The following is a 72089-nucleotide window of genomic DNA, read 5'->3' as shown; positions in this document are numbered from 1 at the left end:
ATGCGTCGACCAAAACAATTAGGATTGTATTAAAGAAGGAACAATTAAAGGCTCACATTTTACCTCCACAAATAGAACAAGTAAGTGCACGTCTCAAACAATAATTTTCAGATATTTAAGAGGAACTCTAGAACGGGATATCTAGGTGATAAAAGAATATGCAATATTAAGTTTGGACCAAAGTGTGAAAGACCTATTCAGCTTGCCTACTGATTTTAGACCTGTTGAATATAAGCAGTCACAGATAACAGAACATACTTTTACAGTTGCAGGATTTTTAATCGCCTTATAGGCTTGCCTAGGCGTATAATAGTGATATCCTATGAGCATGGTATCTAATCATTAATCAGGAATGCAGTAAATCAGTAAACAATTTAAATGGGTAATTTGGATCTTATAGGCAGGCTTTCTAGTAATATTATTTAACGCAGTGTAAAGAAACGAGTAGGTTAGTTAATCTGATTCAAAACTTATAGGCGTGAGTCAAAGTTAAACTGATATTAAATCTAACTAAAACTGATTTTTTTAGATCCTATAGGCATGATTTCTGTAAACTGATTTTAGATCCTATAGGCATAATTTCTACTATTAAGTTGATTTCAGGCCCTATATGCATGGCTTCTAATTATGTAAAAAAAGTAAAGCAATCAGAACTTATTTAAACCAAAGCAGATCCTAGGCATATTATCTAACGAACACATTTGAATCGAAATAGAACCGATAGGCATGTTATCTAACAAATACATTTGAATCGAAATAGACCCTATAGGCATGTTATCTACCCAACTTTATCCACAGTATACAACTACCCTCCATTTTTACTAGTCATACCAATATGTATTTACAATTAATTATTACAGACCAATGATTGAAAAAAGGTTACATAAATAGAACAAAATTTAAGCTATAGGGAGCCTGAAGTAGGCCCAAAGTGATTTCCAAGCCTCCATTAGTCTCAAATGCCCAAAGTTCCCGGGCAGTGCTCACACCTAGACCTTTCTCAAATAATAACTGATTTATGTGCAGTGTGGAAGTACCAGCTCTGATATGCCAGAGTTCAGAGAGATCTCAAGGGTATCTAAGCAGTACACATACCAGAGGGGCAGGACTTAATAATCTAGGAGTAAGTGAAAGTGCATAATGGTTTGAAAGAGTTTAATAGACAGTATAAAGAAAGGTCTTAGGAGTGAAAAGAATTCCTGAAAACCTGTACTGATTTAGTGATAAAATAATTTGAAGAAAGTATGAAAAACAATATGCAATCAGAACACAAGTCATAGAACAAACGAGCTTTAGGAAGTACTTTGGCAAAGCTTTCACACAAGGAAAGAGGGGTTGGGAATACAGGGAATACTCCTTAATGGAGCACATAAAAACAGGATGCATAGAGTTCTTAAGGGGTTCTACAGAACTAGTAGGGTAGATAGAATGCAGGTCATGCAGCAAAGATCACAGCAGAAACATGTTGAGGACATCTAAACAACACAGCTAGAGCCACTATAGGGATATTAACTAACTTAGCAGGAGTGAGGCAGAACAGGAAAGGACTTAAATGGGCATGCTAGGCAAGTATTAACAAGTGAAGGCATGCTAATTGCACAAAAGCAGAGTTTAGGCATGCTAGATAAAAAGTAGACAGTCAAACAGGCTAGTTACATATGTAGACATGTTAAACAAGATAGTAAACAAGCAAATAAAGTGGAAACATGCTAATCACATATTTGAATAGGCAGTATTTGGCATGCTGGGTAAGGAGTAAACAGAAGCAAGAATGGACTCAAGCTATATGAACTAAGGCAGTAAATAAACACATAGGTTAGATTATTAAAATTAATCAGAAGCATACCTAGTTAAAGAAAGAAAACACAAGATGTGAGAAAGGTATTGTGTAATTTCCAGCCCTGGCTTGCAGCCGGCTAGAATAACAGAGATCACAAGTAGCAGAGAGAGCAGAGAGAGACTTTTTTTATAGTGTAAAAGTGGTAGTTTCTGAACTATTGTTCCGGTTTTGAAGTGAGAATATGTAAGGGCATATCTAGTAATCAAGAGTTAAACAAAATAAGGTAAAGAATCAATTATATAGCAATTAGGGAAATTTACAGAGTAGGTAATTAGGGGTGAATGAACATGAGTTCAATTAAGGAAACAATTAGTAAGAATCAGCAAGTAACATCGTTGATTCAAAAAAGGCAAGAGAAAACTAATTAAGGCAAGAAGTTCAATCAAACTGAGTGAAGAAGCAAGAATCAAAGGTTTTGTTAAGGAAAAGAGTTCTAATCAAACCAAAAATAAGAACTTCAAAATAGTTAAGGGTTTAAATAAGGAGAAAATCACGTAATGAGTCAGCAAGTATCGCAAACAAAATAAGGCAAGAAAGGAATAGTCAGGATTTGACACATAATTTTAACGAAACAAATTGGTAAATCAAGGAAACAACACTGATTTAAGGAGAAAAATATAAGTTTACCATGAATAGCCAAAATGAATATAGACATATAGAATCAGTAGAAAAGTCGAACCAAGAACCTTAGTAGAGGCATATCAGGATAAAAATCACAAGACATCTAATTAGGCTAAAGAAAAACCATAGGAACCAAAGCATAAGACAAAGTCAGTACACAAGTAACTCAGAAGCCAAACAAAATATTGAAAAAGAATTAGGGTTTTTAGCATAAACTAGTTAAGGTTAAAGCAAACCTGTACGAAATCGGTTAAACTACATAAGAAATAGAAGATTAAACATTCAAATCATCAAACGTTTTGGAGAAAGGAATTTTTGGGAAACCCTAGTTTTGAAAAAATGGAAAATCATTTGAAAATCAAACAGTTCTTATAAAACTCATGTGAAATAGGTCTAAACCATCTCAGATATGTATAGATATAAGAAGTTCAAAAGGAAGAAATTAGGGTTTCGAGAAGAACAACACAAAGATTAAGAAGTAGGCTTAGAAATCCCTAGATCTAAGGCGACATAGGAAGATCTTACTCGAAATCGAACTGAAATAGCCTGAAACGGGCGAGAAAGGGTCATAGATGCGAGTGGACTGACCCTGGTCCCTCGAGGACCTTAGGGATGGCAATACCAACATAAGGGAGGTCATTAGAGGCCTGATGGTGGTGGGGTAACACCATGAACGGCAGCAGATGAACGGTGATGAGGGTGAGCTAGGGTTAGGACTTGAGAGCTTTTGAGAGAAGAGGGGATCAGATATCGGTGTGAGAGAAGGGGAAATTAAAGGCTTGGGGGGTCATTAGGTTTAATTTAGGTTCAGATATCTGAACCGTTGATCAAAATGATCAACGGCCTGGATTTGGCCGGGTATTGGGTCGGGCAGATGGGTATTGGGTCGGACAGAGGGGTATTGGGCCTGGAGTTTTTGGGCTGGTTTATAAGGGGTTAAAATTGGGTTGGGCAATTAGGCTAAATTTGAAAATAGGGTCCATTTGTTAAATACCTTATTTAATTGATAGAACAATTTTAAAAATAACTAATTGGTTGTAAAAAATTATTTTTGTGCCTGGAAATATTTTACGTTAATTACTTAATATTTTAAAAATATAAAAGGCTATTTTCCGGTCAAATATATAATAATGCATGCATAGGCTATAGTTGTAAAGTAATTATAGTTGGATTCTAAAAATACAAATATGGATATTTGTGAAATAATTAAAACTTGGTACAAATTCAAATAATAGAATTAAGCCACATAAATTATTATAAACTATTTGTGATGCAATTTAGTGATTATTTTATAAAATAAATGCTGGGAGAAATTAGTTAATATATTTAAAAATGTAGAAATTATATGAAAAATACTAATTGATACCCAGGCATAGTTTTGAAATATTGTGGAAAAAATTAGGTATCAACAGCTGCCCCTCTTTAGCCGGGAAGGATGAAAAGATTTTTCGGGTAAAGAAATGATGGCCAATTTTGATCGGATAGGATGTTTTGAAAGACAAAGGCTAGACTCTAGTCTTTGAGCTGCCTACATATCCCTGGTTTTACATGAATCAGGTCACGTGTAGTTCTGTATTCATTGGCGGAATATACCGATGAAGTCATAACAAGAACGGACACGAGATTTTGGAATGGATGCAATAGTGGTTACGATGAATGGTCTAGGTTTGAGATAGTTGAAGGAACTGGAGCGAGGTCACTCCCACTAGGATAGCGTTTACTTGTTGGTCACCTGCAGATAAAGAGATGCTACGAACATGTATTTGTGCGAAAATTTAAACATGATGCACAATCCCTTCAGACCATGAAAGTTGTCTTCGGAAGGTTAAGGATGATGTCCTCAGACCATGATGTCCTGGGCCATGAATTATTTAGTGAGGGATTCGCAGGTCATGAAATGGTATTCTCGGGCCATGTGGGTGGTGCCTCCGAACCATGACGCCTTTGAATAATGATGCGCAAATTTGAGAGATCCTCAGGCCACGGCATGGTATATTCTGGCTACGAGGATGATGCCTTTTAGACTATGACGACTTTGGATAGATTGGCAATATTTCAGCCCATGAGATGCAATAATATGATGTTAACAAGATGAGGCTTAGTCTTGTGAAATGAAGGGCAGAGCTTAGCCTGATTGAAAAAGCAAATAGATAGTACTAGAATAGAGCAATATTTATGCAAGGAGGGATAATGCTTAGTCCCATGCAAATGTGGAGGCAAGGATTAGCCTCATGCAAATGTGGAGAAAGGGATTAGCCTCAGCAAATGTAGAGGTAGGGATTAGCCTCATGCAAGTGTGGAGGCAGGGATTATGGAGGCAAGGATTACCCTTATGCAAGTATGGAGGCAGGGATTAGCCTCATGCAAATATGGAGGCAAGGATTAGCCTCATGCAGGTACGGAGGCAAGGATTAGCCTCATGCAGGTACGGAGGCAAGGATTAGCCTTATGCAAATATGGAGGCAAGGATTAGCCGCATGCAAATAGGGAGGCAAGGATTAGCCTCATGTAGGTATGGAGGCAAGAATTAGCCTCATGCAGATAGGGAGGCAAGGATTAGCCTCATGCAGAGATGGAGGCAGGGATTAGCCTCATGTAGATATGGAGGCAGGGATTAGCCTCATGCAGACATGGAGGCAAGGATTAGCCTCATGCAGACAGAGAGGCAGGGATTAGTCTCATGCAGATATGGAGGCAGGGATTAGCCTCGTGTAGATATGGAGGTAGGGATTAGCCTGATGCAAGTATGGAGGTAAGGATTAGCCTCATGCAAGTATGGCGGCAAGGATTAGCCTCATGCAGATATAGAGGCAGGGATTAGCCTCATGCAGATATGGAGGCAGGGATTAGCCTCATGCAAGTATGGAGGCACGGATTAGTCTCATGCAAGTATGGAGGCAAGGATTAGCCTCATACAGATATGGAGACAGGGATTATCCTCATGCAAATATGGAGGCAAGGATTAGTCTCATGCAAGTATGGAGTCAAGGATTAGCCTCATACAGATATGGAGACAGGGATTAGCCTCATGCAAATATGGAGGCAAGAATTAGTCTCATGCAAGTATGGAGGCAAGGATTAGCCTCATGCAGACATGGAGGCAAGGATTAGCCTCATGCAAATATAAAGGTAAGGATTAGCCTCATGCAAGTATGCGAGACCGGGCTTAGTCCCATGCAAAGAGTGAGTAGCAAATAAGAGTAGTATATTTCTTAGCTGGAGATATATTCGGTGTCTGATGGTCGGATTGATAGTGAATTTGCTTTGTGTATATATGTTTGTGAATGTTATCGCTACGTCAAATGTGCCTGCGTTCAAAGAAAAATTGTAAGTTTGGTAAGGGGAGGTTGGTTCGTGATTCTGTTTGCTGGCCTTGCTTTGTTCTGTTCTGGAGGCCTTATTTGAGTTTACCTGGGTAACACTTGACTGTTATGAAAGTAGAGTTTTCAAAAATATGTAATTGTTGATAAAATAGAGTTGTTTTAGAAACGTATTGAAATATCGAGTAATTTTAGATGAACTAGTGAATGTAACGCATTTTAGAGACACTGCAGCTTCCTCTTGTTAGAATTTTGAGGGTCCTCCTCAAAATTCTAACCCATCTTGGTAGATGATCTTTCGGCCGTTTGCGAACTTTGTTGAACCTTCCTCAGAATTTTGAGAATCCTTCTCAAAATTCTGCCCTAGTTTCTAAATCGATTTCTGACCATCTAGTATATGTTGGCATTGGCTGGACTTGCTCCGGAATTTTGAGTGTCCTCCTCAAAATTCTGCCCCAGTTTCTAATCTTGGGGAAAATTGAAGTTTTATTATGGTATGACCGAACCCATAAGGCTGCCTATGTATCCCCTCTTAAATGGGAATCAGGTCAAGCGTAGTTCAATTATATCATATGAGTAAATGTAAATAGTCTAAGCATAGCATCTCTTGATTGCATCTGAATTGATATGTTTTGGCCAGATTTCTCCATCCATCTCTACAAGTATGAGTGCTCCTCCTGTTAGCACCCTATCAACCATGTAAGGACCCTGTCAGTTGGGAGAGAATTTCCCTTTGGCTTCATCTTGATGTGGGAAGATCTTTCTCAGTACCAGTTGTCCTGGTGCAAGTTGTCTTGGTTTGACCCTTTCGTTGAAAGCTCTAGACATTCTGTTCTGGTAAAGCTGACCGTGACATACTACGTTCATCCTTTTTCCGTCAATAAGGGCCAATTGCTCATAGCATCTCTTTATCCATTATGCATCGCTGAGTTCAGCTTCCTATATGATCCTTAAAGAAGGGATCTCTACCTCGACTGGGATGACAGCTTCGGTACCATAAACCAGCTAGAGAGTTGCCCCGGTTGATGTGCGAATCGTAGTGTGGTATCCTAACAAAGCGAAAGGTAGTTTCTCGTGCCATTGTTTGTGGTTTTCTACCATCTTCCTTAGTATCTTCTTGATATTTTTGTGGTCGGCTTCTACGGCTCCATTCATCTGAGGTCTATAGGTTGTAGAATACTTGTGCTTGATTTTGAAAGTCTCACACATGGCTCTCATCAGATCACTGTTGAAATTGGCGGCATTATCGGTAATAATGGACTTAGGTACTCCAAATAGGCAAACAATACGATCTTTGACAAAGTCTGCGACAACTTTCTTGGTTACGGCTTTGTATGACGCAGCCTCTACCCATTTTGTAAAGTAATTAATGCCTAATAGAATAAATGTGTGCCTATTTGAAGTTGTGGGCTCGATAGTACCGATAACATCCATTCCCTAGGCGGCAAATGGCCAAGTGAACGTGTGGCATTGAGCTCATTTGGCGGCACCTTTATCATATCGGCGTGCACTTGGCATTGGTAGCATTTGCGGACATACTGGACGCAATCTGTCTCTATGGTTATCCAAAAGTAACTGGCCCTAATTATCTTCTTTGCCAAGACAAAACCATTCATGTGCGGGCCACAGATCCCAGCATGTACGTCCTCAAGTAGTTTAGAAGCCTCTTTTACATCGACACATCTTAGCAATCCCAAATTGGGAGTTCTCCTATACAAGTTTCCTCCGTTATGGAAGAAGTGATTGGACAATCTCCGGAGCGTGCGTTTCTAAGTGTGGTTCGCATGCTCCGGATATTCCCCTTTCGCCAAATACTCCTTGATATCATGGAACCAAGGCTTTCCATCCGTCTCTTCCTCGACGTGAGTACAGTAAGCCGGTTACTTATGGATTCTCACTGGGATGGGATCAATGAAATTCTTATCTGGATGTTGTATCATGGATGACGAAGTGGACAAAGCATCGGCAAACTCATTATGAATTCTGGGCACATGTCAGAACTCTATCTTCGTGAACCTCTTTCTCAATTCCTACACATGGTGCAGATATGGCAATATCTTGGAATTTTTGGTGGCCCATTCTCCTTGTACCTGGTGCACGAGCAAATCTGAATCACCAATTACCAATAACTCTTGAATATTCATGTCGATTGCCATGTTGAGTACCAGTATGCAGGCTTCATATTCTGCCATGTTATTGGTGTAAGGAAATTTGATACCAAAACTATTCTAGTGCCCACTCCTTTGAAATTTGCAGCTCCGTCAAAGAACATCATCCAACCGTCGTATGCTTCGGTAATGTCCTCTCCTACGAATGATACCTCTTCATCAGGAAAATACGTTTTCAAAGGTTCATATTCTCCTCCCACCGGATTTTCAGCAAGATGATCTATCAATGCTTGCCCTTTGACTTCCTTTTGAGTTACGTAGGCGCTATCGAACTCACTCAACAGATTCTACAATTTGGCTAACTTTCCAGTTGGCATGGGTTTCTGAAATATGTACTTCAAAGGGTCCATCCTGGATATGAGGTATGTAGTATAGGCACAGAAGTAATGCCTCAACCTATGGGTCATCTAGGTCAAAGCACATCAAGTGCGTTCTAGCAGAGAGTACCGTGTTTTATAAGGTGTGAACTTCGTACTCAAGTAATATATGGCTTGCTCTTTTCTCCTTGTCTCATCATGTTGTCCCAGAACACATCCGAAGGTTCCATCTAATACAGATAGATAGAGTAGCAAAGGTCGTCCCGGTTTTGGCGGGACCAAGACTGGTGGTGTGGACAAATACTCCTTGATTTTGTCGAAATTTTTCTGACAATCTTCAGTCCAGCTTGTTTCGGCATCTTTCCTCAGCATCTTGAAGATGGGTTCATATATAACTATGGACTGTGCTATGAAGCGATTGATATAGTTAAGACGTCCTAGGAAGCTCATCACGTCCTTTTTGCCCCTAGGAGGCGGTAATTCCTAAATAGCCTTGACTTTAGATGGATCCAGCTCGATCCCTCGACGACTGACAATGAATCCCAGTAAATTTCCTGCAGGGAACCCGAATGCACACTTTGTGGGGTTCAGTTTCAAGTTGTACCTCCTTAACCTGTCAAAGAAATTTCTCAAGTTTGCTATGATCTGCGGCCCTCTTGGATTTGATAATGACATCATCCACATACACCTCCATTTCTTTGTGTATCATATCATGGAAGATGGTTTTCATGGCCCTCATGTAGGTAGCCCCAGCATTCTTTAGACCAAATGGCATCATCTTGTAGCAGTATACTCCCCATGGTGTAATAAAAGCGGTTTTCTACGTGTCTTCTTTATCCATCCAGATCTGGTGATAACCCGTGAAGCAATCTACAAAAAATTGTAGTTCATGCTTGGCGCAATTATCAATCAGGATATGTATGTTTGGCAGTGGGAAGTCATCCTTGGGACTTGCTTTGTTTAAATCCCGATAGTCAACACATACTCTGACTTTCCCATCTTTCTTCGGTACTGGCACAAGTTAGCTAACCAGGTTGGGTACTCAACAACCCTGAGAACTTTGGCTTTGATCTGCTTGGTAAATTCCTCCTTGATCTTCAGGCTCATATTTGGTTAAAATTTCTGGGTTTCTGCTTTACTGGCGGTCGCATGGGATTAGTAGGCAACTTATGAGCTACTATAGACGTGCTCAAACCGGTCATGTCATCATATGACCATGCGAAAATGTCCTCATATTCTTTTAGAAAATGGATGTATTCCTCTTTCTCTGTTGGAGATAAGTGAATGCTGATGCGATCTCCTTGACGGTCTCGGTGTCCCCCAAATTTACTGCTTCGGTTTCGTCCAGTTTGGACTTCGGCTTATTCTCAGAGTTTTCAACTTCCCTGACAACTTCCTCAGGTATCTCGTATTCTTCATCTGAATCACTATTCTTATGTTGTGTTGCCTCATTGTATGTCACGGTCACTGGTTCATGAGGAAAAGTAACAATAACGTTGTAGAAAGAAAAATATGAAAGATCATAATAAATAATAAAGAGCAATGCATTTGATTAATCCAAAAGAGTAGGCTCGATGAATTGAGCATTTATTTTGAAACAAGTGAATCTTAAAAACAAATTACTGAAAATCTTAAATGCCTAGAATGGCTATAGGAATAAAATCTGCAAAGCTACCCAGGGACTCAGCGGGCCCGGGATGGTGTGGCGGTCTAGTTCCTGAGAACATCTCCCTTCTCCACAATCTAAATAGTGAGGCCTTCTTTCTTCCTGCTCCTCAATTATTGCATTGTAGTCCATGTCTTCATCCTCCAAGAACAGATTCCTCAGCCCCGCTAATGCTTCTTCTTCTGCAGTTTCCCATATTGTGTCAGCTTGGTGAAAAGTCTGATCCAGATGTGGCACCAGTTGCTCGAGAGGATAATAAGATCTGCTTCATGGAGGCGACCAATCATCATACTTCTGCCATGTATACTGATATCCTAGCCTGAAGGTAGTACCGTGACGCTTCAGCTGTATCGGCTTAGTAATACCCTGGAGATTCTTTCCAAGCCCTTTGCCGGGTTCATACCTGGACCATGCTAGTATGTTTTTTATTTTGCTACTCCACCATTTGTCCATTTCAACGGCATTGACACATTCGATGTGATGATAGGTTTCTCCTCCTAACCTTCCTTTGTTTCCAATAACCAGGATGGTTTGACTGGTGTAAATAGGGTTACTCCCATCTTCGTGAATGATCACTTCCTGATGGTTCTATTCGAATTTCACAGCTTGATGTAGTGTGGAAACCATGGCCCTGGAATCATGTATCCATGGTCGGCCTACTTGAAGATTGTATGAGGCTGATATGTCGAGCACCTGAAATTCAATGTCGAACAAAGTTGGCCCCATCTGTAGACAAAGATTAATTTCCCCAATCGTGGCCCTTTGGGACCCATCAAAAGCTTTCATATTCATGCTCCCTACCCGTATTTCGTGGAATCCTTTGCCCAGTTTTTTCAGAGTATCCAACGGACAAATATTGAGGCTTGAACCTCCATCAATCAAGACCCTGGCAATGAACTTGTCTTCAATTTCACTGTGATATGTAATGCTCTGTTGTGATTCAACCCCTCAAGCAGCAACTCATATTCGTGGTTATCTTATGACTTTCCATTACCTACCCTACCATATTGGCCATCTCTCCGCAGGTGATATTGTTGGGCACGTAGGCTTCACTCAACACCTTCATCAAAGCATTCTTATGTGCCTCTGAATTTTGCAACAGTGACAATATGGATATCTGAGCTGGGGTTTTGTTCAAATGATCAATGACGGAATATTCCCTTGCTTGCACTTTCCTCCAAAGGTCATCTAGTCCTATTTCAATTACAGGCTGCTTGGTAGCAGCATCCTTACTTGGTCTTCCCAAGTGTTCAGGTGTATAGATTCTCCCGGTCCTGGTCATTCCTTGTGCAGCATCGGATTCCTCCATCTTTGTCTTCCCTTTTTGCCTAGCCTCGTCAACAAAATCCTAGGGTATTACTTTTAGTCGAAAGGAGGTGTGGTTGATATTGTCACCGTGAAAGGTGTGGCCACTTTCATTTCAAATGGAACAGGGGTGGCCGCAGGCGGAGCTACCTCTACCTCAAATGGAACTAATGCAGTTATCTCAACTTCGAGTGGCGACTGAGTCTGTACTACAATGGGAATAAGTGTGACTACAAGCTTAAAGTCATCGGCTTCTCGAATAAGCCCAATTGACCCCTCAGGATCCCATTCCTCATCCATTTTTATCACATGTATCCCGCCACCCTTATGATTGGGGAGGGGGTTGACATTAGATGCAGCTTCTTTGGCCTATATAACCTTGTTGTCAATCAGAGTCTAGATCTTATCCTTCAAGGTTCGACACTCATCAATGGTGTTCCCTTTCATACCAGAATGGTATGCACAGGTTTTGTTTGGGTTAACCCATTGGAACGGATTTTCTAATGCCACAATGGGAATACGGGTAATGTAACCAGCGGCTTTCAACTTTTCATACAGCTGGTTGATGGGTTTAGCAATAGCAGTGTACTGTCTAGGTGGCTTGCAGTCAAAGTTTGGTCATGGTCTTGGAAAGTTTTGGCGAGTTGGAGGTGATTGGAAATTAGATGGTTGGGAATTATAAGTATGATAGGCAGTAGTTGGTTGGGAATATCTGGAAGATGAGGGTTGATATGTGGGTGGTGGTGCTTGGTATATGGGTGGAGGTGTCTGATATGTAAGGTGGAGGTGTTTGATATGTAAGTGGAGATGCCTTGAGCCACCATTACCGCCCCAACGTCTCATTTCTTTGATATGCCGCATGATTGTAACGCCTTGTTTGTGACCTATAATGCCTCAAAGTTTGTCACCATCCCGCTCTTGATTCCTTCTTCGATTCTTTCTTCAATTTTGATGATATCAGAGAATTTATGATTTTCAATAACCATCAACCTTTCATGATATTGTGGATCATGTGCTCTGACGAAGAAGTTGTTCACATGTTCCTTGTCCAAAGATGGCCTGACTTTGGTCGCTTCCGACCTCCAACGAGTAGCATACTCGCGGAAAGTCTCGGTGGGCTTCTTATTAAGGTTCTGGATGTAGAAAATATCTGGTGCATTTTCTATATTAAACCTGAATCGATCCATGAAATCAGACGCCATACTCACCAAGTTGGGCCATTTCTTAGGATCATAGCTGATGTACCAGGACAAAGCATCTCCCATAAGACTTCTCATAAAGAGCTTCATCGGAATCCTTTCATCCTTTCTGACCCCAACAAGGTTGTCACAATAGGTCCTCAGATGAACCCTGGGATCACTCGTACTGTCAAACATTTCGAATTGAGGAGGTTTGTAATCCTCTGTATGTTCTACATCTTGCTGTATGCATAGGTCTTCATAATTCAAACCTTTTATTCCTTTGCCGCCTTCGACAACCTAAACTCGACTTGTCAACTTATTGAGTTCTTCAGCCATGTTTTTTTATGAGCAGGTCCTTCTGGAGGATTATGGTATATAGGAGATTGGTTGGATAGAGTGAGGGACAGTTTCGACGTATATGGGGTTGTTTTGGTGAGTGTCAGGTGCCTGGTGTAGTGGTGGTCATTGGTTGAGTTTTGAGGGTCAGGAATGGGTTTCGGTGTGTTTTGGGGAGTGTGATAAGTGTTGCTTGGTGGGTACTGAATTGGTTGATGGTGATGTTGTGGCAGAGTTGGTATTGGTAGGGGATTGAGATTTTAGGGTGGGGTTGCGTATTGATGCGGTGCATGGGGGTTTTGCGGATGTTGGTTTGGTGTGTTTTAGGGAGGTGCTGGGTTCTTTGCGTTTTGTTGGTTGATGTCGGGGACATTTAGGGTGAGTGATAAGTTTGCCAAGTTGCGGACCTGCTCAAGCTTTCCTTGTAGCTCCAATATCTTTTGTTCCAACCAAGACTAGATCATTTGGTGTCGGAGTACTCCGACCGTCTGAAGTTTCTGCGTTCTCAGCATTATCCTTTCGAATACCACTTAAGTCGTCCATTTTTATTTTTCCTTTGCCTTTTGTATTACTTGGAGGAGGAGGAGGTTGAGGGCCTCTAGATTTGGTGTGATATGCTGACAATGCCAGTATGAGCGAACCAACCTTAGAGGATGGGAATATGAAATAAAGAAAAACAAAAGGTAAACAAGTCAGTAAGGATTCTGAAATGTGAATTCGCGTCCTAATTTGGAAACCCCGTTGTGCCCAAGGTAGGCCTAGCAACAAATAAATTTGGAGAAATTTAGTGTCAATAATTGCCTCATTTCATTAATGTAAAAGTAAATGAACCAAAACGAAACTAAATAAGATAATGTCACTAATGGCTTTTGGCCTTATTAAATTTGAAAAGCAAGTAAATCTAATCTATTTGGTCTTAGAAGGACCCTCTCCAGACTGGATGCTCTTGTCGATCAACTCTCTCAACTCGTGCAGGTTCAACAGCAGGAATGCCCTTGTAAGATGCCCTCCTTCGTTTCCTTCAGCGTTTTCGCAGTCAGTGACCTTTTTTCTCGTCTTCCCTTCCAACTCCATTAAACTGTACTCCAGATATTCTAGCCTTTTGCTGGAGTTAACAGCTCTTTCTTTCCACTCGTTAATCATCTCCATATCAGCCTTATACAGTGCCATATGCTCGGCTTCAAACTCTCGGACTCTTTTTCGCAGCTTGTTGTACTTCACCCCAGCCTCAACAACCTCGTCTATGACTCTGTTTCTTGGCCCAACCCTTGGATCAACAACCTCAGTTATGTTGTCCTCCAACCACGAAGGGTAAGTGTATGAGTGGCCCGCATGATATCGGTCTGGCTCAATAGTATCCTTCTCTACAATAATCTTCAAGGTCCACATGTGTTGCGCTTCATTCTTATACGGGATGGCATCACCTTGGAAATTGGCTCTGAAGTGAAACATTTTAGCGACCCGTGGTATGATTTGTCTCCTGCCTGCTTGTCTCACAACCCTAAGAAGAGCGTAAGGGTATATGCCCCTCAACACAGTCAACACCAAGTGCAGAAAATCCCTGGATCTAATGATGAATTCATCGGTAGGGAACCACTCAAACATCCACTGGACTTGATCCTTGGTCAAATTTTCGAAAAGCTATACCTATCCCACAGCGTCCTCTGGCTGAGCAAACATGTATGGAATATAGTTCATTCTTTTGGGATGAAGGAAGTCTATGTGATCATTCCATGGCCTTCGCAGAAATTCATGACGATATTGTCCCTTTTGGAGATGTTCCAATAACCAGAACTGTAGCAGCAAGTTGCAACCCTCGAAGAACCTGAACCCCTTCTGACATCGCTCCAAAGCCCGGTACATGTCTGCAACGATCATAGGGATGATAGTGTATGTCTCACCCTCGATCCCGTCCATCAGAGTTTTGGTCACCATGGCTAGCCTAGTATAGATCATATCCCCTTGGATTGGGAATACCATCATGCCCAAGAACCACATAATAAACACGAAGACCCTACGATGAATCCAACCTAAAGAAGTGACTGAGAACTCATCATCAAAAATACGGTAGGAGCTGTTGTGACTGTATCTTTCATAAAGGAACTCAAAAGGTATGTAGGAGTCCTTTAGGGATTTCAAGTTGTCATTTTTCTTCAGCCCCATAATTTTCCATTGTTCCCAAAATGGAACACAGCCCTTTCCTTGTCCCAAAACATAGTTGCAACCTTGATCAGCATTTTGTTGGGCTGAAGGTCCAACAGAGAAGGCAAGTTTTCTAAGACTCGTTTCATATGATTTTGGTCACATAAAGGAAGATCCCTCTACCAATCTAGCAAAAGTGAGGGTATACTACTGACCATACCAAATATGGGGATTTCGTGCCTCATTTTCTACAAAATAAAGAGAGTTAAGCCCTTTCCCCCTCCAGGTTCGTATATTTATACAGTAATGATTAGCATATTGGCACTAATTTCTCCAAATTAATGCACATAATCGTGGTTACGTTCGTTGGGATTATGGAAAATCCGATGGATTTTTGGACAAGGCTTGTCTTAAAGGGTTATTATGTGGATAACAAATTAACCCGGCTAGGTTTGACCATGATGCATGTACAATTAACCAGAGTAAGGCTGCTATAGAGGACTAGACTAGAACCTCAAGTGGACAACTCGAAGGGGAAAGGCATGGAACCGTCGAACGTATCGCTGATCGACTAGTTTTACCGCAAATATGCCTTTCCGCAGTTAAAGGGTGATATATAGGAAGAGCGCAAATACTCATCAAGCGTTGCTATAGGATTAATTACGCACGAGTGCAGTATGATGTTGAGCATGATTTATGCAATAATAAATAGCATGTTGTCAAGTATTTGCACGTAAGAAATGATAAATACGGTATTTAAATAATTGAAAGATGGTTACAGAAAGGAAAACAAAGAGACAAGTCAATTTCAGGAATAAAAGAATCATAAATGCTTGAAAATAGACAGTTAAATTCAAATAAGGGGAAAGGGTACATGGGATAGAGCATGCTTGGACTAATTCACAAAAGATAAGTTCATTATGGTAAGAGCCTAAAAATATCCCCAGCAGAGTTGCCATGTTGTCGCGCCCGCTTTTTCCCTCGTGGGAGTCCGGGTTTCGACGTTCATGGGGTAATAACTCGTTTCCTTTTGGTAATTTGGGTATTTGGAGAGTCGCCACCTAACGGATTATGGTATGTTAGGGCACCTAGAGCGATTAACTCATGTAACTAGTTTGCATTACCAGAGATTAGGGTAAGGGCTCGAAATAACCTTGAGGGGAAGGTATTAGGCACTCTCCACGGTCCACAACGGTGGGTGCCGACCGAACTTAAACTACGTGAATTAGTCATTTTAACAAATAAACAGTTTTAACACATACTTGCAAATAAATGCATGTTTTGACATTCTAAGTACATGTATGATTCAAGTAATGAAAACAAGAGAAAAGGCTTGAACAATTTGCACATATGTAAAGAAAAGTAAATTCATTTAAACAACGGGAGTTCGGAAAGAGGGGTCCTAAGTTGGTTAGCCTACAGGACCATACCCATAGAATGCCCGGTAATCACTCTCAATGAGGGGCTACACGTGATATTAGCGCGTAGTCATCATATCCTTACTACCCAATTCCTTCCCCTTGGTCATTGCCAAAAGCGTTCTAGCAACCTTGAAAGATATCCTATGCGTGCATTACCTGTCCCTTCCTTATGGCCCTGGAGGTATTTAGGACCTCTAATTTAGGTAGTTCTAGACCATCCTAAGGTACTTAAAGGAGAAAATCTAGGCGTCAACCAAAACAATTAGGATTGCATAAAAGAAGGAACAATTAAAGGCTCACATTTTACCTCCACAAATAGAACAAGTAAGTGCACGTCTCATACAATAGTTTTCAGATATTTAAGAGGAACTATAGAATAGGATATCTAGGTGAGCAGAGAATATGCAATATTAAGTTTGGACCAAAGTGTCAAAGACCTATTCAGGTTGCCTACTAATTTTAGACTTGTTGAATATAAGCAGTCACAGATAACAGAACATAGCTTTACAGTTGCTGAATTTTTAATCGCCCTATAGGCTTTCCTAGGCGTATAATAGTGATATCCTATGAGCATAGTATCTAATCATTAATCAAGAATGCAGTAAATCAGTAAACAATTTTAAACGGGTATTTTGGATCCTATAGGCATGCTTTCTAGTAATATTATTTAACGTAGTGTAAAGAAATGAGTAGGTTAGTTAATCTGATTCAGAACATACAGGCTCGAGTCAAAGTTAAGCTGATTTTAGATCTAACTAAAACTGATTTTTTTTAGATCCTATAGGCATGATTTCTATAAACTGATTTTAGATCCTATAGGCATAATTTCTACGGTTAACCTGATTTCAGACCCTATAGGCATGGCTTCTAATTATGTAAAAAAAGTAAAGCAATCAGAACTTATTTAAACCAAAGCATATCCTATAGGAATATTATCTAACGAACACATTTGAATCGAAATGGACCCTATTGGCATGTTATCTAACAAATACATTTGAATCGAAATGGACCCTATAGGCATGTTATCTACCCAACTTTATCCACAGTATACAACTACCATCCCTTTTCACTAGTCACCCTAATATTTATTTATAATTAATTATTACAGACCGATAATTGAATAAAAATTACATAAATAGAACAGAAATTAAGCTATAGGGAGCCTCAAGTAGGCCCAACGTGATTTCCATGCCTCCAGTAGTCTCAAATGCCCAAAGTTCCATACTCAATTTCATGTCTAGGTTTGTCAGATTTCCCTAAGGACCTCAAGGATCCCGGGCAGTGCTCACACCTAGACCTTTCTCAAATAATAACTGATTTATGTGCAGTGTTGAAGTGCCAGCCCTGATATGCCGGAGTTCATAGAGATCTCAAGGGTCTCTAAGTAGTACACATACCAGAGGGGCAGGACTTAATAATTTAGGAGTAAGTGAAAGTGCATAATGGTTTGAAAGAGTTTAATAGACAGTATAAAGAAAGGTCTTAGGAGTGAAAAGGATTTCTGAAAACCAGTACTAATTTAGTGATAAAACAGTTTGAGGAAAGTATGAAAAATAATTTGCAATCAGAACACAAGTCATAGAACAAACAGGCTTTAGGAAATACTTTCGCAAACAGCTTTCACACAAGGAAAAAAGGGTTGGGAATACATAGAATACTCCTTAATGGAGCACATAAACAACATGATGCATAGAGTTCTTAAGGGGTTCTACAGAACTAGTAGGTTAGATAGAATGCAGGTCATGCAGCAAAGATCACAGCAGAAACATGTTGAGGACATCTAAACAACACAGTTAGATCACTCTAGGGAGATTAACTAACTTAGCAGGAGTGAGGCAGAACATGCAAGGACTTAAATGGGCATGCTAGGCAAGTATTAACAAGTGAAGGGTTGCTAATTACACAAAAGCAGAGTTTAGGCATGCTAGATAAACAGTAGTCAGTCAAACAGACTAGCTACATATGTACACATGTTAAACAAGATAGCAAACAAGCAAGTAAAGTGGAAATATGCTAATCACATATTTGAATAGACAGTATTTGGCATGTTGGGTAAGCAGTAAATAGAAGCAAGAATGGACTCAGGCCATATGAACTAAGATAGTAAATAAACACATAGGTTTAGATTCTTAAAATTAATCAGAAGCATACCTAGTTAAAGAAAGAAAACACAAGATGTGAGAAAGTTATTGTGCAATTTCCAGCCTTGGCTTGCAGCCGGCTAGAATAACAGAGATCATAAGTAGCATAGAGAGCAGAGAGAGCCTTTTTTAGAGTGTAAAAGTGGTAGTTTCTGAACTATTATTCCTGTTTTGAAGTGAGAATAGGTAAGGGAATATATAGTAATCAAGAGTTAAACAAAATAAGGTAAATAATCAATTATGTAGCAATTAGGAAAATTTACAGAATCAATTACACACATGAAATCAGTAAAGTCTTCCCCTTAATCAAGGGATAATCAATCATCGGTAAAAGTAAGACATATATTTAAGGAAAGAAATCAAGTAGGGTTTAGGTACAGAGTAGGTAATTAGGGGTGAATGAACAAGAGTTTAATTAAGGAAACAATTAGTAAGAATCAGCAAGTAACATCGTTGATTCAAATAAGGCAAGAGAAAACTAATTAAGGCAAGAAGTTCAATCAAACTGAGTGAAGAAGTAAGAATCAAAGGTTTTGTTAAGGAAAAGAGTTCAAATCAAACCAAAAATAAGAACTTCAAAATAGTCAAGGGTTTAATTAAGGAGAAAATCATGTAAAGAGTCAGCAAGTATCACAGACAAAATAAGGCAAGAAAGGATTAGTCAAGATTCGACACATAAGTTTTAACGAAACAAATTGGTAAATCAAGAAAACAACACTAATTTAAGGAGAAAAATATAGGTTTACCATGAATAGCCAAAATGAATATAGACATATAGAATCAGTAGAAAAGTCGAACCAAGAACCTTAGTAGAGGCATATTAGGATAAAAATCACAAGACATCTAATTAGGCTAAAGAAAAATCATAGGAACCAAAGCATAAGACAAAGTCGGTACACAAGTAACTCAGAAGCCAAACAAAATGTTAAAAAAAATAGGGTTTTTAGCATAAACTAATTAGGGTTAAAGCAAACCTATACGAAATCGGTTAAAATACATAAGAAATAGAAGATTAAACATTCAAATCATCAAACATTTTGGAGAAAGAAATTTTTGGGAAACCCTTGTTTAGAAAAAATGGAAAATCATTCGAAAATCAGACGGTTATTATAAAACTCATGTGAAATAGGTCCAAACCATATCAGATCTGTACAAATCTAAGAAGTTCAGAAGGAAGAAATTAGGGTTTCGAGAAAAACAACACAGAGATGAAGAAGTAGGCTTAGAAATCCCTATATCTAAGGCAACATAGGAAGATCTTACTCGAAATCGAACCGGAACAGCCTGAAACTGACGAGAAAGGGCCATAGATGCGAGTGGACTAACCCCGGTCCCCCGAGGACCTTAGGGATGGCAATACCAACATAACGGAGGCCATTAGAGGCTTGATGGTGGTGGGGAAACAACATTAACGGTAGCAGATGAACGGCGATGAGGGTGAGCTAGGCTTAGGACTTGAGAGCTTTTAAGAGAAGAGAAGAGAAGATGTCGACGTGAGAGGAGGGGAAATGAGAGGCTTGGGGGGTCATTAGGTTTAATTTAGGTAAGGGTGAATCTGGACTGTTGATCAAAATGATCAACGGCCAGGATTTGGCCAGGTATTGGGTCGGGCAGGTGGGTATTGGCCTGGGGTTTCTGGGTTGGTTTATAAGGGGTTAAAATTGGGTTGGGAAATTAGGCTAAATTTGAAAATAGGGGTCATTTGTTAAATACCTTATTTAATTGATAGAACAATTTTAAAAATAACTAATAAGCTGTAAAAAATGATTTTTGTGCCTGGAAATATTTTACAATAATTATTTAATATTTTAAAAATATAAAAGGCTATTTTCCGGTCAAATAATGTAATAATGCATGCATAGGCTATAGTTGCAAAGTAATTACAGTTGCATTCTAAAAATACAAATGTGGATATTTGTGCAATAATTGAAACTTGGTACAAATGCAAATAATATAATTAAGCCAAAAAAATTATTATAAAATTATTTGTGATGCAATTTAGTGATTATTTTATAAAAAATGCTGAGAGAAATTAGTTAAAATATTTAAAAATGCAGAAATTGTATGAAAAATACTAATTGATGTCCATGCATAGTTTTGAAATATTATGGAAAAAATTGGGTATCAACACCATCTGCATGCATTCGGATGACCCGACCCGAATAGTCTAAAAAAATTTCGGCCCATCAAAAGCGACCTAAGGAACAATATTCATCGCTTTGCCATGACCGTTCTTCTTTTTTGGCATTTAACGGCCATAAAAATTGAATTCTACCCGATTTCTAGATTTTCATATTATAGCCCACACCATCTGCATGCATCCAAGGGACCAAACTCGAATCGCCTAAAATTTTGCCGGCCCATCAAAAATGACCTAAGGAACAATAGTCATCACTTTGCCATGATTGTTCCTTGTTTTTTTGGCGTTTTAGAGACATAAAACTTGAATTCTGCTTGTTTTCGTGTGTTATAGCCCACGTCATCTGCATGCACCGAGTGATTGGACCCGAAGCACCTAAAATTTTGTCGGCCCATAAAAATGACCTAAGGAACAATAGTCACCGCTTCACCATGCCCATTCATCATTTTTGGCGTTTTAGGGCCATAAAAGTTAAATTCCACCCGATTCCCACTTCGAGTCCTATAGCCCACACCTTCTGCATGCATCCGAAAGACTGGATCCGAATTGCCTAAAATTTTGTTGACCAATCAAAAACGACCTAAGGAAGAATAATCATTGTTTCGTCATGATCGTTCCTTGTTATTAGGCTTTTTGGGCCACAAAACTAGAATTCTGCCTGATTCTCATATTTTCGTGTCATATAGGTCTTCTGCATGCATCCGGAAGACCTCATCTTAAGCGCCTAAAATTTTGCATGTTCATCAAAAATGACCTAAGGAATAATAGTCATCACTTCGGCATGATCGTTCTTGATTTTTTGGCATTTTAGGACCATAAAACTGAAATTATGCCAGATTCCCAAATTTTCGTATGCATAGCCCACGCCATTTGCATGCATCCGAGCGACAGGACCCAAATCACCTAAAATTTTACCGCCCCATCAAAAATGACCTAAGAAACAATAGTCATCGCTTCTCCATGTCGGTCCTGATTTTTTGGTGATTCGGGTTCATTAAAAAGGAATTTACAATGATTCCATGATTTTCGTGTGTTATAGTCCATGCCATCTGCATAAATTCAGGCGGCCGGCCCCAAATATTCTAAAAACTTTCAGGACCATAAAAAATAACTTAATGAACAATAGTCATCGCTTCGCAATGATCGTTCCTCGATTTTTGGCATTTTAGGTCTATGAAACACGAATTCAAGACGATTCCTAGATTTTCGTGTGCTATAGTTCACACAATCTGAATGAATTCGGGCGGTGGGCCCCAAATCTTCTATAATTTTGTGGGCCCATAAAAATTAATCTAATAAACAATAGTTAATGCTTCAACATGATCATTCCTCATTTTTTGGTGATTTAGGGCCATAAAATCAAAATTCAAAATGATTCTAAGATTTTCGTGTGCTATAGTCCATGCTATCTGCATGAATTCGGGTGGCCGGTCCCAGATCTCCTAAAATTTGGCAGGCCCATAAAAATGACCTAATGAACAATAGTCATCGCTTAGCCATGATCGTTCCTCATTTTTTGGCATTTTAAGGTCATAGAATAGGAATTCAAGACGATTCTCATATTTTCGTGTGCTATAATCCACGCCATCTACATGAATACAGGCGACCGACCCCGAATCTCCTACAATTTTGCGGTACCAATCAAAAATGACCAAATGAACAATAGTCATCGTTTCGCCATGACCGTTCCTCTTTTTTAGCATTTTAGGGACATAAGACATGAATTTAGGACAATTCCCAAATTTTCATGTACTATAGTCCACGCCGTCTTCATGAATTTACGCAAGTGGCCGCGAAACTCCTAAAATTTTGTCGTCCCATCAAAAACGAATTAATGAAAAATAATCATCACTTGGCCATGATCATTCCTCATTTTTGGTGTTTTAGGGCCATAAAACAGGAATTCATGATGATTCCCAGATTGTCATGTGCTATAGTCCACGCCATCTGTATGAATTCGGGCGACCAGCCCTAAATTTCCTAAAAAATTTCGGGCCCATCAAAAATGACCTAATTAATAGTAGTCATCACTTTTCTATGATCGTTCCTTATTTTTTGGCATTTTAGGGCCATAAAATAGGAATCCAAGATGATTCCCATATTTTCATGTGTTATTCCACATCATCTTCATGAATTCGGGAAGTCGGCCTCGAATCTCCTAAAATTTTACCATAAAATCAAAAATGACTTAATGAGAAATAGCCATTGCTATGCCATGAAGCTTTCTCATTTTTTAGCATATTAGGGTCATAAAACAGGAATTCAGGACGATTCCCAAATTTCATGTGCTATAGTCCACGCCATCTGCATGAATTCGGGCAACCGGCCCCGAATCTTCTAAAAATTTCAGGCCAATCAAAAATGACCTAATTAATAATAGTCATCGCTTCTCCATAACTATTTCTTATTTTTGGCGTTTAAGGACCATAAAACAGGAATACAAGATGATTCCCAGATTTTGGTGTGCTATTATCTACATCATCTACATGAATTCAGGCGGCCGGTCCCGAATCTCCTAAAATTTACGGGCCTTTAAAAAATTACCTAATGGATAATAATCATCACTTTGCTATGACCGCTCTTTGTTTTTTAGTGTTTTAGGGCCATAAAGCAGGAATTCAAGATGATTCCCAGATTTTCGTGTGCTATAATCTACGACATATGCATAAATTCGGGTGGCCGGTCTCGAATCTCCTAAGATTTTGCTGGCCCATAAAAAGGACCTAATGAACAATAGTCATTGCTTTTCCATGAATAATCCTCATTTTTAATGTTTTAGAGCCATAAAATAGGATTCAGGACGATTCCCTAATTTTCATGTGATATAGTCCACGCCATCTGCATGAATTCGGTAGACCGGCTCCGAATCTCCTAAAATTTTGTGGGCCTATATAAAATGACCTAATTAACAATAGTAATTGCTTCGCCATGGCTGATCCACAATTTTTTTTTGTTTTAGGGCCGTAAAATAGGAATTCAGGACGATTCCAAGATTTTCATGTGCTATAGTTCACGCCATCTACATGAATACGAGTGGCCGACCCCGAATCTTGTAAAAAATTCAAGCCCATAAAAAATTACCAAATGAACAATATTCATCACTTCACCATGATCATTCCTCATTTTTTGGCGTTTTAGGGTCATAAAATAGGGGTTTAGGACGATTCCCAGAATTTCATGCGCTATAGTCCACGCCATCTGCATGAATTCGGGCGGGCGGCCCCGAATCTCCTAAAATTTTGCAGGCCTATAAAAAATTACCTAATTAACAATAATCATCACTTTTCCATGATCATTCCTATTTTCTTGGAATTTTAGGGCCATAAAATAGGAATTCAAGACGATTCTCAGATTTTCATGTGCTATAATCCATGTCATCTTCATGAATTCGGGCGGGCGACCCTAAAACTTCTTAAATTTTACCGGCCCATCAAAAATTACTTAATAACAAAATAGTCATGGCTTCTCCATGATCGTTCCTCATTTTTTGGAATTTTAGGATGATAAAACAGGAACTCAGGACGACTCCCAAATTTTCATATGCTATAGTCCACGCCATCTGCATGAATTCAGGCAACCGGCCCTTCTTAAATTTTGCGGGCCCATCAAAAATGATCTAATTAACTATATGCATCGCTTCTCCATGATTGTTCCTCATGTTTTGGAATTTTAGGGCCATAACACAGGAATACAAGACTATTCTCATATTTTGGTGTGCTATAATCCACGCCATATGCATCAATATGGGCAGGCGGCCCTGAATCTCCTAAAACTTTGCATGCCCATAAAAAATTACCTAATGAACAATAATCATCGCTTCTCCATGACCGCTCTTCATTTTTAGTGCATAAAATAAGAATTCAGGATGATTCCCATATTTTCGTGTGCTACACTCCACGCCATCTGCATGAATTCGAGCGGCTAGCCCCGAATCTCCTAAGATTTTGATGTCCCTTCAAAAACTACCTAATAAACAATAGTCATCATTCTGCCATAATCATTCCTCATTTTTCGCATTTTAGGGCCATAAAACATGAATTCATAAAGATTCCCTTATTTTCATATGTTATATTCCACGCCATCTACATGAATTCGGGTGACCGACCCTGAATCTCCTAAATTTTGTGGGTCCATACAAAATGACCTAATTAACAATAGTCATTACTATGCCATGGTCGGTCCTTATTTTTCGGTTAGGGACGTAAAATAGGAATTCATGACGATTCCAAAAATTTTATGTGCTATAGTTCAAACCATCTTCATGAATTCGGGCGGGCGGTTCCGAATCTTGTAAAAGTTTGCGAGCCCATAAAAATGATCTAATGAACAATAATCATGGCTTCTCCATGACCGCTCCTCTTTTTTCCACCTTTTAAGGCCATATCAGGAATTCAGAACGATTCTCATATTTTTGTGTGTTATGTCCACGTCATTTTCATGAAGTCAGGTGACCGGACCCAAATCTTCTAAAATTTTGTGAGCCCATGATAATGACCTAATGAACAATTGTCATTGCTTGGCCATGACCGTTTCTCGTTTTTTGGCGTTTTAGGGCCATAAAACAGGAATTCAGGATGATTCCCAAATTTTCATCTGCTATAGCCCATGCTATCTATATAAATTCGAGTTGCCTGCTCCGAATATCCTAAAATTTTACAAGCCCATCAAAAATGACCTAATAACAATAGTCATTGTTTTGCCATGGCGGTTCCTCATTTTTTGGAATTTTAGAGCCTTAAAACAGGGACAATTCTCAAATTCTCGTGTGCTATAGTCTTTGCTATCTACAAGAATTCGGGCGGTCTATCCCGAATCCCCTAAAATTTTGCGGGCCCATAAAAAATAACCTAATGAATAATAGTTATCACTTCGCCATAACTGTTCCTCCTTTTTGGTGATTTAGGGGACATAAGATAAGAATTTATGACAATTCCCAGATCTTTGTGTGATGTAGTCCACGCCATCTGCATGAATTTGGACGGGCGGCCCTGAATCTCCTAAAATTTGGCGAGGCCATAAAAACGACCTAATGAATGATAGTCATTGCTTCGCCATGACCATTCCTCGTTTTTAGCGTTTTAGGGCCATAAAACATAAATGTAGGGCGATTCTCAGATTTTCGGGTACTATAGACTACAGTCCACGCCATCTAAATGAATTCGGGCGACGGCCTCGAATCTTCTAAAAAGTATCGTGCCCTTCAAAAATGACAACAATAGTCATCGTTTTGCCAAGATCGTTTTTTGTTTTTGGCGTTTTAGGGCCATAAAACAGGAATTCATGACGATTCCCAAATTTTCATGTGCTAGTTCATGTCGTCTGCATGAATTCAGGCGGCCCGCCCCGAATCTCCTAAAATTTTGAGGTTCATCAAAAATGACCTAATGAACAATAGTCATCTCTTCTCCATGTCTGTTTCCTATTTTTTGGCATTTTAAGGCCATAAATAAGAATTCACGACGATTCCTATATTTTCTTGTGCTATAGTCCATGCCATTTGCATGAATTCGGGCGACTAGTGTAGTTTTTCTATCTTTTGTGTTTTATTTTGTGTTTTCTTTGGTGTTTAGTATAGCTTTTGTGTTGTATTTTTTAGTATTTGATGGGAATTTTCTGGTGCTAACAATTTTTTTCTTAAAAATCACAATTTTAACGAACTTAAATTGTTAAAAATTTGATGAAAATTGGAGTGGTAGAACTTTTGCAAGCTTAAAATGCAAAATGGCCTTTTGGCCACTTAAACTTGCACCGAATTACCAACCCGACAAACGAACTTATAAGTTTTCCAATTTAGCATCTCTACTTCATAGAATGAGGAGTAATAAACACACATGTCTGGGCATGTTCCTCAATTGCTACAACACAAATGACATGTCATATGCTTAACCTTTTACAATTTGACAAGTGTAATTTGTAGGTCTCACTTTTTTAATTTTAATTTGTCAAATTTTAACCTTATTTTTTCTATTATCTTCTCCTTCACCACAAAAACTCATAAACCAGCAATAAACTCCAAAAAGAAATACTCCAAACACTTAAATGTGAAGAAGAGAGTCTTTTTTCGCCAGAACTTCATCACAAAATCATCCATCACCATCGGAGTAATGATCAAATCGGAGAAATCGATGCGATTTTCTTCTGCCAAAAATCAAGTTGTGGGTTACCTTCTTCTCTCTAAAACTTTATACTCAATTAAAGAAAAAAAACCCTTATTCCTTTTCAACTAAAAAGTAATATCGGAAAGAATGAAGAGACCGAGGGGAAAGGCTGGGGTGAGGGATGAGGTAAGAAACTGAAAGAATGGGGGAAAGGGGTGGGAACAATGGAGGTGGGGGAAGCGTTGGGATCTTAATTTTTCTTTTTTATTATTTTCTATCTTTTTGTTATAAATATATTATATTATGGATGTTCATTTAGTAATCTGTTGTAAATAAGCTTCCTGAAGAAGCTTATCCATATGGGACTCCACCGTAAATATGTTTATCTATTTAAGTACTCTATTGGAAATAAGCTTCCTGAAGAAGCTTATCACTTCGATACCTAGTTATGGATAAATATTACCCCGGTAGAAGATTATCCATACCGGGTATAATAAGCTTATCTTTTCAGTACCCAGTTATGGATAAATATTATCCCCGGTAGAAGATTATCCATACCGGGTATAATAAGTTTATCCTTTCAGTACCCAGTTATGGATAAACATTACCCCCGGTAGAAGATTATCCATATCGGGTATAATAAGCTTATCCTTTCAGTACTCCGTTATGGATAAACATTGCTCTCAGTAGAAGATTATCCATATCTGGTATAGTAGCAGCTTACACAACCTTTCTCCTATAAATAGAAGAGATTTCAGTTCATTATGTACATCAGTTTGAATTCGAATAATATATCAGTTTCTCTCTATACGTGTCTTTACTTTATAGTATTTATTTTATAACACGTTATCAGCACGAGACTCTGCCATCTCGAGCAAATATTTTGAAAGTATCTGAGGTAAGAACTTTCTTTTCCTAAATAATGTCAAATCTTTCTAAACTTGAATTTGTAGCCCTGGATATATCGGGCAAAAGCTACATGTCTTGGGTGCTTGATGCTAAAATTCATCTTGATGCGATGGGTTTGTCAGACACCATCAAAGGTAAAAATCAGGCATCAAACCAAGACCGTGCCAAAGCAATGATATTCCTACGCCATCACCTTGATGAGGGCCTGAAAATGGAATATCTTACTGTTAAAGATCCAGTCATACTGTGGAATAATTTGAAAGATAGATATGACCACCTGAAGATGGTTGTTCTTCCACAGGCACGATATGATTGGACTCATCTAAGGCTACAAGATTTTAAATCTATCAGTGAGTATAATTCTGCTATGTTCAGAATTATTTCCCAATTGAAGTTATGTGGTGATAATATTACTGATCATGATATATTGTAGAAAACTTTCACCACTTTTCATGCCTCGAATATGCTCCTGCAGCAGCAATATTGAGAGATGGGATTTAAAAAGTATTCTGAACTTATCTCACATCTTCTTATAGCCGAGCAACATAATGGGCTATTAATGAAAAATCATGAAAGCGGACCTACTAGTTCTTGTCCATTCCCTGAAGTGAATGAGACGAACTTTCACCAGGCTAAACGTGGAAAAGGTCGTGTCCCCAGTCGTGGTCATGGTCGTGGTCGGGAAAGAAACTCTAATCATGGTAATAATAATGTACCAAAGAACACTCCTCACCACCAGCAGTGAAAAAGGAAGGAACAAAAGCATGAAGCGGTGCAAGCACCAAATGCAAAAAATGCATGTTATAGATGTGGAGAAAAGGGGCACTGGTCACGTACCTGTCGTACGCCAAAGCACCTGATTGAGCTGTATCAAGCCTCCCTAAAGAAGACAGAGAAAAATGTTGAAGCAAATTTTATTTCTGAAGATAATTTAGACTTCATGCATTTGGATGTAACTGATTACCTTGCACTCCCAGAAGGAGAAACAAGTCATGTAATCGGTGGTAAATCTGTAGAAATGTAAATATTTTAATTTTTGTTATTTGTAATAGATAGTATGGTTATGTAATTGTTGTACATAAAGAAAAATTATGATTTGATAATGATGTTTACTATAATATATCTTGTTTATGTCATTTTGAAGAATATGGATAACATTATTAGATCAACTTAAACTCTAGCAGAGTTTGCAAGAAATATACAACCACAAGAAGTGGTTATATTTCGTATATCTCATTGTAATTATATTTTGTTAACTACCAGAAGTGGTATATGCCTATGATCACTAGAAGTGATACTTTAGGCTTTCTATGGTTACAATTGAAGAAAGCTACATAAATATTCTCTATATTAAATGCACGCCTCGATTTGCTCCTGAAGTAGTAAATATTTTAAAAGAAGTTGAGGCATCACAATTTGATGTAATTAATGCGCATTCAGATAATTATGTTCAATTTCCTGAAGGATGAAAACTTTTAATAATATTAATTCATTCCCTGAAGTGAATGTGACAATACTAATAAGTCGGGTAAATATGAACACGCTCTTGATGTGAATACATTACAATTCACCTCCAGAAGAGTTAATATAATTAAGAGAATATATACTCAATATTTCGTATTTTAAATTTGCTCCTGAAGAAGTAACACAATTGAAATTGCCTCCTGAAGTGGAAAAATATTATGAAGAGGAGTTTTCGTGTGCTTAAACAATTGTTTTACATTGTTTATTTGATTGTGATTTTCTCTCATGACACCAGCAGTGTCTGAGCAATATTTGATAGTACAAAATGTATCAACAACTCCTGAAGAGCTAAATGTTTGCCTAAAGAATACATGACACTAGTAGTGCCAGATAAATATTAGATTATGGATAATAAATGAAGGCTCTCGAAGAGCTTATATACAAATATGTCATTCACATTATATGATTATGGTCAAAACATATATTGTAGTAAACCTGAAGTTTACTAATACAAATGGCTATCATATTGAGACTACAAATGATTGGAAGATTGATAATCTTCATGTTTCCACAATCATAGGGGGTAAAATAATATGTATGTGAGAAGTTATCCGTCTTATTCTTTAATTTGTACTATATCATGTATCACAGTAAACCAGAAATTTACTAAAGCAAAATTTTATGCCATAGTCAACCAGAAGTTTACTAAGAGATAGCACATGACATGATAAACTTGAAGTTTCATTTGCCATTTTTAAATGAGCTATTTGAGAATTCAGATAAGCATATACTAAAGAACTAGAAGATTCTTCAGGAATTCTCATGTGTTGCTTGTTCTCATAATGAATTGATTATACCAGCTAAAGTTGGGACTAAGACCCCTGATTCTGAAATATATAAAAGGTGAATATGGGCTCGTTCACCTATCATGTGAACCATTTATAGGTGCATATATGAGATGCTTACATGTGTAATTATTGTCAACCTGCAGTTTGGCATTTAGAATTGCTTTTCTCGATTAAGAGCATAATTTTCAGATTATGAAATCAAGACAGTTCATCTTGATAATGCTGGTTTATATCCAAGCTGGTTTAGCATTGAATACCTCCTATTAATGGCTAAACCATTGCTTAAGAGAACAAAGTTTCATGTGTTGGTCTAAGATTTTCTAAATTGCATATAGCAACACTTGTATGCATCAGATCAACAATATATGATAAGTCCTCCCTTCACAATTGGTTTAGGATCAGAAACCAAATATTTTTACTATCTTTTGTTGCGTGGTATATGATTAATTTCTCTACCATATTACACAAAGATATGTTTTCCAAAGATGATTGGGGATATATGTTAGTTTTTCTAACATTTGGGGGATGGAATAAACAGTTGAAAAATATGCTATATGAATCGATTATCATGATCCTCACTTAGAAGATAATTCAAGTCGAATGCCAGAAGCATTTGCTGATCCAAAATTAAATATCATATTTTAGCTACAAATGCTCCTATTAAAATTAAAGTCCCTGAAGGATAAAGTTTACTGTACGCATGAAGCGTGGTAGACCAATCGGTTCCAAAGGTAACAATCCTTGAAAAATAGTAGGAGCTAATGATCAAAATAATCATAATGAGGAGGAAATAAGCTCTAGAAGAGCCCACGACATAACATTTCATGAAACTCCCGAAAAAGTTCAGGTACCTGAAAATAAAGAAAGTGATGAGATCTCCACAAGTTATGTCGCTTCGGAACTGACACAAAATGATCGTCGACGATATATTTAATACAATATAGTGCACAATATTGTAAAAGATTGTGAAGATCGGACTAGCAGTCCAGACACTTGAAGATGTCATACCATTTAGATACAAGTCTTAACCTATATGACTTATTTGGCTAAATCTATATGAAGATCCTTGAAGGATTGAAAATGCCCGAAGCATATAATTCAAAGTCTTGAGAAATGTACTCGATCAAATTATAAAGATCTTTGTACGGTTTAAAGCAATTTGTGCGCATGTGGTATAATCGCCTCAGTAAATATTTGCTGAAAGAAAGTTACATAAATTATGTTATTTGTCCATGTATTTTTATAAGGAAAATGTCATCAAAATTTGTTACACTTGTTGTTTATGTTGGTGACATAAATCTTATTGGAACTCCAGAAGAGCTCCAAGAGGGTCTTAAAAATACTTTTACATGGACAAAGTGTACCTATTAAGTACACCAATAAATATTCAATCACTTGAAGTGAATAAGGATCCGTTCCAACCTCTAGAAGAGGATGAGGAGCTCCTTGATCCTGAAATACTCTATCTCGGTGTAGACGGTGCACTTATTTATCTTGCTAATGCTAACAAAAGTGGTGCAGATCGTATTGGTAATGCAGATGCAGGTTATTTATCCGATACCCATAAAGCTCGATTTCAAACCGGCAAGCAGGAAGTGCATATGATTGAGATCAGTGATTCATTCGAGAAACATGTGGGTTGGAATGTGATAAAAGACCCACAATATTATACGGAGACAATGTTTCATGCATAGCACTATTAAAGGAAGGATTTATAAAAAGAGATAGAACGAAGAACATTTCACCAGAATTATCTACATACATGATCTTCAGGAAAATTGTGACATTGATGTGCATCAAATTAAGTTCAAGTGACAATCCAACAGATTGTCTTTACCAACATCAATTTTTGAGAATATGGTATACAAGATTGGAATGTGGAGACTCAAATATTTGAAATAAGGTTTTCTTCAGTGGGAGTAAAATGCGCGTTGTACTCCTTTTCCCTTACTAAGGTTTTTCCCACAGGGTTTTCCTTATAAGGTTTTTAATGAGGCAGCCAGCAATGCGTATTACTAAATATGTGTACTCTTTTTCCTTCACTAGGATTTTTTCCCACGTGATTTTTCCTAGTAAGGTTTTAATGAGGCACATTATCTTTTAATGAACATCCAAGGGGAGTGTTATAAATATATTATATTATGGATGTTCATTTAGTACTCCGTTGTAAATAAGCTTCCTGAAGAAGCTTATCCATATGGGACTTCACCGTAAATATGTTTATCTATTTAAGTACTCTATTGGAAATAAGCTTCCTGAAGAAGCTTATCACTTCGATACCCAGTTATGGATAAACATTACCCCCGGTAGAAGATTATCCATACCGGGTATAATAAGCTTATCCTTTCAGTACCCAGTTATGGATAAATATTATCTCTGGTAGAAGATTATCCATACCGGGTATAATAAGCTTATCCTTTAAGTACCTAGTTATGGATAAACATTACCCCCGGTAGAAGATTATCCATATCGGGTATAATAAGCTTATCCTTTTAGTACTCCGTTATGGATAAACATTGCTCTCAGTAGAAGATTATCCATATCTGGTATAGTAGCAGCTTACACAACAGCTTCCTTTCTCCTATAAATAGAAGAGATTTCAATTCATTATGTACATCAGTCTGAATTCGAATAATATATTAGTTTCTCTCTATACTTGTCTTTACTTTATAGTCTTTATTTTATAACACTTCTGTATTTATATATTTTTGTTCATTTTAATTTGTTTTATTAAAACTATTACATTCAGGCGTCATTTAGGTGTGATTTGCACGTAGTTTGGCCATGTCAGCAATATTTCTTTCACGTATGCAGTCACAGCTAAGGGTGTTCATGATTCGGTTTGGGTCGATTTTTTCCTAAAAAGAAACCAAATCAATTAAGTCAGTTTTTTAAATATTAGAACTAAACCAAACCAATTAAGTTGGTTCTTTCTCGATTCGATTTATGTCGGTTTTTCGGTTTTTTCGGTTATTTGTCGGTTTTTTCTTAAATATAAGACATACACTACCAAACACATATTTCGGCGACCACATTTTTAACGTAACACTATCAAATCAATTGCCCTTTGAGAAATCTATTATTTACCATGATATATTGATGATAATTGAATCAAATAGTGATGAATAATTTAAGGACTCAAATAAAAATATATTATTTTTAACATGAAATAGATTCTTACACTTAACAAAAGAAAACTACCAATTAAACTAGAATGTAAAGGTAAAGAACTGTAGTAAAAGTACAAACGATTAATATTTAGTATAAAAGTATACATATATATTGGTGTAATAATAAATTTAAAATAGCTACTCATATATTCGGTTTGGTTCGTTTTTTTTTAATTAAAAACTAAACCAAACCAAATTTGATCGGTTTTTAAATTTCAAAATCAAAACCAAACCAAACCAAAAAGTATGAATTTTTTTGATCGGTTTGGTTTGGTTTTCGGTTTGGTTCGATTTTCTGATTTTTATGAACACCCCTAATCACAGCCAGAGGCATTTATTACTCCTTATTCTGTAAAGTAGAGGTGCTAAATTGAAAAACTTATAAGTTCGTTTACCGGATTGGCAACCCGGTACAAGTTTAAGTGGTCGGAAGGCCGTTTTGTCTTCCAAAAATGTCCCATTTTTTATCATTTTCTCAACTAAGCGGTGTCCAACTTAGTTCCCCTCCTTCCTTTTTGCAGCGAACTCCACACTGACGGAATCAAATTGTATGTTCCTCTTTTTCACTTCATTTCTATCTTTAATTAGACCAAAACTGTTATATCCCTTTTATTAATGAATATATTATAGTAAACCGCGAATTCTACTGAATTTGATTTTGATTTGCTCTGTTTTCTCCTATTTTTCAATGAGCTTTGATTTACCACATTAATCTGCGATTAAAGTAGTACTAATAACTATCAAAAAGAATTTGTCCAGTGTTTATTTGGTCCTATAGCCCAAGCCCCGGAGACGTGATAAAATCAAATATATAGTTCGTTTTTATTTTTGTTGATTTTATATTAATTTATTTTTTATTCTTGTATTTACGGCCAATTCTCACTCCACGAACAGAGAAAAAACTTAGAAGCCATTTCCTCAAATTTCAAGCCCAACTTCATCTTCTAACAAGTACAGGTAAATTTCTATTTTTTTTTAGTCTTCTCCATCTGTAAGGTTTTTACTTAAATGGGAATTATGTAATTTCCACGGAGAAATTAAATAGAGAAGCAAATGATTGGAGACAAGCAATCGGGATTTGAGACAATGTACCAGCTTTTGTAGCTTATTAATCATGAATAAATAATGAAAATACAAGAAAATTCAGAAATTTATAGCTATATTTCCATTAATATATATATTTATACTTATTTTAGAAAGGAAATTTTGTGGAATGGCTCTGCGTTGTACTATTTTTGACAGTTTTTAGAATATGAAAGTGCATTGAGGTCGAGTATAAAAGGATAATATATTTATTATATTATTATTAAATTAATGATATTTGATCATTTTAAAGTTTATACTTTGCTCATTATAACACATCTATCTTTAAATTTTAAGAGAGTTGAACGCCAAATTATATTAAAGATAGTGGTGCCCCGTCGTCTCCAAATTCTGGGTCCGCCTTTGGTCATATATATGTGAAGTTCTGATAATGAGCTATCATTATTTTTAGAGAATTTTAACACATTTGGCTGCTCGGTCAAAATTAGTATATTATATACATCTACCAACTATTTTCTGGGCGGGCGGTTATCTAAGTTAATTTCCATTATTTATTTTTTGGTGAGAAGCACTCAACATATTTCAGTTCATTGTTGAGAAAGCTTGATATTTACTGATACTTTTTTAAAAAGTGAGATATGTTGAATAATGAATGAGGGCAGCTCGCCAGTCCGGTACACTAAGCTATGTCTTTGGGGGGGGGGGGGGGGGGGTCCAGGGAAGCGCCGGACCCCATTGGGTCCTATATATGCAGTCTTACCTTGCATTTCTGTAGGAGGCTATTTTCGCGGCTTGAACCCGTGAGTCACGGGTCGTGACTTCATGGCCACACAACGATAACTTTTACCGTTGCGGCAAGACTCCGCTTCATATACAAATAATGAATAAGAACATAGATGTCTTAGGAAAGTAAAAGCATTGAAATTAATAGCGAGCATACTGGATATGCACTCACAATTTTGTGTTAAGGACACCAAAGAACATTTCATGTATCTTTGTTTCGAGTTTGAATGTATTTTTGCTTAATCGAAAGGGTGTGAAATCTATGTGATATTAACATGTAGTTTAAGTTTATGTACATTAATTCATAGATAGGGCGGAAAGTTAGTAATTCTATTACTTGAACTTCTTATAATGATAGAAGTGTGTCTTATTAACTTTTCAGGAAATGTTAGATGTTATTGGTTTCTGCCATGTAGGATTTACTTGTCGTGTTGCTAGCTGGATGTTCTAAACTTTTTACTAACGAAGGTATCTAGGCTAGCTTGTGCACACCTCAGGTGTTTCACCGCATACTTGTTATATCCTGCCAGTACAGGTCTAGCGTAACTCTGCCCACCAAGGAGGAAGATGGAAAAAATCACTTAGGGGTTTGAACTTTTGTGTCCAAGGTTTGATCTCACTTGTTGGACCACAGGGCCACACCCTTGGGTGCAGTTGGATGTTAGAAATTTACCCTGAAGTCGACAGAAAAAATAAATAAATAAATAAATAAACAAACAAACTCAATAACTTTCGCGGATCCCATGTTTGTAATATATTGAAGGATGATAAAACAATAGCACATCATAGATGTTTTGGTTATCATGTGATATGGGAGTATCCTCACGTGGATCAGACACACATTTTGTTTATCTTGAATTCATAATTCCTTGCATGCCAATCAGTTAACCTCACAAATTTTGATGGTTGGCCCTACACTTTTCGAGCAAAAATTTAGTTAAGTAATGTGGGGAAACATTGTGGTTTTCATATTGGCCTCTGAAGGAAAAAAAAAAAAAATCGCAGTTTGGACCGTGGTGGTTTGATTATCCGAGCCTCACAAGATCCACTGGATTCCGAATTTTAGGAACTACCATGGTCTTGAACCATGGGAGAAAACCTCCAGTCGACAACCTTAGATTTTTATGGGAAACATAAAAAAGAGCCATAGGAAAAAATTGCTGGAATCTTTCCTTTTGTAGTTTTTATTTACGGAAAACAGCTCTTTCTCCAAATCTTGTTTACGCTTCAAATATTCAAGCGGAATTGCATTCCAACAATTTGACCTGATGCCTTGATGCACGTCTCTATTCTTTTCCAGATGCATAAATGTATGAGGATCTTCTCACTAATTGAGTCTCAAAAATGGTTTACATTCGATGGAAGGCAAAGATTATGCCATCCACTGCCATCCGTGAGAGTTGGACATATGTGGGTGCAAATCATGTTCAAAACCAGTGGAGGAAGGAGGCCTAAGAAGAAAACATATTATAGAGTAAATGAACTAGACAGAGTCATGGAGCTTCAGAAGAAACCATCATTGATTTTACGCCTAAAATCCATCATTCAATCACAGAAAAACCAATGCCTCCTTCTTAGAGACCTTGAGAAGGAAGTTGGATTTGTGCAAAAGTGGAATTTTATGGGTATAATTGAGAAATATCCTTCGATATTCCGTGTCACTGGTGGTAATAGAACTCCACCGATGGTTATGCTCGCCGAAAAAGCTGATAAAGTTGCATTAGAAGAAAGTGAAGCAAGAGCGCAAATGGAACCCATTTTAGTCAAGACTCTAAGGAAGTTGTTAATGTTGTCGGTTGATTGCATGCTGCCACTGGAAACCATTCAACTGATTGAGAATGAATTGGGCTTGCCTAGTGACTTCGAGCAGTCGCTTGTTCCAAAATACCCACAATTTTTCTCAGTGAAAGATGTCAACGGAAGAACTTTCCTTCAATTGGAGAATTGGGATTCTTCACTAGCAGTCACTGCCCGGGAGGAAAGGTTGGTGCATGAAGGGGTCCTGACTTCGAAAGTGCAGGCTAGAATATTGAAGGATGGAAACTATGTTGGCCCTTTTGCGTTTCAATTACGTTATCCTGCTGGCTTCAGGCCAAACGTGAACTACCTCAAGGAAGTGCAGAAGTGGCAGAAGATGGAGTTCCCTTCTCCATACTTGAATGCCAGAAGATTTGAACTTGCTGATCCCAAAGCTCAAAAAAGAGTGGTAGCTGTGCTTCATGAGTTCCTCAGTTTGACTATGGAAAAGAGGTTGACATCTGGTCAAATAGATGCATTTCATTCCGAGTTTCGGTTACCAGCTAGACTTCTGCTTTGCTTAATCAAACATCATGGTATATTCTACATCACTAATAAAGGTGCCAGGAGTACTGTGATACTTAAAGAGGCTTATGATGGGTCCACTTTAATTTGTAAATGCCCTCTTTTATTGTTTAGGGATAAATTTGTAGAACTCACAGGCAGAAGAGGCATTGATTCATGTATCGGTCTTCCTTCATCGTAGGATAATACGAATATTGGTGGATAAGACAAAATCATGGTTTTCTTACAGTTCCTGAAGAATTATTACAGTGGTGCAGTTGAGGCTTATCGCTGTTGTAGGTTGTTTTCTGTTTCCCTTTTTGCATTCTGGCATCTTCTGCCTTCTGGTGCCTAGTTATCACAACGCATTTAAAGTGTCATCCCTGTTGGTATCAGCTGGTAGTTGTTTCGATACATATTTGGTACTAAGATTGATTGATACTGTATCTTGTCTTTTTCCCCTGTTTCTCGTAGGTCTTGATCAGTATTGACTGTTAATTAGTGATACCGATGATTAAGATATTGGCAGCTGTAAAGTTTGTGAAATTTGAGTAAAGCTTTTGTATCAGTTCTAAGTTGGAAAGGACAAAGCTTCCCTGATATTAAAAATTGAATCAATCATATTATTTTGACTTTTAGCTAATTTGAGGCTGTGTATTACTGATACTTATGGATAATTTTCCTAACAGATGAAATATATAGGTAAGAATGTTTAGAATTAGGAGGTAGAAATTTGGAACATGAGAAAGCCGGGAAGAGAGACACAGGGGCATGTAGGAACAAAATCTTCTTTCTAAAGGTCATAAAGTATCAGGACTGTTTATACTAAGGATATCTTAGTTATTAAGTGGTTCTTTGATCCAAACTATTATAATTTACATTGTTTTAATTTTTTTAACTTGGTTGATTTTATATTTTGTAAAGATGATAACATAGTGTGATCTTATTGAGACCTTACCAAATAATTCCTCCTATATGGTTGTATCTATAACTAGTAAACTGAGGTTAGCCAATTTGAGGTGATACAATTTACTATGATAGAATCGAAACTTAAAAAGGAAAGCCTCGTAGGTTAAGATCAAATTCCTTCTTTGTGTATGGGCTGAGGGAAAACTCATTGTGCAACTGCTTCGCATGTTTGAGCAGAATTCAGAGTTACACAAATCAAAGGATTTGGGGAAAGTAGATGGATCGCAATCAAAGTCCACAAGGTTAGTGTTTACTTATCAAAACTCTAGTTTGGTGATTTGAAGATTTCTTTCCTCTTTATTTTTAGCAGGAGGAGAATAGCTGATGTTCATTGTGAAATTGCAGGTGAAACCGCCCAGATTCTCGTAGAGTTCTTAGAAGTTGCCATTACGTCAGTTGTATTCCTCAAAGGAGTTTATCCAAGTGGTAAAAGAAAAATTGGCAGAAATTCATAGCACTAGTTTTTTTGCTCAAGCTAGATAATCTCTGAATTAGTGATCTTGTTCTCTGAAGGGGCATTTGAAAGGCGGCGTTACATGAATGTTGTGGTTCAAAAAGCTAGACACCCGGAGCTTCAACAGTATATCCATTCTACTGTCAATGGACTTCTTCCTTTCATACAAAAGGTTTATTCCATTCCCCTTCAACAGGCCCATAAAAGTCATTGATTAATTGCTCATCTTGGTTACTGGAGATGGCTAAATGTGTAAATAGATATTTCCAATAGATATTTCCAACTTCCCCCCTCCTCCCCCGACCTCGCCCCATGTTTTCGCTCTGGTGTCTGTAACAGAGGAACATTTTGTTGTGTGCTTGAACTTATAACAATTGTTTGATCTTGTTTATTGGAAAAATCTTATTGCTTTTACAAGGGAAGTGAGAGATTGGTCTATAAGCTGTTATTCTTGTGCCGTCTTCGTTGTACAGAAGTAATCATGCTTTTCTACACAGGGATTGGTTGAGAGAGTGGCTGTGATTTTTTCTGATAGCAACAACGTACCTCTTGAGAGATTTGTTTTCAAGATAAATGTGAACCAGTCATATGGTTTGAAGTTGGAGGAAGCTGATCTGGAGTTCTCTCTTAAATCATTTTTGATCAAGCTTCCTTTGTCACAATCAATGATGAAAGTTCTTCCACCAGGTAACCTCTATTAGAAACTTCATTTAAAACGTCACTTCAGATCTTCTTCTAATCACATTAAATTAGTGTGTTTGTATTTACTAGATGTGCTCAAGACTAAGTATCCAAGGGAAAGGGAGGTTAAAGCTATAGAACCTTTGTGCTGAATTGATCATTTTAGGTGACATATTATCCCTGTGACATCCAACTCTAGCAACCTTATGAATTATTTTAGCAAAATAGAGTAGACAAGTGAAAAGGAGCTTATAAGGTAAATGAAAAATGTTAACGGAGAGCAACCCCTTATACATATGATATCCCACTTAAGCGAACTTAATTGAATTTCTTTAGCCGGATAGTATGCAAGAATCATACACTATGCTAGCATCTACAGCAATGTGAATCTGATGGCCGAATCTGATTCTATATCATGTCTTATGTACAAATTGATTTCTACTGTACCAACACTTTGAATTGACAAAACACTATTTCAAAGACCCCTACATGATGGACTTCATGGCCAACGAATATTTTGTTGAACAGGGGTGTGTGTGGCAAATGGTTTTGTATTGTAGCAAATATTTCGTAGTTAATCTCATCATAGGACAATACATGATTGAAAAGATGAAAAAATCTTTTTGTTTATCCATGAATAGATATATCGTCCTTTGGCTTTTGCGATTTGCCTTTGTGGGAATTAGAAGTGGGTTCCTCAACTTGTCAGCTTTTGACAGATTGCAGCTGGGAGATAACAGCTTACTTTCGGACTATCCCGCAGATTAGTACAAGCAAAGACGCCGAAATTTGGGTCCCAACAGATACCCAGCAGTGGCAGCAAGCACCTCTTATAACTCCCATTAAGTCCATGAGTAGTGAACCTCTAGGCATCCAGCTATATCTTGAACATCCAAGTCTCTCTGAACCAAAGTCTTAGAGAGACGCCATCTCAGAGGCATTTGTCGTGGAGCTTGTCCAACATCTTAAGATATTCCGTGTTAAAACCTTGACTCCGAGCTTATAGATTGCATGTGCCAACGTCGTATCTGGTGTGGTTCCATACATCTTTCTCACTTTGCCTACAGTTTTTACTACATATATTAGGTAGATTAGACATACTGAATTGTGGAGAGGGCCATTAAATTTAAGTGTGAGAACACTTGGTGCCCCAAAGGAGATATGTAAGTTATGTCCAGCAAATTATCTCTGAAGCTCCTGATATTCCTGTAGTGAACATGAAAATCCTTTTAAACTCCTTTTTTTGGCGGACATCGTTTTACACATACTAAATTGTCACTTCTGCAGCTAGCTCTGAGCTCTGAAAGAAGATTTGGCAATTGGTGTGGGGGGGAGGGGGGAGGGGTAGGTGTGGGTGGGGTGTGTGTGTGTGTGTGAGAGAGAGAGAGAGAGAGAGACAGAGAGAGAGAGAGATACTATTCAGTAAGGTTTTGGGTAAGAAGAAAATAAACCGTTATGCAAGTAAATTACAGGTGATAAGTTGGTTTACCATAATTTAGTGTTAAGTATCATGTGAAAGAAATTTATTCAATCTTATTGTAATGAATAATATAATTAATGGCTATCGTAAACCTTTTTTCTTATATGTAGCGTTATACTTGTACCACTGAGCACGGGCATTGCATATCCTTTAAAAATAAGGATTTTGTAAGATTTGATAAAATTGTTTGAAACCACCAAAATACCGACTAGGAAAAATCAAAATCCCCAAAATAAACAACTATTACTATACTTTGTTTGTGCAAGATGGATTTGCATTTTTCGGGAAATGACACTGTATAGCTGTTTTGAAAATAATAGTCGAAAAAATATATATTTTATATGTATATATACATTCGGTATGTTATTTACAAATATTATACACTTTTACTACCGAATATAAATAGTTTCAGACCGCCACCGACAACTGAGGTTAATGGATATGAACCTATCATAAAAGGATGTGCGTATTCCAATCTTAAGAAGCACTAAACTATGTATCAAATTACTCTAAAATTTTCAGACTGCGTGACATAACAGAGGAAAAATGCATATGCGTGTATTTTGATGATCTCATTAACCTACCTTAGTTATCTGAAATTTCCCAAGTATTTTATCTTGATAAAAGAACACTATATTTTTCATAGGCTGTATGAACAGGAGGGTTAAAGACAAGCTTAATTGAACTTGGCACGAGATGTCATGACGTAAAAATAGCACGGTATAGCTATTTTTCGGATTAGTTATTCAAAAATAGCCAGCGTTTATGAAGTCAATGAAAAATAACCACTATTTTGCTGCAACAGAGACCGGTCCAGCATAATATACTGGAGTTCGGTGCACCTGTGTATGAACTCCAGCATATTATGCTGGACCGGTATACTTTGCTAACTCCAGTATAATATACTGGAACTCCAGTATATTATGCTGGAGTTCTAGTGTACTTATGTTGGAACTCCATCATATTATGCTGGAGTTCCAGCATACTTATCCTGGAACTCCAGTATAATATGTTGGAGTTCAAGCATACTTATGCTGTAACTCTAGTATAATATACTGGCGTATTTTCCGGATTTTGAACAGTATTTTTGCTCAGATTTATCTTTATATGAAAAGTGGCTAAATTTCGATTACTTTTGAAACTGGACTATTTTTAAACGACCAGTTGTAAATCTCGCTATTTTTGAATTTCACCTGTTATGACTTATGAATTAGTGGTTGGTCCACTGATAATGAAATCAGGGGTAACGTACGAGGGACAGTCATAATAAAAATTATAAGTATTTTTTAATATAACTAAAGGCGAAGAGGGAAGATTTGATGAGATTCTGCTTGTGAAATCCATGACTCAAGTTTTGGATCAAATCTAAGATGAAACTTTTCTCCAAATATGTGACGAAATTATTCAATTGAGTTGACATTTGTCAATTAATACTTTTAATATTTATCAATAACATTGTTATTGATGTTATTATGACACTAAATTATTGGGCTTGTTCATAGGTCAATACTCTAATACGTTTTATGTGTGTGAATTTATCCTCATATTTTTATTATACTTAAAGTAACTTTATATTTGCATGGCTTTAATATAAGTCATCACCTATCAATTTCTTTTTTCGTGAAAGGCCTACGATTTAATTATAATTGTTACAACTTAGATACTCTTGGATAATCAGCTTGAGTCCGGGTGGGATTGCCGTGACTGGAAATGATTGATAGGAATAAAACGAGTTGAATTCACTTTGAAATAGAACTTGTTGATAATCATTTTAAAATGAAATTTATGTTGGCATTGGATGTGTTCGATTACCCAGTTTGGTTTTGGACCTCTACACGGTCAAAATAGCACGGTATAGCCAGTTTTCGGATTGGTCAATCAAAAATAGCCACCGTTTACGAAGTCAATGAAAAATAGCCACTATTTTGCTGCAACAGAGACCGGTCCCGTATAATATACGGGAGTTCGGTATATTTGTGTACGAACTCCAGCATATTATGTTGGACCAGTATATTTTGCTGACTCATGTATAATATACGAGAGACTGGAGCACCGGTGCTCCAAACTCCAGCATATTATACTGGACATTTATACTTGCTGGAACTTCCGTATATTATGCTGGAGTTCTAGTGTACTTATGCTGGAACTCCAGCACATAGTTATCCTGGAACTCCCGTATAATATGCTGGATTTTAAGCATACTTATGCTGGAACTCCAATATAATATACGGGCGTATTTTTCGAGTTTTGAACAGTGTTTTCGCTCAGATTTACCTTTACATGAAAAGTGGCTAAATTTCGATTAATTTTGAAACTATGGTTATTTTTGAATGACTAGTTGTAAATCTGGCTATTTTTAAATTTCTCCCGTCCACACGTGATGAGAGGAGGGGATAAGTTACACATTTAGCCGCTCGGCTAAAAATATTTACAGCTCCTAGACGATATACATAAACTATACATATGTTATACATCTGCCGGCTATTTTTTGGATGAGAGGCTATTTAAGTTAATTTTTCTAAGGAGTATTGGCAAAGCTGGTCAGGTATACTTAACTCCATTCGTACCCCATTGACATCCATATTTGATCAATGTCACCACAATTTTTCATATACATGCAACAACAGATGACAATAACACTTAATTTCCAAAACAATGCCAGAGGTACAAGTCTCATACTGAAAGAAAGATTAACTACTTAACAAGCTACAAAAAAGAGTGTATACTGTACAAACTTATGGCAAACAGCCAAAAGATCTGAAATAGTTACAACTCACTTACCCATATGAGTTAAGATCCTACTAATCAAGGCTTCTTTCTTTCCGGTGACCGGAATGTTATGTGCAGCTAGGTAATACTTCAGCTCTACAACTGTTAAATCCTTTAACTGCAAGATGGCAAACAAAAAAAAGTGAAACTCAATATATATACTACTGAAAACTAATGGAATTCTATGATGTGCATTCTGAAAAAGAGTCAGGTTTTGATAACAGTCTAGGCCAAAGTATTTCTGAAAAAGAGTCGGGTGTTGATAAAAATTCCTTGCATACTTGAATAACTAACAGACTTCTGTGTTGCAACTAACTTAGCTAGCACAAACCATCCCTAAAATTATAGTTTGATAACATTTTGAATCTGTTGTTAAGCCCAGAACTAAGGCAAGAATCTATAGCGTAACATCATAAGCTTGAAAATGTTACCTTCCCATTATCTGCAAGGTCAGACCAGTCATAGTTGGAATATTCTTTCATAGCATTTGCTTTCCGTTTCCTAGAGGGTTCAGCTTTTCCATCAGTTTTTGCATCGTCCTCCTCATAGTTCTCTCCATATACAGAGAGCTTAAATTCTTCCAATGCTTTGACAATACCAGGCCTAGCACCCAAACGATATACAAAAGAAATGTCAGAATAACAAGTTTTCTGAACATAGAGCCAAGTTGAAAACTAAAAGAAACCAAAACCACAGAATAAAGGGACCTAAGATGGTGGAAATCCGTCACTACCTGGCCATCCCTTCTTCATCGGGAAGAGTCTCGTCTTTAATTTCAGGCATCTCGTCTTCATCAAGTGCAAGAGCTTGTAATACTGCATAATGTCTCTGCAATGCTGCAAGAAATGCTCTTGTAAGAATACAAACGGAATTTCTATATGACCCAAAATATAAACTACAATTCTTAGGAAGGAGGTGATGCATATAGAAGGGGCACTCCACTTCATACTGTTCTGTAGAAATTAAGAATGCTTGTTAATTGGAGAGGGTCTCCTATGAATTAGGTGTCCTACTTCACACTAGCATTCTTTCACGGTGATTTAATAAGAAACAGAAAATACAAAATATCCTACATGGTCTACTGTGCAATCTAAGATCAGCCTGATACATCAACTTTGCAAGCAGAACATGAATCTATATCATGAATGAATTACAAATAGTTCATTAATGTAAAGGTCATATTGTTGAACTTTTTTATACATTTTTCGTTTTCTTAATATTCTGCAGATGCAGATATATGGATTAACAGAATTTACAGACCTCTTTAAATAGCAAGAGTTTTAAAAGTTCTATTTTATTTAAAGTTTATGAGCAGATTCAGCAATTTACACCACCTCAAAATGTTTAACAAATTATATGAGGAACTTCTCTTCTTTTGGATGTCCACCTCATAATTTTACACTTATTAATTTCCATTTAATCAACTAATAGATGGATCGGATAGATCGGTCCAACCATAACATCAAGCTCCAAAAAAGGTTCCACGCCATAAAAAATTATCAGCCCACTCTTCCAATTCTAATAACAGCAAAGAGCCTTGTAAAAGCTTCCATTTGGAATAGAAAGTAGAAACTACATATAGTGGCAGCATAGAATTTTGATCAGCTTCCCCAAGTTATGAGATCTTACCAGGATTGGCAAATTGGCACACAGAAAAATCTTTGAGGTCAATCCGTCTCACTAAAGCAGAGGCCTTCTTTATCTGGTCGTCAGTCGCATGAGGTACGGAATTTGGATCAGTATGAAGCTGCAGGTATAACCACATCCGTTAGATGTAGACTTCATTATTTTTCACAAAAGAAAAAAAAATTATGACTAATCATTGAGATAAAAAACATTCTGCCTGCCTCTTCAACATGTCTGATATCGTCAGAATATGGAAGATAAATGAGATGCATCCCTGGTGGCTCGACTTGACCACTAGGAGTCGTTATTTCATCCTGCAATTATCAAAAACCAAGAAAATATATGATAAACAGTTAGAAGTTTTTGCCGATATTCACAGACAAAAGATACACCAAAAAGGGCTACTTCCTCCACCCCATTTCCACTGAGAAGTTCGAACGCGCTCAAAGTTTTACAAGGTGTCTTGACTTGCATATTATTATATTACTAAAGATAGAAAAGAATACTAATGTTACAGTCATAAGTTAGTGGGACCAGGAAAAGATCATTATTTTAAAGTAGGTGTTTTAAAAAATCTAGAAGTATTTATCAAAAAGAGAAGTGGTGTCGCCAAAACAGCCCACAAAAAAAGGCTTAGTCTAGCCACAATGATCGCGAAAGAGGTGCAGAAAGAGACCGGAATGTTGAACTCTGAAAATAAAAAGAAGAAAAACTTTCGCCTAGCATGAGGTGCCAGTAAGAATAACTACTTAAGTTTCTATCAAAATCGTAGAGGCTCCAATACCATTTGAAAGAGAACAAAAGAAGATAGGCTCTTATTGAAATTGGTAATTAAAACACAAGAGAGCTACATGCTGAGCCACATGAAGGAAAGTTCTTTTATTCTTGGAATCTGAAATTACTTTCACATAATGGTTAAGAAATCTTCGATTTAAATTCTTAAAACTCTCTTGAATTGCAAGAACAATATGATTCTTGACCTGGAAAAGTGCCAGATTACTCTTCATATCCTTCAATGCATGTCAGAGGCGATTGCTGATCCCAGCATCAGCAATCATGGGTGCATCAATGGCAGAATTATCTTACATTATAAGCTAAAAATATTTAGAGAGGGAAAAAGATATCTTACTTGTGCAACAAGAGCAACCAATTGAGGATGACTTGAATTCCCATAGAAAGCAACTGCAAAGCTGCGATGATAGTTAAAAGTCAAACACAAGAATAGCAACACGCTTCAGAAGCATAGCAACAAAAAGATGATGGATTTATTTCTAGGGTAGGGTACATATAAAATAATTAAAACTGGTATTAATGAGGAAAACGCAAGCAGAAAAATGCCCAAAAGTCAGCAAAAAGTGCCACTTAAGTAATGGTTGAGATCAACACAAACTAGTTGCAGCCTGTTTTAACACATGGCTTCAAACAAAATTCAGCACAGCATTAGAGCACAGCAGCATGCTGATAGACTTGCTTAAACTACCTAAAATAGGGTGAAATGTGAGGGAGATGAAGAAAACAAAACAGTTGCCTGAATCTACTTTAAGAAAAAGGCTGCCCAGACACACATTTTCAGATTTTAATTTTAAAAACAATCATTGACAGAAATGAAAATGAAAAACCAGTTCAAAGTACAGTGCATGAACCTTTACTGAAGAAAGAGGGCATCTAGCAACTTCTAAAATTAGATACAACAACAACAACAACAACAAAAAACCCAGTGAAATCCCATGCGGTCTGGGGAGGGTAAGTGTATGCAGACCTTACCCCTACCTTATGGAGGTAGAGAGATTGTTTCCGAAAGACCTTCGGCTCAAGAACGGTGAAAATGAAGCAATAAACAAACAATAGCGACAAGAAGGTAATAAGACACGAAGCAAATGGTGCAATGTGTAATAACAAAGATCCAAGAATATGACACTACAAGAATAGAGTCAATCCTGCTGGAAATAATGACACACCGTGAAATACCAAGTTTCTAGGAATAGGAAAATACAAGAGTAGTACTAATACTACTTGTAAGACTAGGCGAAACTCTAGACTGTTTTTCAACCCACAACCCTAATTCTCGACCTCCACACCTTCCTATCGAGCGCCACTTGTAGAATTAGATAATAGGTCAAGATATGCATAACTGGCACTTATCACTCCCTACTATTAACTTAAACGTATTTTTGTTCTTTTGATAACCGTGGTGTCCAGCTTGCGCGCACCTCGACTAATTCCACGGAATATTTGTCACCTCCTACCAGCAACAGGTACCAGGTAACTCTACCCACCAAGGCTTGGATAGATGAGAAGTAAATTTTTGCCTCCGCTGGGATTTGAACCTTAGACCTCATGGTTCTCACCCACATAATTGACCACTAGGTCACACCCTCGGGTGCAACTTAAACGTATTTTCTAATTCAATAAACAACATATTCAGGCATACTAACCGCTTAAGCCGCACCATTGATCTGTGGAGTGCAACGAAAAGACAAGTGCTTCCAATCATTTCCTGCCAGGGACCAAGGAGAAGCAACAGAATTGATCATCATGGAAATGACATATTCTACGAGATGGTGAGAGGCATAATTCATAATTGGTGGTTTCGAAGCGGAAAAAACGTTATGGGTTAAAACTACTAGTACCGCATAGTGCAAGTTGTTAAAGCTAAGTTTGATTAACTATGCCATATGGACATGAAGATAGGTATAGAAATGTTGAAATAAAGCATAACGTTCCAGATCACTCATCAGACTCGTTTGTTTATTACTGAGAGATTCACATGACATGCACTTTTGTCAGCTAGATGTAGTTTTAAAAGGTGAAATAATCCAATCCACTATCCCTTCTGTCAACAAGATAAACTGGCAAAAGTGTCATATGCTTTATATAAAAACTCTTACCAATAATGGTTAGACTAACATCAACCAGCATAGACAATCAACAATGAAGACTGTGAATAGCCTTTAACAATGATCATATCCCGAAACAAAAGAAGCAAAATGTAGGTGGCTTATTGAAGAAACTACCTCATCACTGGGAAAGGCAAAAGTTGCTGGCTTCAGGTTATGATAATCCTTTAAACAGCTCAAAGGCTTGAAGCCCAGAAGACGAAGATGTCCAGTTGAAACTCTCTTGACTTCTGAAAGCTCATCCACAGAAAACATGACGTTCTCGCTGAAACAAAAAAGCGAACAAGACATCAGTGAATGGTTGAAGAAGTACACCAGGGTCAAGTTGGGCTGGTCATTAGATCATTAAATAAAGCAAATGATAGCATATCATGGAAACAAAATTTGAAATTTTTCCACGATTACTAAGTTCACTACACAATCTTTTCAATATTCAAATAGTGGAGATTTATCACCCTGTTTCCAATTAAAATAGCACTGCTGGGTGCTGAAAATTTGTATAGTCTGTGGCGAGGCTTGTTGGTAATATTTGGCTTCTCTTTGGATAATCTGCATAGATATTATGCTACCTTAAATTTTTTCTCCTTTTTAGTATGTTCTGGTATTATGAGCTAATCTTTAGTGGTTAAATTTTTGAAGTTTTGTCAAAGAAACAAATTATCATTCAGACATTCACTCTACCTGTTGAAACTGAATTTTTTTTAACTGAAATTGATTGCTGACAACATACATGAATGCACTCTATATGAGTTTGCGATATCGGAAAACTCTCCTAAATTTTTTGGATCCCGAAATATGATAACACAATTATTAACAATAAAATAATATTCTACAGTGTTTATATGACAAAATGCAAAAGTCGACAAAGTCAACGGAGCATTAAGCAAAAAGAGAAGAGAGCTCACACTATTTCAAAATGAAGAGCACAATCTTCAAAACTCAGAAGTTTAACTAACATGTATGCATTCAGTACTTCTAACATCAAATTGGAACTAAAGTTATTAATTTGAGCATCCAATATAAAATAATGACAATCTTAATCGACCACTCAAAGTGGTCATCAATAAAATATACTCTCAACAGGCCATAGAAGGATAACATCAATTGCAAATTGATTTTCGATTCCCGATTTATCTACCATTATAAAAAAACTAATTTGCAGCATCCAATTTCAGATTTAAATGCATTAATAATTTTATTTTATAATAGAAAGGTTTGGCAGAAACATGTAAACTTTTCCCTCCTAAACAGATATCCTAAAATAAGGATAATAGAAGAAAGAAGCAAAAGAGAAGCGTAGAATCATAGTAGCAGAAGAAGAAAACTAGCGTACTAGAGGAAGGAGTCATTTTTTAAGAAACAGATACCAACTTCTTGTAAGATTGAAAGCGCTTTACAGGCTCCTGAATTATAGCAGCAGTATCAGCACATATGAAGGATCTCTCTGTCTGTAAACAAGAAAGAACACAGCAGAGGTTTAAAGACGTACTCTATATCAAAATCCTATCAGAAGAGCAGAACAGACATTTCATTAAATTTTCTACCAACTTCAATGACAATTGACAACTTGAAGTTATCAGAAAAATAGCCCTAGAAAGAAGGGACTTGGAGACAAGCTGACACAAAATTCCTCAATACCTTACCAAATACTGATATGACATGGCAAAAAATTGTTGTCGTTACATGCACGAACAAATATATGAAGAAAGCATTTAAGGCAATGGACAAAATAGTTCAACACCTTTAGAAATTTCTTATCCGAAATTGAGTCTTCTTCTTTTCGGAAAAAATGTCCAATATGCAACATTATGCCGTTCCACCCACTTGCAACACCATCTCAACATGCAGCCCACACCGTCTATAACTACAAATACTTCTCATCTAGTGAACCTTGTGTGAGTACGGCCCTTCCCCGAACCCTGCGTGAATGCGGGATGCTTCGTGCACCGGGCTACCCTTTTTTTCCTAGTGAAACTTGTGTGCTAGATCTAACACACCAATTAGATTCTCCAAAGACACTACTAATCCGAAGTAGAGAGTAATAACTTTTCCAATGAACTCCATAAACTCTACGAGCTTATTTGATTTCCCGTATAATAAATAGTAAGTTCAGTATAAAACCCAACATTACTAATACAACACTTGGTTGTGGTACAAAAGTTTGGATTAGTAGAACTAGTCTAACAATGTAACACAACGTTAGTATAAAAGTTGCACAAATAATACCTATATAACATATGCAGGATTCTATGTATTATTTTTTCAAGATAGAATGTGGAACAAGAAACTAGAAATACTTAGATAAGAGCACCTAAAGTGCTTTGGAAGGAGTCAGTTTAATAAATAACATCAGATAAACTAAAAAAAATCATGATCATTTTATTTAATAAAGTTGCTTGTTCGTTTTGCAATGGACTCATAGCAAGATCTCCACACGATATTCATTAATGAAGGGTAGCAGATAATATTCATTACCTGGATCTCAACATGATTGGCCCGCAAGGAAACCAAAAAAAAAATAGTTGTATGCTTGGGATGTACAGAGAAGTGAAACCAAAAACTTATCCTGATAGTTCTTTCCATAAAAATGTATAGATGCAATCACCCAACTAAATGCTGACAGAATATATAGGAAGATCGAAGGTCAAATAAGATTTTGCTTAGGACGAAATGGTCGGTGTTCTAAAGAAAGGAAACAGCAACTAATCCTCAACGAATAAGCAAAAGATAGCTGCAAATCTGTTACAGTCAGAACTTATAAAGAATCCCCAAAAAGTACAAAGGTTAGTTATGATCAATCATTCCATGAAGCTCCCTTCCACCAAAAAAGAGATGCACATGAATTCAGCAACTGAAAGAAAACTGCAAGAGAAAAAAAAAAGATTAAAAAGCAAAGCATGATGATGAAGCTAATAAGTACCGTTAAAGGAAGATTGGTCATCGAGTCAAGCCAAGTTATTGTCCCTGCAGAAAGTTAAAAAGAGGTCTGAAGATTACTTCATAGTCACCTAACAGTAATCATTACATAGTGAAAGATAGGGCAACAAAGGCAGACCAGGATTAGTTGGACGGATCAAAGCATAGGTGTTAAGTTCAATAGATAATCCATTAAAAATCACAAATCTAAGTCTTCGAACTCTGCGCTTCTTAAACATGCGTTTTCTTAGCTGGTCTTTCAGATCTTCAAACCTGATATAGCAAACATAGGGAAGGAACATGGCCAACACATTACTAGTAAATTTAGGCTCTAAAAGGATAATAAAAACTAACAGGCTCTAAGTGCATTCAACTCCTTAACACCTTGCAAACTGGCATTTATATCCAGACATCTCGATCATAAGAGAATAAAACCACAGATTTCGGAAATGGAGGAATTTTCTTTTTATAAGGAAAGGGAGGAAATTCTAAAAATGCATAAACCAGTAACATAGGCACAAGACCCGCCACCAGTCAGATTCCCAGATAAATAAAAAGCGTGTACAAAATTGAGCTGTTTAGCAACGTAGGAAGCACAGACACCAAATCTTGAGCGTCTACCCAAGTTGTAATTCAACCCCCCCCCCCCAAACCACCAAACACCAATCTGGTCATCCCATCTTCATGTTCTTTGGTTTTCCACATTTGAGTATTCATTTCATCAATCAAGAAAATAAATAAATAAATGAAACTAACAAGTAATATGTTGACCATTCATATCACCCATCTGGACCACTCATTTCTCTCTACAGGCACAAAATGGATGTTATTTCCCTTCTGTTCTCCTTCCAGTAAAAGACCTCTTCCTATTGCTCAAGACGACTGTTCAAATAACAAAGAAGTACATTGTACAGTAAACAACACCTATTGAAAAAGATGAAACCTGTCCTTCTTCAGTGAAGCCTGAAATTGGAAGTAGAGGAGCTTTGCTGATAGTCTGAACATTCTTCATTCTCTCTTTAGTAGTATGCTCTTTTTTACTTGCGTTATACACAAGTTGGTGAATTTTATGCCCTTTTCATGGTCAATTCCTCTAATTTTCAAAGTTTTATCTCTGTATCTATTCATGTCTGCTAAATGCTACTCAACGGAACAACCACATGGTAACTATACTTTCATATTTCATTTACCAGACTTGTGATGTCCCTACCTAATTATATTGGACGATAATCTTGTCTGTCTTATATATCTATGTCTGTCTCTCAGCAATTATTTTTCTTACATGATAGTAGCTTTCTATCAGGATTAAATCTATCTGCATCGTGGTCTAGTGATACAACAAATTCAAAGATTTTCTAATCTTTAGAAACTTCAATGGTATTATATGATTACATTGTGTTACTTATCAAAAAATATGATTATATTATGTTAAACTACATAGAAAAATACATGCATGCTTTTATAAATGCCTAGACATAAGGAGAAATGCATCTTGAAGGGACAGACAGAAAACCCTGAACGTTAATAATCTGATTCTATATCTATATATAACAAATAGGAGAGTAGTTTGCATTGAGGTTAAGCCAAGTGACAAGCTAATAAAAATCCACTAAGCAATTTTAAAACAATATCTATTATCTATATCTTTCTATATATATAAAATAGGAGAGTAGTTTGCATTGAGGTTAAGCCAAGTGGTAAGCTAATAAAAAGCTACTTGGCAGTTTTAAGACAATATCTATTAGACTACGTAATAAAAATAAATTTGAATTAAAGGATAAATCTTTTAATCTATAGATAAAGTTAGGGAATTTGATTCTTTAAAGGAAAGTTTTCAATTAATAAACTTAACGTTCTTCTAACATGAACACCCCTATGACTATTCTAAGAAGTTGCAGAAAAGAAAACTTAAGTGATTTGTTCTTCATGAACATAAGATCACTTAGAGAAATATTTTTACAACAAACAACCACCTCACTTCAGTCACCGAAAGAAAGCACGACTATTATGAAACAACCTCTTCTACTTTTGGGCTCCTTTAATGAATAATCATTAAGCATATTACATTAGGTTGTGTTAATAACTATCAAGTCCTTCAGAAAGAGTTTTACTTTTACATGGAGATTCATCATTTGACTAGTGCTAAAATATGAGATAGCCATACATATACCAAGCATATTAACAAACTTGAATAGCTCACAACTATCCATGAGGAATTCTCAACAGTTGAAGATTTTTGTAAGGTATACCTCTCTCCTACAAGAGCCTTGAACTGAGCAAGGTCATCACCCTCCAAACCAAGTAAATCCTGAAGCCCAAGATCTTGAATTAGATAACAACGACGTGCAACTTTTAAAGGATCTAAAACATAAACAATGACCATACAGTATAGAAAAGGGAAACATTGAACTCATCATCTGGTCGACTTAGTGGAAGAAGCTCAATTGCAATACCAAGATCTTGAGCATCCTGCAACCATTAGCGATATGAGTAGAATGGTAGTATAATAGTTATTCAAAAACTATTTGACAAGCAAAGTTACAAAACAATCTAAATTTTTATTCACTCAGAGTTATCTTTACATAAATTTACTTTTTCCCATAGGATTTGTTTTCAACTGACTAAAATATTGATATATCAATATGTGGCATAGATACTATACTTTGGCACGCTGCAGTGTTGTCCTCATCATATCCACTTTTATGACACCTTTGAGATTTCCAAAAGGATCATCTTCATTTGTAAACAAGAGCATGCGTTTGTCAGCAATTTTTGCAGATCTGAAAATGGTTTTAAAGACAAGTAAAATAGGGGCCGCACAGCATTTCAGGGGAAAACAAAGAGAAATGAAAAGGAAATGGCTAGTAAACTGGAGAATAGAACAAATCTTACCCTTTACGGAGAAGGGCTTGTGCAACCCAGAGAGCATTGTAAAGAGAATTCTCACGAGAGCCAGGCACAATTCCATACTTACTGCCTATTTCTTTATCAAATCTTTCTGCAAACATTTAAAACAGGTGATTGCAGCATTACTCTAGAAAACCAAAGAAAAAAGTCACACCGTGTTAAGTCCATCCATTGACGAGGCAGCAGATGTAACTGATAGCATAGAGGATGAAGCTTTGTCAGTCCTTTGACATAGCAGAAAATTCTCTGCATTATTACTAATTATGAAATAAACATCATTTTAGGATATTCCAGTTTTCTGGTCAAATAAGGACTATTAAAGCACTTCATACAACAATTGTGAAGAGTCGGTCAAAGTGATTGCTTCAACATATATTCGCGAGACTTGTTCCATTTGGAAGATCTGACAAGCCAGAATTCTCAAAACTGAAAAGTATAGAAAAGCGTTAAGGTCCCCTTTTAAGCGCAATAACTAAAGTGTGGGCTTTAACGAAGAAAGGTGTAGAAAAAATTAAGACTGATATACAAATAAAATATATTTACATATATGTGTGTGATGCAAGAGAAAATCAGAACAGAGACAAATAATTTTTGGGATAAGAGATTGAAAAATCTGTAATTAATCGACGAAAAAGAATTAGGCAAATCCAGTTCAAAAACGATTTTAAATTTTTAACTTAGATGGAAAGATGTCATTTTTAGTTTTTAGTAACAAGTTATCTTTTCTAACTTCTTATTCCTATGACTAGAAAATGCATGCATAACATTTTTCAAACAATGAATGTATGTTAAGACTGAAGTGATGATACAATTCATAGGTCTATCAGCCCACTGATTACACAGAAAGGGAAAAAGAAAACAATTGATGCTATCACTTGCCAAATTAATATTATCACTTGCCAACAAAATTGATTGTCTAGTGATGTCCTCTTAAATAGGGAGTCCATGGGTGATTAAGTGCACAACTTAGTACCTTGGTGCCAACACTAAAGAGCTAGCTAAGCAAGGCCAAGTGTAAAAACCGAGATTCCCCGAGCTTGCCTTTTATACACACTGTCATCCCTAGTGTATGCAGGTACGCCAGTGCTTTAACAATATAAGTGCTAACTATAGATCACGAGGGCTCATCAGAAAGGAGAGCAAACTAATACAAGGTTTCAAAAATGGTCATTACACCTGAAGAGATAAGTCAGCTGGTCTATAATCAACTAAAGCACAATTTGTTTCTCATCTTCCTTTTTTTATTTTCTTCTCTTCTTTTATTTTGGGAGGGGGGGGGAGGGGGGTTGGAGATGGATGGGTTTTCCTAAATATTAGAAATAAGTCACATTTAGAAGAAAAAATAAAAGAAAACAAAAAAAGATGATTTATTATGTGAGTTTGACTGCAATGATGTAACATATGGCTAGGCTTTTGACGACCAATTTAGAATCTTGTCTAAACAGAGATAGTTGCATAACCATACACCCACCAAAAACTTGCACCGAAATTAGAGACCAATATGAACATTTACCTTCTATTCGATCAAATTCTTTAATTAGCCTGGCCGTTGGTCTATCCAGATCCTCTCTTTCTGGAACATTAAATACATAAACGCCACTTAAGTCCTGTAAATTCTTTTTTTCCCGCTGAAATTACAAATAAAGGTGAACATAAACAAATCATCATTAAACAGACATTTGGAGATACTAATAAGAAACAAAACAGGAAACAGGGTGTTAAATAGGGAGAAATAGCAAAAAGCTAGTTTGCGTTGAAAGAAGAGTGGTTGTTTACTCACGTTGTCTGCTGCACTATATAGAACTAGATCACATATACATATATATATCACCTACCCAAATAATATTTAATCAAACTTATATAGTACAAGGAAGATCTGGATCCCCACAAGGAAATGAAAATCTAAATTTACATTCTTTTGTGATAAAGGAAAATAAATTCACACAGAAATGGTTCTCGCCCACATCATTCCTAATACCCTCCTAGGACTCCTTAAATGGAATGACAAAAAGTTGGCTAAGGCCTTCACACAAGCCCCATTACTTCATCTTGTTTCTGTATTTGTTGTAATAATTCTATCTTCTGCTACCGCACTCTTTCTATCCTTTCTTCTACTCTTGCCTCTTACAACAAGAGGTTCGCGATTTTTTGTAAAGAAAGTGGACCTTGGGTCAAACTCAACCTAAAAAGCTATTTTGTAAAGAAAGTGATCTTTGGGTCTAACTCAGGTGAAGATAGATTTCCCAGAACCATATAAATAGACACCCCACCCCCCGGGGGGGGGGGGGGACATCTTGAGCGTGGATATCATAACATAGTGGCCCAACATTAGGGGGGGTAGGGAGCGCTTCCCCCCGAATGGGGCCTTACGCGGCGCGAATCCGGATATAGTCGAGCTCCAATGCGGGTACCGGACACCGGGTGGGAAACCAAAAAAAAAAAAAAAGATAAACCAAGAGTAGAGGTGGGTCTAGCTCTAATACCATATAAAAAAACTGGACCTTGGGCCTAACCGTACCTTCAAAAGCTAGCTTATGAGTTATGAGGTGAGTATTGCCGAAGACAATATAAGCAAACAACAGCCATTTCCCCACCAATGTGGGATGCTAACGATTTTCATCAAAGAGATTCAAGAAAGACAACGAACTGATGGTAATGGAATAAGATAGACCAGCCACTGATTACTAGGTGCAGCTAGCTCCTTGCAACTCTTCTTTCCTGTGAGGTCCTGAGCCTCCATACCATTCTCAGAGTTTCAAGCAGAAAGTTCTCTAGAACAACAGAAGGACACAACTCACAAGGAAAAGCTAGTCTACTTACCAGGGATTTTGGTACAACTGAAACTCAGATGCAGATAACTATACCAGTTTCATACCATTCTTCAGAAATATAGTAATTTTACTTTATTCTTTGATTTTACTCTATATAAGGGACAAGAATTTATTAAAGACTGCATTTGTACGACTTGGAGCAAACACAAACTAACAAAGTGCAAAACAAGAATTATACGCATATGGATCCACATTAGATTTTAATCAGATAGCTAATGAATAGAGACTGTCATCCCCTAATTAGCTGAGAATATAGACCGATCCACTAGAACGCCAAAGAATGATGAGGTAAAATTATAAAGTTTAAATTACTTAGCAACAGTTAGCCCATGTTTGTTCAAACCAAAGTATGACATATACCACACATAACCCGTTTATCCCCTAAGTCACAGTATACAGTCTGTACAACTATCTTTTATGAGACATTTTTTATACAACTTCTGCTTCATTCCTTGTCTGAAGTTCTTTCATGTCAGGAGAAAGAGACAAGAACCACTAAAGACATCACTTTCCACACGGCAACCTAACACATATTTATCAAGTAAGTTTACTTAGAAACTAGGCTGAACAGCCAGACTTTTTGTTAGCAACATATTTCCATCCATAATATGAAAGCTTCCTCTCACACTATAAAGTAACAGAATTCTCAAGTTACAAACAAGCTGGAAAAGAAGGTCCAGTAAAGGCTAGTTCAGGATTCAGCTTTTTTTATATAATAAATAGGATCCTACAAATATTAGGTAGCACTAGATTTTAGCATGACTAACATAAAATCTGAAATGTTTTTAGATAAGAAAAAAAAAAGCAGCGACTAAGGATATTATATAATAGAAGTCGAAGGCACATCTTGTGATGTACAGTTTATAAGGAACAAAAAGCTTACAGTGTTAAAGAAGCATATAGCAACTTCATCGTAAGACCTATTAATAATCTGAGTTCTGAGAGATTGTGCAATGCAATTGATGGAAAGTTGAAAATGAGTAGCGGTCTTTTCATCATCCTGCAAAAATCGAAATATTTAGTGGGATTCCACAGTTTTACACTCAAAGGGTCAAAAATGCTAAAGAATTATGACAAAAATGTTTTCAAGAGAAATATTGCTCGTAATAACTGTACAACTACATGCACAAACTCAATCAAAATAAAAAAATTACAAGAAACTGAAATGCATTAGCACTCCAATCTCAAGGAGGTGCCTCCCAACCACCACTGCTACTCCTTGAAAAACTAGTCCTAAGCTGAACAAAATATGCCTCCGGAGATACCCTAAATTTTTCGGAAATAAAAGAAAAAAGGAGTTTCCAAAAACCTTTTGTTTCTCAAGAATCCAGCCAAAAGTTCAAAACACACCAAACAAGACAGCAGGAATTAGGTCCTAACTTATCTTCCTCTCTTTCTCTTTTTCTTCCTTTTATATCAATGGTATATGGGTTAGCTTCCGCACTCCAAGAATATTCTACTGGGTACCTGCTACTAGACTCCACTACCCTTCCCAGACTCCACTAGTGGGATTATACCGGTTTGTTGTTCTATTGACTTTTTGCCTTACTTCACTTCAGAAATTATTACTCCCTCGTTCCAATTTATGTGACATAGTTTGACTGGGCGTTGTTTAAGAAAAAAAGAAAAACATGTGGTCCAAAACAAATTTGTGTGGCATTAAGGATAAAATGAGAAATTTAAAGTTAAATTTTGTCTAAATATAAAAATGTATCATTATTTTAGGTACAAACTAAAAGCAAAGTGCATCATTTAAATTAGGCTAGAGGAAGTGATAAAACCGTGCCTTCATGGCGTCCGGGCTAGCTAGCGTGTTCATCAACTCGATTATTCCACTGAGTACATACTACCTCCCAGTAGCATTTATAATGAATAACTCTGCCTACCAAGGCTTAAGCAGATGGAAATAGATTACCTAATGTTGTTTTTGCCTCCACCGGAAAACTGAAAAAAATAGAATGTGCCTTTTAAACTATATGATTAGAAGATTAGTTCATTCAGTAGAGGTGAATGGAGATACTTGATGTTAGGTTAAGCTGATAAAGATGACTGTTTCATTGTGAAGTTCTTTTAGAAGCTAAGTTATAATCTGATTGAAAGGCATTTATTGTTAAGCATAATTGTGAATACGGTTCTTGTGACATCCTCTTGATGAAAAATAAGGGAGGAAGATAAGTCGTATCTGTGGAGTGCTGGGTTTAGGCCATAGGAGAGACTAAAAACACTAGGGAGAAAGATAAGTCATATCTGCCTAAGCCTTGGTTGGTAGAATTACCTGATGCATGCGCTGGTTGGAGGCAAGTATCTCCATTCACCTCTACTGAATGAACTAATCTTCTAATCATATAGTTTAAAAGGCACATTCTATTTTTTCCAGTTTTCCGGTGGAGGCAAAAACAACATTAGGTAATCTATTTCCATCTGCTTAAGCCTTGGTAGGCAGAGTTATCCATTATAGATGCTACTGGGAGGTAGTAGGTACTCAGTGGAATAATCGAGTTGATGAACACGCTAGGTAGCCCGGACGCCATGAAGGCACGGTTTTATCACTTCCTCTAGCCTAATTTAAGTGATTCACTTTGCTTTTAGTTTGTACCTAAAATAATGATACATTTTTATATTTAGACAAAATTTAACTTTAAATTTCTCATTTTACCCTTAATGCCACACAAATTTGTTTTGGACCACATGTTTTTCTTTTTTTCTTAAACAATGCCCAGTCAAACTATGTCACATAAATTGGAACGAGGGAGTAATAATTTCTGAAGTGAAGTAAGGCAAAAAGTCAATAGAACAACAAACCAGTATAATCCCACTAGTGGAGTCTGGGAAGGATAGTGTGTACGCAGGCCTTACCCCTACCCTGGAGTAGAGAGGTTGTTTCCGATAGACCCTCGACATCCCTCCCTCCAAAAACTCTCCACTTTTCTCGAACTCACAACCTCTTGGTTGTAAGTGGAGGGTGCTCACCACTAGCGCAACCCACTCTTGTCAATAGAACAATGGAACCAAAATCAAGTAAAAAAATTAAACAAAATGAGAAACAGTAACTGATAATTAAGGACTAACCGTAGGGCAAGTAGTGGAAAACATTTTGGGCGAAGCATCCACAAGGTATACCAATAATTCCTTAGTAGCATCTCTTTCCTGGATGTTTAATTTGATTGCACATTTTAGATATAATTATACAAAATAATTTAATTTTCAATTTTAACACAAACAAATAAGTGAATAAAAAATTATTACTATTGATAATAATAATAATAATAATAGGGACCTTATAAAATTCACTTTCTGGATCATCTTCATCGTCACGAAAGACTTCATCTGGGTCTAGGTCCATTGACATATTGAAGTAATTCTAAAGATTTTTAACAATAAAATGAAGCAGAAGAAGATGAGGCTTTAGGTTTTAGAGGGGTTTTATTTTTTTAAAAAGTGCTACTTTTTTTCTGAAGGGGCTGCTTGTTCGAGAAGGAGACGAAGTTTTGGCCTCCCGCCTTCTTTTAGACACTTCGTTAATTTTTCACAAAGCACCATCTTTTAGTCCTAATTAGTCATTTATACATACATTTGGCTATATTACGCTCTATAGATATCTTTTATATTTTTATACAATGTATTTCATGTATTTAAACGGTTGTATTCATTAATACAAGAAAAAAAATGGGCATAAAAACGGGAAATCCAGCTAAGTATTATCTGTATTTAACTGTATTCAAGCGAAATTTCAGTTGTATTTAACTGTATTCAAGCAAAATTTCAGTGAAATACAGTAACTTTTTTGCGCAAATTCTGGGAACTTAAACTTGTTAAAAACGGAAGAAAATCAAAGCACATGATAGTCTCCTAATTTAACTCAAAGAACTAAAACGAGTACACACTAATTTGTATTTTGCTCAAAGAAAGCAACTCAAAAACGTGAAAAGAAGGAAAAACCAGAGCAACACATCTGATCGAACTTCTCGATTCTCTTCTCCTTTTTTCTATTGAATACAACAAAATACAATTGAATACAGCTGAATAAAATTCTTGAATGCAACAAAATACAACTAACTTCTGCTGAATAAAATAGTTGAATATAACTAACTACAACTGAATACAGTTGTATAAAACACTTGAATACAACTAACTATTGCTAAATAAAATTTAATTACAACTGATTAAAACTGAATACAAGAGAATAATCACAACTTTTTAATACATCTAAAATATATAAACGAATGTTGCTGAATACATGTGAATACAGTTTCACCTCTTTCATCTGTAAACATGGCTTTTAACAAAATCAAGGTTGAAAACTCTATCGTTGAGATGGACGGTTAGATCTCTTTCTCCTTTACTTTCTCTATCTCTATATTTTTTCCGTTTTTCTTGCTGAAATTTATTGTTTTATAGATCTGTTTTTGTATGCCAAATAATAATAAAGATTGATTATGCTGTGAAAATACAGAGAGGACAAAGAATTTGAGTAATGTGGGTATGTGGGAGAAGAGAGTAAAGGTGACAATGGTGGAGAAATAGAGATTTAGGGTGGGAGAAGATTTATGAAACGTAGGTTTGTGGGAGAAGAGGGTAAAGTGTATGGAAAAAGAGAGAGAAAAGCTAGTCAGAGAAGATATACGCTAATTAGGTGAGAGAAAATATAAAAAATGAGAGAAAAATATTTTGTAGCATATATGGTGCCTTAATTGTAGGATGGAACTATATTTAGATTTTTTGCTATAAACTATAAAAGGTATTTATAGGATGTAATATTTTAAAATGGTATTTATTTAATATAAATAGGGTACTAACCTATTCTATAGGTGGTAAAATTTCCTTTTTTCAATTGAGGTAATTGTACTGCCAATACATTTTCATTTACAGCTTTTGTTAGGGATTGTATTGTATGTTATTTTAATTAAAATATTTATTTTGATTGGTACTTATATTTTGTACGGAAAAGGACCAAAAATGCCTCTGAAATATTAAATTTGGTACAATAATGCCCTCCTACCACCTTTTCGAACAAAAATGCACTTATTGTTTAACTTTTGGCTCAGTCATGCCCCTACTTCTAACGGCCTTTTTTTAAATATATATATATTTAATTCACATGTAATATTTTTATTGGCTAAATTTAAAGGCCAGCCCTAATACGCTAACCCACTTGTAACCCGCTCCGTTAACGACCCGCTTTTCTTTAATTCATTTTAACTCAAACACCCAATTTTTTAAAGACGCAACTGCTCATCAAATTCTCCATCTCTCATCTCCTACCTTCCAATTTTATATCTTCTTCTGAAATTTACATTAATAACGATTCTTCCTTTAGCTTCAAATATTTTACTCTTTTCTGTTTCTTCTCTTAGCCAAGGTGATTTCCCTATATGTTATTGGATAATTGCCAACCATTTTACTGCTACAACACCTATGAATAGCGGTAGTAGATTCTACAAATGTTGTTATTCTGAGAAGAATGGTTGCCCGTTATTGTGAATGGCGCGATGAACAATTTCTACTTCATGTGTTAATGTTTATCGTTAATCAAAAATTTTCATTGGATGTCCTTCGTCAAGAAAGGAACAAGTTGAAAAAGACTGAATGATATGGTTCATAACAAAGTTGCAGATTTGAACAAAGTATCTGCCTTGGAGGAGAAAGGTTCCAATTTGGAATTAAAAGTGAATCGAATGAGAAAATTATTGTTATGGTCATGTGCTAATTTGGTATTTTTTGCCACCGTCAAGATGATGAATTGAGAAGTTGGTGGCAAATATCGATGAAGTATTTTAAGATTCTGTATATTTCTACTTTCTCTATGTCGAGTAATTGTTGTTTTGGTCATTTGTGTCGATGTCGGATGAGTTATTAAGGGAATGAGCAGATTAATGTTTTGATAGCAGCGATAGCAGTGTTTGTTTTGGTTATTAGCGTTGGTGGATCTAGTGTTAATTGTTCCTAATCAAAGAGGTGCGGGTCGATAATAGGGCGAGTTACGGGTGGATTAGTGTATTAGGGCTGGCCTTTAAGTCCAGCCAATAAAAACATTACACATGGATTAAAAAAAATTAAATGAAAGGTTGTTAGAAATAGGGGCATGATTGAGCCAAAAGTTAAATGGTAGGTGCATTTTTATTCGAAAAGGTGGAAGGATACTATTATTGTATCAAATTCGATACTTCATGGGCACTTTAGGTCCTTTTCTGAATTTTGAATTGTATGTTAAATTCATCACTACGTAACGCCAAAAAGTATCATTTTATGGAATGGCATATAATGTGGTGGCATCGTTCCCTTCTTTTTTTTCTCTCATCTTGCCCTTTCTTATTATTAACTAATCATATTTTATCCGTTGTCCTATTTTTTATATAATAATTCTACCATGTGTCCTATTTTTTCTTAGTAATTTTACAAGTTTATTCTTCATATTATTGATGCGTGACATCATGAAACTGTTTGGCCAAAAAGTGTTAGGCCTTTTTGTTAAACTAATTAAATAAAATGATCATGGGTAAATTCTAATTGGTTTTCGTGAGTGTCTGAACAAATTGGTTTTGGGGTTTTATTCTAATTGGTGTCGAGAAGTTGTGGCTGAAGCTTGGGTTCATTTATTTGAGGATTGCTCGACAATCGAATTTCTGGTGCTGAAGCTCGAAGAGCAGCTTCAATTTTCTGGAGTTGAGTGCCTGAAGCTGTTGCGTAGCCTATGCACTCCTCGACGCATCAGATCTCTCCTCAGATTGATTGCTGCAGCTAGCAAGAAAACTCTCTCACAAACTCCCTGTAAATCTCTCCTCAGATTTACCTCAGTTAAGCTTTCATATCTTTCCAATCGAGTTGGGTTCCAATTCGAATTTGCTAGAATCATTCGCATTCCACGAATTCAGTGGTAGCGGTGATAGCTCCTTCTGGTTTTTGGGTCGTGGTATTTTCTGTGTTTTCAGGAATTCTCGGAGTATTTGGAGATAAGTTGGGCGCACGAGCACTGGCAAAGGAAAGCAACCTGGGCGAGTGTCAGCAAAGGGCGGTAGGAAGTGGTGCGTGAGCATACAACTGCATCGAGTACAACAAATCAGCCACAGGTTTTGTTATCGGGAGTTGGTACCTCCTGTTTTACTGTTTCCCTTTTGGTGTTAGCGAAATTACTGTTACTTTACTTCGCAATAGTTAAACCTTTCAACTAGGATACTAGTTACCACTTGTTTCCTTCTTGTTTGATTTGCGTACGTTGTGCACTAGCGAGTCTTCTCTAGATTGTTGTAGGTGTAGTGGCTGCAGTCTGGGATGATAAAATAAGGGCATGTCCTCGGGTGGGGCAGAGTGGGGGCTGGGGTTAGGGGGTGGGTCGGGTAGCAGGGGAGGTAGAGGGGGCAAGGGAGCCTATAGGTTGAGAATCGAGTCATGGAACATAGGTTCACTGACGAGTAAATCCATAGAGTTGGCGAAAATCTTGCAGAAGAGGAAGATTAATATAGCGTGTGTCCAGAAGACTAGGTGGGCCGGATCGAGGGCGAAAAACGTGGATGGGTATAAGTTGTGGTACTCTGGTATCCTGAGAGGTAAGAATGGAGTGGGTATCCTGGTAGATAGCCATCTTAGAGAGTCCGTGGTAGAGGTCAGGCGGGTGAATGATAGACTAATGATTATTAAGTTGGTGGTAGGTGAGGGTACTTTAAATGTTGTTAGCGCGTACGCACCGCAAGCAGGCTTGGATGAGGATATTAAGAGGAGCTTTTGGGAGGGGTTGGATGAGATTGTTCGTAGTATACCGCCTTCTGAGAGGTTATTCATAGGAGGAGATTTCAATGGTCATATTGGGTCATCTGCAGGTGGGTACACTGAGGTGCATAGCGGCTTTGGTTTCGGAGAGCGGAACGGAGGGGGAATTGCGCTGTTGGACTTTGCCAAGGCTTTCGATCTAGTCATTGCGAACTCGAGTTTTGCGAAGCGGGATGAACATTTGGTTACTTACCAAAGTTCGGTGGCGAAGACTCAGATTGACTACCTCCTCCTCAGGAGATGCGACAGAAGGTTGTGCGAGGACTGCAAGGTTATCCCAGGTGAGACCCTCTCAACGCAGCATAGGTTTTTGGTGATGGACATTTGTATTAGGATAAGGAGGAAGAAGAGGTCAGTACAAGGACGCCCCAGGATTAGGTGGGGCGCCTTAACTGAGGATAAAGCTAAGGAGTTGGAAGGAAGGTTATCGGCAATGGGAGCTTGGAGAAGTGGTGGGGACGCGAACACAATGTGGTCGACGACGGCGGACTGTATAAGAAAGGCGGCGAGAGAGGTGTTAGGGATATCTACGGGCCGCAATGGTGGTCACAAAGGAGATTGGTGGTGGAATGCAGTTGTCCAAGGTAAAGTGGAAGCGAAGAAGGCAGCTTACCTGCGGTTAGTAGGGAGCACTAACGAGGAGGAGAAGAGAGAGAGCAGTCAAAGGTATAAGGTAGCTAGGAAGGAGGAAAAGATGGCAGTGACGGAGGCTAAGACGACAGCTTTTGCTCGTCTGTATGAGGAACTAAGGAACAAAGGTCGGGAGAAGAAGTTATTCCGACTCGCTAAGGCGAGAGAGAGGACGACTCGAGATCTAGACCAGGCGAGGTGCATAAAAGATGACGACGGCAAAGTTTTGATGGGAGATGACCAGATTAAGAGGAGGTGGCAGACCTACTTTCATAAACTTCTAAGTGAAGAAGGAGATCAAGATATTAGACCTGGCGAATCGAGGAATGCCGACAGTCACCATGAATTAAGTAATTGTAGGGACATTGAGATCGATGAAGTCATGGAGGCAATGCGTAAGATGAGAAGGGGCAAAGCTACCGGGCCAGACGAAATCCCGGTGGAACTGTGGAGGTGTGTGGGTAGAGCAGGCTTGGAATGGCTTACTGCATTGTTTAGTGTTATATTCAAGACTAATAGGATGCCGGAAGAGTGGAGGTGGAGTACAATGGTCCCGTTGTATAAGAACAAAGGTGATGTCCAGAGCTGTAACAACTATAGGGGCATCAAATTACTAAGTCATACAATGAAAGTTTGGGAGAGAGTGGTAGAAATGAGAGTGCGAAGGACGGTGTCTATTTCAGACAACCAGTTCGGGTTTATGCCGGGGCGATCTACCACAGAATCTATCCACCTTATTAGGAGGTTGGTGGAACAGTACAGGGATAGGAAGAAGGACCTTCACATGGTGTTTATTGATCTGGAGAAAGCGTACGATAGGGTTCCTAGGGAGGTCTTATGGAGCTGCTTAGAGGATAAAGGGGTCCCGATTGACTATATTAGGGTGATTAAAGACATGTATGATGGAGCTAAGACTCGGGTTAGGACAGTAGGAGGCGACTCTGAACATTTTCCAGTTATTACGGGGTTGCACCAAGGGTCTGCGCTCAGCCCATTCCTATTTGCCCTGGTGATGGATGCACTTACTCATCATATTCAAGGGGAGGTGCCATGGTGCATGCTATTTGCTGATGACATTATTCTAATTGACGAGACACGAGGCGGCGTCAACGAGAGGCTAGAGATTTGGAGACATGCTCTTGAGTCTAAAGGTTTCAAGTTGAGCAGGACGAAGACGGAATACCTCGAGTGCAAATTTGGAGTTGAGCCGACGGAAGTGGGAGTTGAAGTGAGGCTTGACTCTCAAGTCATTCCCAAGAGGGGTAGTTTCAAGTACCTTGGATCGGTTATCCAGGGGATCGGGGAGATTGACGAGGATGTCACACACCGTATAGGGGTGGGGTGGATGAAGTGGAGGTTAGCGTCGGGAGTCTTGTGTGACAAGAAAGTGCCACCGTTACTAAAAGGTAAGTTTTATAGAGCAGTGGTTAGGCCTGCCATGTTATATGGAACTGAATGTTGGCCGGTAAAGAACTCACACATCCAGAAGATGAAAGTAGCAGAGATGAGGATGTTGAGGTGGATGTGCGGGCATACAAGAATGGATAAGATTAGGAATGAAGATATTCGAGAGAAGGTGGGCGTGGCCCCCATGGAGGACAAGATGTGGGAAGCAAGACTCAGATGGTTCGGGCACATTCAGAGGAGGAGCACTGATGCACCGGTGAGGAGGTGTGAGCGACTGGCTGTAGTGGGCACGCGGAGAGGTAGAGGACGACCTAAGAAGTATTGGGGAGAGGTGATCAGACAGGACATGGCGCGACTTAGGATTACTGAGGACATGGCCATTGACAGGGAAGTATGGAGGTCGAGTATTAAGGTTGTAGGTTAGGGGAGAGTTGTGAATATTTCTACAGCACAATAGAGTGAGACTAGCCAGTTAGGAGTTGGACTAAGAATGTCATTGGTCGTCTATTGATGCAGGGCTTTACCTGCTAGTTTTACTATACCAGCCATCGTTTTAGTATTTCGTATTCTGTATTTCATATCTATTGTATTGCTGGTATTTTATTATGCATTTTTATGGTACTAATATATCGGCTTCTGTTGCTTTTGAGCCGAGGGTCTCCTGGAAACAGCCTCTACCCTTCGGGGTAGGGGTAAGGTCTGCGTACATATTACCCTCCCCAGACCCCACTTGTGGGATTATATTGGGTTGTTGTTGTTGTTGATCATGGGTAAATTCTAGCTAAATGTAATAAGTCCTAGATCTAAGATTGATGGATAGCAATAGTATAAAAACCAAATTCAAAACTATTAAATATCAATGGGGAGTTTAATAATATTGTTATGAATAAATGAGGGGATACTTACAAGCAATAAATATGATAAATGACAATAAATTTAAATAGAGAAAATGATTCACCAAAATATTCAATAAGGTGGATGATTCTCCCTCTGACAGTGATGTAAGGCAGCCAACGTGGGAATATAGAAAACTTTGTCGAATCTCATGTGAAAAAGTTTGGGACAAACAACAAATCGAATCTTGTGTAAAGATAATGTTTGTAGTTACTTGATAGTGAACTTTTCTAGAGAGAGCTTTTCATATAGAATATTACCTGCCCCTTTCTTTCTCTCTATCTTTCTACTTATATGGGACATATCCCTTACCTACTGAAAGTACGAGTGCATAGAATATTTGTAGACAATAAATTTGCGTCAAGAAAATAATCGAGACCGAAAATATTGCAACAATCGTAGTATTTGATGTCAGATAATATGAGTGTACAATCTCTATGAATCCTCTAATTCTTCTTTCCAATTGTTAAAGAATTCAAGGGCATTTGAGCTTGATCTTCAATCTATATTTGCCTCACGAACGATGATCTTTAATTCAACTAGCACGAACTTTGATTTGAACTTGTACTCCTAGAATGTTGATTTGTTCTTCGCTCTTGAGATTGAACTTAATTTGTTCTTCGTTCTTGAGCTTGAACTTGATTGCTTGAAGCTTGAAATTTGTGGAGGAATTTGCAGCGTTTGATCCACGAGCTCTTTCTTGTTTCTTGTTATAACTTCTGGTGTCTTTTCTGGGTTATAAAGACCCTTATTTATTGTGGGAGGGAAGAGTTACGATAAGAACAAACTCTTTCCGACCAATCAAATCAAAGTGTGACAATGCCGCATTTGATTGACCAGAATATGTCACTTGCACACGTGGCGCGATTTCATTAGCCTTTTAATGTGACTTGGCATGCCTTATCATTTTGACACATGTCATGATCTTATTGGCTCTTCTGTTTGACTTGGCGTGCTACGTCACTTGACATGTGACACCAAACTGAGCCTCTATGAAGATGATATCTTGGGCTTAATGAAATAGGCTCATTACTTGCAGCCCAATTAAATAGGCTAGCCCAATAGATTTGGACTTCTTTATTTGACTCATATGTATTGAACTTATATAATTAATCCAATTATATTAACCTATCAATTTAGTTGGACTAACATATTTAATATATAGTTCAAATTATTTTATTGAATTTAAATCCAAAAAAAAATTTATGCTTACAAATGCGCCATACTTCAAGACTTGTTGAGGTATAAATTTATCTAGCTTTTAAGACGAGACTTGAAGTATGTAAAAAGTAATTATTACTTCATTTTTATTGACTTCTCACCAATATCTTTTCACGTTGCAATGTCACTTAAAGAAGATTTAGGATTTAAACGTGAGCCTTTCCGTGGAATTTCACGTGATCAACTCCATGTAGGACACTCCTTTGTATTTCACTTTAACTTTTAACAAATCTTACCAGAAAACAAATTGCTTTTGGCAGTCATTTACTTGGATAATAACTTGTACAATACCAAATGGGTTTTGAAAACTTTGCACTGCCTTTAAAATCGTTGTCCCACATCGATATTTAGCTCGCAATAGCCACCTTATGATATCTATAAATACCGCATACCCTTCATTCCATTAGTACTAATTCCATTATCAATTTTAGCATTTGCAAATTGTTTTGAGTTTACTTTTAACAACTTGGATGCATTGACACGAAAGTAATTTTTTTTCCTTGTGTTTTTCTTCCCTTGTCTTTTTTGTAGGTCAAATGACAAGGATACGCTCTTGTTCAACGAGATGATCCATGTACGCAGAAGACAATCATAGGGTGTGAGGGGATGGGTACGTATCCCTGCTCGAATATCGGAGAGGTTACTCTCATGGTCCGACTATTGAAGAGATTACTCTCAATGTGGCTCGACTACTGGAGAGAGTACTCTCAATGTGGTCCGACTACCTGAGAGATTACTTTCAATGTGGCTCGACTACCGGAGAGATTTCTCTCAAAATAACCCAACTATCAGAGAGATTACTCTCAATGTGCCCTGACTACCAGAGAGATTACTCTCAATGTGGCCCGACTACTGGAGAGATTACTCTCATAATGACCCGACTACCGGAGAGATTACTCTCAAAATGACCCGACTATCGGAGAGTCCGACTTAAGGTGCAAAGGGATTCATATGTCCACCTTAAGATTGGAAAGTTATAGTTCCTTTTAAGGACAAACCCATGAAGAGGCCAATTTAAGGTGCAAAGGGACTTATATGTCCACCTTAAGATTGGAAGGTTATAGTTCGTTTTAACGACAAGCCTACAAAAATGCCAACTTAAGATTCAAAGGGACTTATACATCCACCTTAAGATTGGAAAGTTATAGTTTCAACTCAAAGACGGCATCGACTTGACGACATTGACTTGAACTCTTGGAAAACTTTGAAGATTTGGCGGACTTTGCAGACTTCAACTTGAAGAGCGGTTGACTTTTGAAATTTAACCTGAAAAATTAGCAGACTTGAAGACTTCAACTTAAAGATTTGGAGGGCTTAAACAAGTCTAATTTAAGACCGGCGAATTTGAAGACTGAAACTTGAAGACCGACATACTTGAAGACTTCAACTTGGAAACTTGGAGGACTTAAATATTTCAACTTGAAGAGTGGCGAACGTGAAGACTTCAACTTGGATATTTGGAGGGTTTAAGTATTTCAATTTCTCTTTTGCTTTACATTGTTAGACTTTTATCTTAGTCGCATAATTTTCAGTTTTATGCGCTTGTAATAAAAGATTCATATCTTGTTGTGGGAAAGTTCAAATAACGAATTGTTTGATTTCTCGAAAATTAGACTTCAATATCTAAAATATATCCAAAACTTAGAACCAAACACCTTCATAATCACCCCATATACTACTTTGAAATCAACTTTAGATTCCATCATGTTGAAAGTTTCGAATTTGTGCAGTCGCACTACGATATTAAGAGAAAATGTTTCGTTAGATAAAATAAAAGTGGGATCAATATTTGACAAAAAAAAGAGTGTAATTAACTATTTTTTGAATATAGCAATTAAAGGACATTTTGAATTCAAGGTTGTTAGATCAAGCTCAACAAGATATTCGTTGAAATGCAATGATGATAGGTGTGGGTGGTGTGTGGGTGCTTTCAAAGTTAAAGATTCAATATTGTTCAAGATAGTAAAGATTGAGAAAAATCATGACTACTCAGTTAACACTATGAAAGCTGATCAAATGCATGCAACTTCAAAGTTGATTAGTGGTTACATTATTGACAATCTTCGAGACCCAAGGTTTGAAGTTACACTAGCTTTTGTCATGGCAGAAATGCAAAAATTGCATGGACTAAACATTGGGTATCACAAGGCGTGGCGTGCTATTCAACGTGCTTCAGCTTTAATAAGAGGAACTCCCGAAGAGAATTATAAATTATTGTCTTCATACTTGTATATGATGAAAAGTAAAAATCCGGGAACATATACTAACATAAATATAGACTACAACAACATGTAAACAACCAAAAAGGAGATTATTAGTCTGTTTTATAAATTTTAGGACATGTTGTCCTTAACCAGTTTTTGATGTGTGCAGTCAAAAAGTTAAGGACACTTGGTCCTTAACTTTTGAACTCTAAGTTAGGACTGTCTGTCCTTAACTTTTGAACTTGTAACTCTAAGTTCAGGACTTCATGTCCTTAACTTTTGAGCTTGTAACTCTAAGTTAAGGAATGCATGTCCTTAACTTTTAAACTTGTAACTCTAAGTTAATAACTGCATGTCCTTAACTTTTAAACTTGTAACTCTAAGTTAAGGACCAAGAGTCCTTAACTTTTGACCTTGGAAGTCTAACTTCAGGACTACCTGTCCTAAACTTTTGGGCTTGTAACCTGAAGTTCAAGACTAACTGTCCGTAACTTTTGAACTTGTTAGTCTAAGTTAAGGACTACCTGTCCTTAACTTCTGTTAACCTTCAACTGTATTTTCAGGTTTCTTTATATGTTTTATGTATATGGATCATAAATAACTGGTTAAAATAATTGTAGACCAGTGATTGTTGTTGATGCAACTTTTTTGAAGTCAAAATTTCGTGGTGTTTTAATGATTTCAGTTTCAAAGGATGCAAATAACCAATTTTTCCCACTAGCCTTTAGAATTGCAGAATCTCAAAATAACAATTCCTATGAGTGGTACTTTAGTGAGCTTCGCAATGCAATTGGGAGCCGTAAGAATTTAATTTTTTTATCAGATAGGCATCAAGCTATTGCATATGGCATTGCAAAGGTATATCCTGAAAGCTATCATGGGATTTGTATCTATCATTTGGAGCAGAACCTAAAGTGAAGGAAAGTAAAAGTGAGGTCATAAAATTTTTCCAAAGTACTGCAAGAGTATGCAGACGCAAAGAATTTGATTTATGCGTGTCATATGTAGCAAAAGTAGATAAGAAGACTTATGACTACTTGATGGAAGAACCACCGGAAAGGTGGGCACGTTCTTGTAGTCCACGATGAAGATATGACATGCTCACAACTAACATAGTTGAGTCAATAAATTCTGTGTTATTAGAAGCAATGGAGCTGCCTATATTAAGAATGATGGATTTCATCCAAGTGAAGCTACAACGTTGGTTTTATGAAAGAAGAAATA

At 37.3% G+C, this 72089-nt stretch overlaps 3 protein-coding genes across 16 annotated transcripts in view; 2 read left to right on the top strand and 1 right to left on the bottom strand.

Annotated features, from left to right (window-relative positions):
* Nucleotides 1-33535: 33535 nt before the first annotated feature.
* On the top strand, nt 33536-40556 carry LOC107815517 (DNA polymerase zeta processivity subunit). Of its 13 annotated transcripts, none has more exons than XM_016641114.2 (7): nt 33536-33635; nt 33982-34044; nt 38362-38426; nt 38530-38610; nt 38698-38810; nt 39136-39325; nt 40039-40556. In XM_016641114.2, exons 3-7 carry the CDS (start codon nt 38402-38404, stop codon nt 40236-40238), a joined length of 609 nt encoding a protein of 202 aa, XP_016496600.1. In that variant the 5' UTR covers nt 33536-33635; nt 33982-34044; nt 38362-38401; the 3' UTR covers nt 40239-40556. The 13 variants fall into 13 exon arrangements, 12 of the variants coding, with proteins under 12 accessions (XP_016496600.1, XP_075112979.1, XP_016496599.1 ...); XM_075256878.1 differs by having other exon boundaries at nt 39961-40556; XM_016641115.2 differs by lacking the exons at nt 33536-33635; nt 33982-34044 and adding exons at nt 36381-37247; nt 37351-37515.
* A 2826-nt stretch (nt 40557-43382) lies between these two features.
* Nucleotides 43383-60285, bottom strand: LOC107815516 (ATP-dependent DNA helicase 2 subunit KU70). Of its 2 annotated transcripts, none has more exons than XM_075256876.1 (19): nt 60023-60285; nt 59815-59892; nt 57629-57745; nt 55428-55542; nt 53900-54005; nt 53670-53787; nt 53393-53476; nt 53257-53315; nt 51147-51280; nt 51012-51055; nt 49463-49539; nt 48209-48356; nt 47630-47691; nt 46324-46384; nt 45416-45508; nt 45198-45315; nt 44302-44404; nt 44000-44171; nt 43383-43686 (listed from the first exon to the last, which is right to left on the bottom strand). In XM_075256876.1, exons 1-19 carry the CDS (start codon nt 60092-60094, stop codon nt 43573-43575), a joined length of 1875 nt encoding a protein of 624 aa, XP_075112977.1. In that variant the 5' UTR covers nt 60095-60285; the 3' UTR covers nt 43383-43572. The 2 variants fall into 2 exon arrangements, with proteins under 2 accessions (XP_075112977.1, XP_075112978.1); XM_075256877.1 differs by having other exon boundaries at nt 53900-54340; nt 60023-60134.
* Nucleotides 60286-72013: 11728 nt separating this feature from the next.
* The window catches only part of LOC142182620 (uncharacterized), a 702-nt gene continuing 626 nt past the window's right edge, over nt 72014-72089 (top strand). Inside the window, exon 1 of the mRNA XM_075256824.1 lies at nt 72014-72089. This exon is cut by the window's right edge and continues 83 nt beyond it. Within this exon, the coding sequence (XP_075112925.1) occupies nt 72014-72089 (76 nt within the window).

Source organism: Nicotiana tabacum, chromosome 7, assembly GCF_000715075.1.
Source record: "Nicotiana tabacum cultivar K326 chromosome 7, ASM71507v2, whole genome shotgun sequence".
In the NCBI taxonomy this organism is placed as follows: Eukaryota; Viridiplantae; Streptophyta; class Magnoliopsida; order Solanales; family Solanaceae; genus Nicotiana; species Nicotiana tabacum.
This window is presented reverse-complemented; position numbering and strand designations above follow the sequence as displayed.

What these genes read in the sequence shown, in the direction of transcription:
- LOC107815517 (XM_016641108.2), top strand. Translation starts at nt 36,215, where the DNA reads ATGCATAAATGTATGAGGATCTTCTCACTAATTGAGTCTCAAAAATGG.
- LOC107815516 (XM_075256876.1), bottom strand. Translation starts at nt 60,094, where the DNA reads ATGTCAATGGACCTAGACCCAGATGAAGTCTTTCGTGACGATGAAGAT. An exon ending in AAGGCTCTTGTAGGAGAGAG is followed by an intron (nt 51,281 to 53,256) that starts GTATACCTTACA and finishes TTGCTATATCAG; the next exon opens with GTTTGAAGATCTGAAAGACC. An exon ending in ATATCAGACATGTTGAAGAG is followed by an intron (nt 45,316 to 45,415) that starts GCAGGCAGAATG and finishes TTATACCTGCAG; the next exon opens with CTTCATACTGATCCAAATTC.